At 40.5% G+C, this 72,089-nt stretch overlaps 2 protein-coding genes across 3 annotated transcripts in view; both read right to left on the reverse strand.

Moving 5' to 3' along the window:
- Window positions 1-10,978: 10,978 nt before the first annotated feature.
- si:ch211-212o1.2 (uncharacterized protein LOC492735 homolog) lies at window positions 10,979-53,975 on the reverse strand. The gene is made up of 6 exons (XM_044357336.1): window positions 53,216-53,975; window positions 28,935-29,054; window positions 28,588-28,679; window positions 20,078-20,222; window positions 14,683-14,895; window positions 10,979-11,202 (listed from the first exon to the last, which is right to left on the reverse strand). The coding sequence occupies exons 1-6, from the start codon at window positions 53,373-53,375 to the stop codon at window positions 11,081-11,083; spliced, it is 852 nt and encodes a 283-aa protein (XP_044213271.1). The 5' UTR covers window positions 53,376-53,975; the 3' UTR covers window positions 10,979-11,080.
- A 4,519-nt stretch (window positions 53,976-58,494) lies between these two features.
- Window positions 58,495-72,089, reverse strand: part of znf423 (zinc finger protein 423) — a 156,602-nt gene continuing 143,007 nt past the window's right edge. For both annotated transcript variants that reach the window (XM_044356541.1, XM_044356540.1), the window contains exons 20-21: window positions 71,525-71,640; window positions 58,495-58,946 (exon numbers count right to left, since the gene is read on the reverse strand). In XM_044356541.1, coding sequence (XP_044212476.1) covers window positions 58,917-58,946; window positions 71,525-71,640 — 146 coding nt within the window. In that variant the 3' untranslated portion in view covers window positions 58,495-58,916. The remainder of the gene's footprint in view (window positions 58,947-71,524; window positions 71,641-72,089) is intronic.

Consider the following 72,089-nt stretch of genomic DNA (forward strand, 5'->3'; position numbering starts at 1 on the left):
AGGCTTCAGGGCAAAGTATTTTCAGTTTTGATGACGACTGATTCAGATTTTTTCTTGGTCATGTTGGCAGTGACACGTGAGCAGTTCTAAATCACGAGGACATTGGACTTTCTCTGTTTCTGTTTCTCTGAGACACACACACACACACACACATACACACACACACACACACAAACACACACAAACACACACACACAATGCCCATGCCTAATTAGCATTCCCAGTGTGTGTGAGTGGGAGTGGTATGACAGTTTGACAGTGCTCTGGTCCCTGTAGTCCTGTGTCAGCTATTCATCACCAAGTCCCATGATACCAGCAACGCCCCCTTACCCTGCTCCCCACACTAACTCTCCACCACCTTCATTCCCCTCACCCCCTCACCCATCACTCCCACCATTACCCTCACCTACAGCAAAGCCCAGTACAAGTACAATGTGAGCCTAATTTAACTGTTCCCATACTAACAAAGGGGTACAAATTATGAATGGAGTATTGTTTTAAATCGGTCATGTTGTTTGTTGAAATTTACATATTTGGCTGTTTCTCCTGTCAGCAAAATAAACAATAATAAATAACTGTAATGCTGATAGCCATAGTAGTATTTGCAGTGAATTAACAGGATCCTGCATGTGTCCAAATGTGCTGTGTGGCTACCACTGTTACCAATTTACAATGCTGACGGCAGCCCCTTTCTTTTTACTGCAAATGTCTAGAAGAGGGTTGCAAATCAGCCAGGGTAAAACTCATTTATTAAAGACTTAATAACTTATAAATTTATGATAAGGTGCATGTTCTACATCAGTGTCTGACAGTGTTTCCTGTCCCCGTCATGATTCTCTCCTCTCTGCCTTTACTGTAATTGTAACTCAGTTAAAGTTCACACACTGAAACATAAAGTTTGCACTCAAATTTACACATTTAATATTTGTATTAGTGTTGTTGTTTTTCTGCCTGCTTTTCTGTTTGTGCTTTGACTTTCAGTGCTTAAATGAAGACTCATCATGCATTTTAGGAAATATGTTTATTTGCTTTCTTACTGAAGGTTAGATGAGAAGATTGTTACCACTTTATAAATACATGGTATTAATATTTTCACCTAACTCTTGGCAAGAAAGCAACTAAGTGTATTAAGTGTTGAACTATTCCTTTTGGTATCCACATAGGTTTTCTTACTCTTCTATACAGCTGTTTTGTTCAACTAAACTCATTTTAGATTTTTAGCAAACTGAATAAGCAGGCAGCTGTTTGTGTCCATAAACAGCCACATGTTGGCTGTTGCAGAGTGACTGTGTGATACTGCAGCTACAGGGTGATCTGTGTGAGCACTTGACCATCCTTCCACTCCTTATCATCACATCAGAAAATGAGAAAATGTTTCGACATCAGGAGTGCGCTCATGATTTACAGTATTTGCTAGAAAAAAAACATTTCTACAACAATGAAGTATGCTTACACAAGACTGCATATGACACATACAGTACTGTATCTCTTATGTATTATACATTTTTTACATGCACTATACCATAAATCTTTCATGACAATGTGATCATGCCTAACATATCACTGTATCTACAGTATATCAGTATAGTATAAGTAGCACAATTATTTTCAATTCTGTAATCTAATGCGGGTTTTTTCTATAACTTTCCTATAACTGACGTAGACATCAGTCTGAGAAACACCTCAGACCTCAAAGGGTTAGGCAGTGATAACAAACACAGATACACACACCTGCGGAGAAAACTTGTCAAACTCATATCCTTTGCATGTCTAAAGGCAGATGTGTAAATGATTATCACAGCCAACCCCCGTTAAGTTCTCCAAACTTCATCAACTTCAAAAGAGGCTTCATTGTTTTAACATTTCTGGAAGACAAAAGCTGCTTGAGTGAGCCAATGAGTTTCACATAAAAGAGTGAAGATGTTGCTGTTGAACTAGTTTCCTAGAACTGATGCAGATATCAGTTTGAGAGCACTGTAAGTACATGAAAACAGACATTTTTCTGACAGAGCTGTGACAAACTGCAGTTTGGATTCCAATTAATCTGTATACATATTTTGTGTTAATCAGCATGTCTGTACAGTATGGCATTAGTGTGAAAGGTTTTGAATGCAACCAGCAGGTGGCATCACAATAACTTCCCATTCTAAGGTGTTTTCCACCCCTGACAAACATTGTGACATGCCCCATGACTCTTTCACCTCCCCTGCCAGCCTTGTATGTAGTGTGCCAGCCCTATTAAAAGCCAGATGTGTGGGGAAAAAAAACAAAAAACATTTTTGTTTGTTTGTTTGTTTTTTCTTCTCTCATGCTGGAGGTTCAGCAGGTAGAGAGGAAGCATCAGGAGCCATAAAGTTTGAACAATTGAAGGAGAGTTATACTCTGACTGTCTGTTAGAGTAACACTCTGGAAGAATGTCAGCACATTCAGAGCTTTTTTATACACACATATTGAACGCATGCACATCTGACCACCTCACTCCCATCTGCAGCTACAGACAGGCTCCGACTGCAAGAAGCCGAATAGACTAAACACCTAAAACATTAATAAAAGCCAGATATAAAATATTAAAATAGCCAGCAACTGGTGGGGAAATCTTATTATTATTAAAATCACTGGTATTACATTACAAACTTTGTCATGCTGTTTTTCCATGATGTATTTCTGTAATTCTGCGATCTCGGTCTGTTCTGTACACACAAAATCTATTACACATCTGTCCGTTCTGAAAGATGGATCTCTCCTCTGTTGCTCTTCCGTTTAAGTTTTTTTTCAGGAGTCTTTCCTTATCTGACTTGGGGGCTGAAGGAGAGAGGATGTTGTATGCTGTACAGAGTGTAAAGCTCCCTGAGGCAATTTGTGCTATTGGGGCACACAAATAAAATTGACTTGACTTGAATTACTCAGGACCAAGATCAAGTAAAATACATTAAAATCTCTGGAAGGCCACTCTTCTCAAACTTTGTGTGGTTTTTTTCATTCTGACTAGTGTTGTATGTTGAAAGTTACAGAGTCTTTAATGCCTCAATCTTTTCAGTCAGGTCTCATAATATGTATTTTCTCACTTGTACAAGCACCTGCAGGTGAGGTGCACACACACACACACACAAACACAGATGCATACACTTTCGTGAATCCACACCATGTAAAAATTGCAACAGACAAACACATTCTCATATGCATTCAGGTGCGCAGACACACACAGCAAGCTGCTGGAAACGGTGTGAACACACCTCGATCTGTGATGAGCATCATCGTGGGATTCTCACATCCTGTCTGACAAAAGTCACCTGCAGCCACACTTACAGATGTCATTAGAGTCAAGGGTCTCTGTTACTTTTACTCTTTGACGTCACTCTTTTTTTTTTATCAAACCCTGCTGAACCTAATTAGGCCTAAATGGGATGAGTTCAATAATCCAGTTTTGGATTGGGAGCAGCTGAAAAATATGGATATATGTATTTTCTACTTATATTTTTATTGCATCAAGTCAACATAATCACTCACAAATATAGTGAAGAAGATCTTAAAAAAGGACATATATACAAAGGATACATTTGAAAAGGACAGTCATGCCCACCTCTCTGTGAATACTTCTGTTTTCTGACGGAGTTTTGTCTTGATCTTTTCCATGACATAAACCATCTTAGCCTTTTCTCTCCATTTCTCTCTACTTGGATATTTTATAACTACAGATTCATAAAAGGAAGTTTGGTATTTACAAGAGCCATATTTGGTGTACAGTCAGGTTGAGGTGTAATTTTAAGGCCTGAGTTAAGCTGTAGAAGAAGTCATAGCTACCATTTGTGATGTACTGTAGAGTAATATTTATTTATGCCATGTCATGCCAGTATATTATTTTGTGCGCTTTTAAAGTTTGATATTTCCACAGTTAAAAAATTTATTAGTAATTTATGTTACACAATGATAATGCACTAGTTAAATGAGTCTAAAACATCACACTACAGACATACTTTTTCAATTTCATGCAGAAAACTCTGGACACATCATGGGAAATAATTTGTTTATTTTGTGTTATTTTTCCCTGAGCTAAGGCTGCCAGGCACACTAGGTCTAATCCTTTGTTGCTAGGATTGGTCCCTCCCTAAACTCAACCATGGCCCAAACCCTAACCATAAAAATGCACTAATCAATATTTTTATATCAACAATGAAAGAAAATTGCTGAGCAAGGCATCCTTTAATACCATAGGATACTACACAGTACAAAATATTATAGGAAACCATCAAAGGAAAGCTGTGAATCTGATTATATATATTTCTAATGCAGAACTATCAGCTCTCAAACATGCAGTATCAAAACTGCTTTACTAATATCAATGCGGGTCGTTTAGGACCATTCAGAAATCTGATCTGGATAATGTCAGAATTCATGCAGGGATATGAATAAGGTTTCTTATGTCCCGTATCATATCTTAAATATCATTAAAACCATAAGTCATAGCAGGGACTAGTGTCCATGTAAATGTAAGGTGCATTTAATTGTTGACATGTGTTGTGGCTCACATGACAAAGACCATAAATTGGTCTGAAAAGCTGAATTAATCTAAAATATAATTAAATTATTTAGTGATGAAAGATCAATCCCCTCAGAGGTGCAGGTGGATGTCTAACCTACAACGCCAAAATGGCCAGAAAAAGACCAGAAAATTCACCCCAGTGTCTGTAATAAATGCATAAATCACAAAGGGTTAACAACAACAAACACAGATGCAGACACCCGCTGTGAAAACTTGTCAAACTCATATCCTTTGCATATCTAAAGGTAGATGTGTAAATGATTGTTACAGCCAACCCCAATTAAGTTCGCCAAACTTCATCAACTTCAAAAGAGGCTTTGTTGTTTTAACATTTCTGGAAGTTAAAAGTTGCTTGGGTGAGCCAATGAATTCCACATAAACAGGGTGAAAATGTGGCTGTTGAACTAGCAACACAAAATCCGTGGTACTGTAAGTAATTCTATTTTTACCAGTGTCCCTCTTATTGTCTTGACTCCAATCTGACTCCAATACTTCAACTGAGTCGATATTAAAAAGCATTAAAGCTTACAGTTCTTACCGAATTTCATTCAAAGACATACAGAACTTTGAGATTTTTTTCAGTGACTGAATTCAATCATGTAACCCTAAAGAGCAAGCTGTTTTTTTAATCTGCAAGACAACTTTTTTTTTTTTTTTTGTGATTCATGCACATCAGAGACGATTGCAACTGTGACCTGAAAAATAACCTGTGAGATGTTTATGATCACTTTGTGGACCGCTATATGAAACCACTGCTTGGTAAAAAACAAAAAAAACAACAACAACAACAAAAGAACCCTGTAACTTTTATATTATAATGAAGTACCAACTTAAAAGCCACACATTCATGTCCCTGCATCTAACTGCTGTAAGTGTTGCCATCAAGCCCTGTGTCTCAGTATGTCTGATAGAAACTTTAATAGCTAGCAGCATGAGACACCGATCAGCCATGCACATCAGCACAGCGATATCCAAAATGTCACCACCATGCAGAGAGAGAGAGGGAGCATGTGTGTGTGTGTGTGTGTATCAGAAGAAGGCTAGCTACATATGTGTCTTGTTAGCGCTGGATGTAACAGTGGAAGTGATGGCAGTAATGTGGGAATGACAAAGGAACGCTTACTGTGAGCTATATGAAGTCGTGTGAGTTCTGCAACATGTCACACCACCTGGTGTGTGTGTGAGTGTGTGTGTGTGTGTGTGTGTGCACATGTTCACACTAAGGTATGACAGACACTATCTTTGTATTTGTGTGTGTGTTCTGCTAACCTACAATTCCTTCTTAAGCTTAAACTATTAACAATCCTAAAACCTGAAGTCAGGTGTGTAGAAGTTTTACAACTGAGACACAAATCATCTTTCACTGACATCATTTTTTATCTGAAATACACTTCACAGTCCTACATCTCCGCACTACAACTTGTTCAAAGTGACAATCTGACACAACACCTTGACTGAATCTGGGAAATCTTTCCCAAAGAAAAGTAAGCAGTATAAAGCTACTGTCATGACAACAGCATCACTCAGAGTCTGACTTGCTAGGGAATAATCATTAAGTACATAAAAACGTTGGCTCTCCATGCTAAAATATTGAAAATGTCTAACAATGGCAATGCTTTGCTAAGTAATCTAGCAATCTCACCAAAGCAAAGAACTCAGCACAATCACATTTTTATGGTGGTATTTCCTCTGTGTGGAAATTCATCACCTATTATTATTTCAATCTTTTTTGAACAGTGATTGTACAACAGTGTTTTTTATCCAAACTTAGAAGAAATTCTGGCAATGGCAATGTTGGTCAGTCCACTATTTTAGACTGAGGCATGTCAAAAATTAGCCTGCTAGAAGGACTGAACATCTGACCTTCCCTTTTGGGCCACCATGAGGCTTGTTGGTTTTTAATTTAATGGCTCAACTTTTCCATGCATTGCACTGCAATTCGATACAGATGTTCATGTTTTGCTCAGATAATACTGCACACTGCTACTCAGATTCTGTTTATGGTACCATTTTTTTCTTGTCATTCAAATTTTCATTCTATATGTACACTGTCTTGCTAGAAACTTCTCTCCTACCCCATGCTTAAACACAGAGATGGCCACTTCCGGTCATGACCCAGCCTTGTACTCACATGTTCCCCTTGATGGACGGTCCCCTCTCGTGACAGTCTCCCTCTGAAAACCTCTCTAACTACAATTCCTACATTTAGTATACCTGTTTTATGGAAGGACCAGTGGCAGGCTTCATCCTCTTGTACATTTTTACCTGGATCAACAGGTGCCTGTTCAAGCAATCTTATTCAGGTTCATTTCAAGCAACATCCCTGCAATATCTGAGAGTCAACCCCCTCCCCTTAATCTCACCTGCAAACTGTAAAACATAGGAGGGGTCTCAGTGTGATGCATATTAATACCCAAAGCATTACAAAGAAGATGGACTGTATTTAGTATATGTAAGAATATTATATATATATATTATAAAGGACTACTTCAAAAATGACCACCTTATTTATCATCACTCCTGTGTCCAAGACATTCTAACACCTGTTCTCAAGACTGGCTATGTTCCTGCACTAAATACTATTCTTGGAAAGAAAGCCTTATTATATATATAATCAGTAGTTACTTGTAAGTTCAAGTTGTCCACTTTCATAATCCAGAAAATGGAAACTTCTTAAATATTATATTGATACATCTTCTGTTTTACATTCCTTTCATCACCTGTCTCTGCCCCTCCTCCTCTGTCCTTGTCTCCTCTCCTCTATAATTACCTTCCCTTCCCTCCGCTCTGGCACTGGCCCTGCCTCCAGCTCTCAGCAGGATCCACTGGGGCCGCTGCAGCAGCTGTACCCCAACGGGGGCTCTGCTTTCTGGGGAGGTTGCTCTGGATGGCAAGACTCACTGAACCGATGCGTGAGGTTAGATGGCAGAGATATAGAGCAGAACAGGGTGACACTCTGAACTCCGCTCAAGGCCCCACACTGCATTTATCTATCTACTGTGTAATGGGATGATGTGATACAACCTAACAGTCAGTCATTATGAGGCAGATACCATTTAAACAACAACAAAAAAATTGTTAATTTTTTTCTGTGGTAAGTGCTTTAAGTAATATTACCAAACCAAACTCTTAGGTTCAAGAGTAGACACACAGGACACTAGAGGGCGCTGGTGGTTCAGCAGTGGTATGTAACTACAGTATATGGTATTTCTCTCAAATGAAACTTTTGAGCCAGGCACGATATTAACCCTGGCAGCAAATCATGCTTTAAGATTAATGAAAAGTGCTCATCCTGTATCCATATGTCCCAATTTTGTGTTCTCATTTTTTATGCACACAGTCTAGGATCAACAGGCCTCCTCCCCTTCTGCAATATAGCTAAAGACACCAATGGAACAAAAAAAAAAAAACAGCATTTAAATCATGTGACACTAAAACTGCAGCTCACGTCCTGCTAAGAGAGGACTAGACTTCTTATTAGATTGACATTTAGTTTTGAACTGAAGAGTTTACTATACATATACATATACTATACTAAACATACGTACATTTTTCATATTAAAGATAATCACAGAACATCAACATCTGGAGTTAATAATCCTTTATTTAAATTAAAGAGCAGATAAAAACATTAAGGCAGACGAGCAGCGAGCATTGAGCTGCAAAATGGAACGTCAGAGTTTAACTATACAAGGCTTGATTTATTAATAAAAAAATAGAAAATTATAAAGCCAGAGAAAACAACAGAACACAATGTGAGAAAGAGCGTGTGTGTGTGTCTTTGTGTGTGATTGAGATTTTCAAGAATGTGTGTGGTGTGTGCATGCAAGTAAGAGTGCCTACGTGATTTCATCTGTATGTGTGGAATACTAGTGTGTGTGTGTGCTTGCAGGACACATTTTCAGACATTTACTCAGTAAAACAATAAAGTGCTGTTATTATTGACCCTCTGTGACTGAAGGGATTTCCAGCCTATAAAAAAACTACAAGTCAAGCAGCTAGACTCTCTAGTACAGAGTTAGTAACAGCCAACTAAAGTGCATGTGTCACAGTATGAAATGTAAACAAAAATCAGAGACACTGGAGACATTATTTGCATTCTATAAGCGACTTGGTAACCGGCTTTTCAGAAAACTAATCAATTTTGCTCTCTGGTGCAATGAAAAACAAGTTTCTTTCTCTTTCTCCTCCTTTTTCCGTCAGCTGGCACAGAGAGAACGAACTGATACGAAAACTGTTGCCATGCATTTCTTCGACGAGTATCTCTGATTTAAGTTTAGAGGTTTGTGACACATTTCATGTTGTGTTTAGTATTTACAGTTGCAGTTTACGAGGTTTCTTTGTCTTCTCTGCGGATGTTAATGCGGTTAAAACGCTTTGGATGACTGTTTATGAAAGACTGTGCGAGATTATTTGTGGTACAAAAGGGAAAAAAAAAATATTCTTAAATCAGTACAGTAAGAATTTAAATCATTAGGTAGCGCTTCAAGTAGTGGTTTGGCTGTTCTAAACTGAATGAAAGCTGAATAAAGGTTCTTAGTGATGCGGAATGTGACAAGAAGCCAGACTCAGAGGCAATTAACCAGCAAAGCTATTCCTGCCCTGAGCCGTCCAGTGTGGTGGTGAACAGCTAATGCTAAATGCTCATGTCAGACTCAATTTATGGCTTTTGGGGGTAGCCACAAGCATCCTCCAAGAAACGGAACTTCTGATGGATAGAATTCTGTCTGCAGGCATGTCAGAGATACAGGAAGAAAAAACCGTAGAGGTCGAAAAGATTCTGCTTCAAACGTTGAAACGGAGAAAAGAGAATTCAGTATATGTATATTATAAAACATCAACCTGGCTTACATCCTAACTTCTCTTTTGTTTTTTGTATTTTCTAATGATATACCCTGCATTAAGTAAAGATATTCTTTTATATTGTTCTTTTCATTTCGTTTTATTAACTGTTTGACTGTTATCTGAAATTCTTTTGGTATTTTACGTTCACCAGTGAGTGGTTTTAGAGGTGCTATAAAAATAAAAACTTTACTTTGCTGCCCATTTTACAGCATCTTTAACTTGCTAAACCATCATTTACAAATGTATCCATCCAGAAGAAGTTCAGCTAGCTTGACTTTTCTTTCTGTAAAGAAAGACATTAATTCTGATGGCCCTGTTCCTAATATTACTTAAAATGCTTCATACAAAGAGACAATTATGTTCGGCTTCCCCCTTTAATTTGCATGAAAGTGCAACAAGATTAAATGCTTCTTTACTACAACTAACTTATGATTTGTGCTAAAACTCATCAGGATTCAAAAGCTTCTACTTAAATCTCATTACAATCAAAAGATTTTAACGATCATTTTTAAGCAGTTGATGGCTTCGTTAATCTGCCAGTGTGAAGCTTTTAAATTTGTACATATAGTGTTTTCCTAAAGCTACGAAACACTGGACTGCTCCAAAATGTCTTTCAGTACAAAAACATCAATGAGTAATGTCTGCACAAAAAGGAATTAGAGTTTGTCAAAGCACACATAGGATGAACAGGAAGTGCTTTTAACGACTAACACCGACATTTTGAAATGAGAATTATGCAGGTGCATAATCTACAACTGAAAGTTGTTTCACTTGTGTTTATGCACTTTTACAAGAGGTTACAAGTGCACAAATATGCATCTGCTACTGGACCGCTGACATGTTTATATAGTAGTGCTATAAAAAGTCATAATAGAAGCTACAGTATATTTTAATCAAACCTTTTTTTTTTTTTTTGAACATGTCTGTCCTCCCGAGTCTCGCCTGGCCCCGACCGCGGAGATCATCTAAGCTTAAGCACAGGCACAAAAGACGGGATTTATAATCTCTTTTTTTTTAGCAGGTCTGATTTTTAAATATTTAATCTAAAGCACACAATCATCAGATTTTCACCTTCTTGTGTGTAAATGCAGCCATGAGTGTTTAGGACGGTGGTGATGTTTCTAGTAGGGGCTTTCAAAAGTTAAAAAAAACACTAATACCTCAAATAACAGACATGAAGAAATCAGAGGAGACAGTGACTGATCATTTGACTTTTAAACTGTGTGTGTGTGTGTGTGTGTGTGTGTGTGTGTGTGTGCGTGCGAAGCTGTGTATGTGTGTGGTGTAACTCCTGGAGAGCCCAACCTCCAGAAACCTCCTACACCTACACACAACACCACCACCACCACACCTCATTGGTTAAACAGGCCTACAAACGCACTAGCTGATTGGCTGTTAACAGCAGAGTGTTGTTGTTTAGTAATGTTTTCATCTCTTACATCCAGCACATACAGAAATCACTCGAACCATCTTTGATTTTTTTGGCAAACATCATTTCTTTCAATGTTTGCTCTTACGCGAAAAAAAAGCAATAAGCACAGAGACATGAAAAAATGTGTGTGTGTGTTTCTGTGTGTGTGTGTGTGTGTCTGTTACCCCCATCCATCTCTATATCTACTGTATGTACTTGCATCTTCAAGCCCATCTGTCCATCCATCCATCATTCTGTGTGTGTGTGTGTGTTTTGTGTGGTTATCAGTCGGTCTTCTTGGCCCATGCCAGGTCGTCTGATCGTGGTTTTTGCCCCGTCAGCCGTTCGATCAATTGCTCCATCCGTCTCCAAAAGCCAAGCTGGTCCAGTGGGTAGTTACACCAGCCTGGGATGATTGAAAAGATGTGCAGAGTGAAAGAAGAAGGAATGGAGAAATAAAGTTGGAAAGATGGAGGAGGAGTAAAGAGATGGTGTCAAGGAATGGAAGAAAGAATGAGAGGTCAGACTTTGTAGAAAGACAAATTTATATTATTTTTACTTATTCTTTTAATAATATTGCATCAAATAAGCAAATTAAAAACACTAAATCATATCCAGTAACCTGAGAGCTGAGGGATGATACTAATGAACAAGCTAAAGTGTTTTAGACAGATCAGTCCATAGTCTTGGAGCCCTGAGGGGATTCTTCCACTGTATTTGGATATTTGTTTTGTCTCAGGCCCCGCCCACTGCTCCAGCAGCACCCACAGGGCGAGCACTAGCTCATATTGACCCATTTCTAACCATCCTTCCTCCGAACCCACCTCCGCCTTTCCCCTCCTCTCTCCTCCCTCAAGACACGCTGAACGTCTTCCTAATGTCTCTTTTAGTTTTTCATGTCTCTTTGCATCATCTTAGATTTCATTCTTCTGTCCTTAACTTACTTCTCACTCTATTGTTTTATTTCTTCCCCTCCCCTATCTCCATCTGCATCCCAATCCTCAAATCTTCTGTCTGCGTCTAACCTCCTGTCTCACTCTCATCGTCGTGTACAGACTAGATTTCAGAGGAGTGGAGGGATGTGGGGACTCTCCCAGGAGATGTCCTTAGCCCCTACTAACACAAGCTCACACACACACACTCACACACACACAGAGTCGTGTTTCCAGCACTTCAGAGGACATTTCATTGACCTAACCATAACCGTAACCTAACCCTAACCTTAAACCAAGTCTTCACAATTTAATGGTTTACATTACAGGGAATTTTTTGTCCCCAAAAGGGAGGCGAGCCCCCACATGTGACTATGTAAACACATTCAAGTCCCCACAGCATGAGGAATACTACACACTAACACACACACACCTCCGGTTTCTTCATTCTCACAGTTTACAGAACTTTAGTAGCTACTGAATGAGTATATGTGTTTGAGGTAAATACATTAATGTATGTATGGCTACAGGCCAAAGTACATTTACATGTACACATGCATGCATGCATGACTCTACAGAAGGCTCTGTGGAAACATGTGACTGTTCTCTCACACACACAAACACACACACACACACATACACACACACACACACACAGGCTCGTCTTTGCTGAGCACATTACACACATGTACAAGCGTCACTGCTTTAGAGGCAGCTGAGAAGTCCCTTGGCATTTGAGATGAAATGCCATTTTACTATTATTACCAAAGACACACACATACACACATGATCTGTACATTTATGTATAAAGTCAAAGTACTTTCATGCATACTATTTCACTTCTGTAAGTCCACACAGACTATAACATAAGCACACGAATGCAGAAATAAAAGAAGTCAAATGCACAAGCGCTCTTTATACACACACACCAATAGTAGCAAGAAGCAAATAGAGACATCCACATGGGCTGTGTGTATTCAGGCTACCCTTGTCTGATGCTCACACACCACCACCCATGATGTGTTTGCATAGGGTGCATGCTTTAGCTCCAGGGATATATATGTGTGTGTGTGTGTGTGTGTGTGTGTGTGTGCATCCCTCCAGTGACCCTCTCTGTTGGAAGACAGTCAAGCAGCCAGAGGTTTTATTTGATTTCAGTCTTTCTTTCACTCCATCTCTCCTTACATTTCTCACTTGCTCCATCTCTCCCTCTTTCACCACACACTCCTCTTTTTTATTCCTCCAAATCCCTGTTTCCTCCTACCCACCCTCTCCTTGCCCTCCCGCTCTCTCCAATCCCTCCCTTCCCTGTCCCCCAACCCCCCTCTGCCTGTGAAGTCCTATTTGTTAGAACAGACAGCAGGTTAGCATTAAATATACATGGGGATTGTCAGCCGGTGGCAAACACAAAGGCAGCTAGGCGAGCCCCAGTGGAATCCAAGCCCGGCCCAGGCAGCTAGGCTGGGGGAGCGGGGGGCCGTCGCCGTCCCCTGTGGGGCCCCCGACCGCCACCAACCCACCTCCCACCACACACACACACACACACACACAGGTTGGTAACCGAAGAGGAGGTCAAAAAGACTAGTATACACACAGATGCTCGAGTATGCAGATGTACACGAGTGCGTGCGTTTCACGAACACACACTTTCACAGTGCCACCCCCCTCAACTCGCTCACACACATCTGTCGTCCACAGGGGCGCAGGGTGACGTACGAGCTGAATCCCCCTTGTGTATCCTCCCTCTTTTCTCTCCCTCCCTCTCACCCAGATGCACACAGAATACTGAATGTGGATCTATTACGGAGGCCTTGCGTCTCTAAAGACACACACGCACGCAAACAGAACATTTTCTTTTAGTTATTTATAAGAAGCCGACAGACAGACAGACACAGCCGCCATTTTGTCGGAATCTGCTGAGAATTGTAAGTGAAATAATTCTGGAGTCTTCAGCTTCAATTATGGCGATCTAAAATGGCCGAACACATCATACACACCGGTGACCCTCTGATACCAGTGAAAAGTCATGTTACACACACTTTCAACTTTAGCGTCTTGGTGCTCTGATGGATGCAAAGTTAAAACAAAGAACAATGTCACATTTACTTTGGGATTGTACCTTCCATCTCTACCAACAGCAATGATGAGGGGCATAGTAGTAGCAAAAAATATCCTTAAAGCCTTGAAAGCATCAACTCCACCTTGTTTTCCAACATGGTAATATGTATGTAAAGTATTGTAGGTGTTGTAAAGATAATCTAGGCCCCGTTTTTCAAATGTGGCTTAACTAATCCAGGCTAACATGTTGTTATCAGGCTAAAAGGATCCTGTTCATTTTTCTCCTGTTAACTTCTTTGAGCACAGAGGTTTGATTTGTTTTTCTTTGATGAAGCTATCTTAAATAACAGTGTTCAACTTATTTAACTTTAACTTATTTTAAAATAGAGGCAACATGAGTAGAGTGTTGAAGGCATGATCAGCTCTCATGTGATTGGCTGATCAAAGGTCATTTAAAGCCGATGAACCACCTGAAACATACTCCCACTGCACAATAAAACCTGACACCATCTCTCATTAAACGTTAGAGATTAAAGGGTAGATTCACATTTTTCAAGTCTATCTAAATGTACATTGCAACAGTTTTTGGTTGCTGGGATCCCTTCTTGGCCAGTATGAAGATAAGGATTGATTACAGCAACCAAAAACTGTTGCAATGTACATATGAGTATGTGAGTGTTGCTTTAAGATAGACATGAAGAAGTGTGAACCAATTAGCAATTAGGACGTTGTGGTTATGTGGTATGCACCTCAACCATTCAGCTCTCTTTGAAAATGTTATACTTTTGTCTATATTTAATTATATATAGTTGATTTGACTACACACTACAAAACCTAGTGTTAAATAATGACTTTGCTACTGTATCGTGCTGTATCAAAGCAGTACCAGTTCTTACCTGTGGTAATGCAGTAGTATGTCTCGTGTGGCGAGACATGGTGGATGCGGTGGTGTTTCCGTGGCAACACCAAATGCCAGTCCTGGAGCAGCATGACCCAGCGTGGGAGGCCGAAGTAGGAGTGGCTCCATTTGTGAATCTGATTGGTCAACGTCACAAAAACCGCCAGGGCAAAGACATAGCAGTCCCAAGGGTAGGATGCCGCCAAGGCCTCTGAAAGGTGACAGGAGACAGATAGACAGAGAGAAGAGCAAGTAAAGAAAGAAAAAGCGACTAAAGTTAATAGAATAATTGATCAAACTGTTTAGTGTAATGAAGAGGGCCAGCACGGAGGCGTAGCACTCCCACAGAGAGGATGTTGGCAGGAGCCTTGGAGAGATGAAGAGACCGAGGGGGAGGATGAGGAACAGGGGAAAGAAGAGATGGAGAAAGATCGGGAAAAGTGGAGAACGGGTGAGAGGAGGAGAGAACAAAGACAGGATGATGGAGGGAGAGAAAGAGGAGTATGAAATAGGCTGTAATGTAATATAACATAACATCAGGTAGACACTGAGCAGTGACTGTCCTTCAAAAATCTGTTTGCAAAATCAGAGAGTCCGAGGGGAGATCAGTCACACTGACATCAATTGAACAGATTATTCCGGACAGACAGTGATCGCTTCACCATAGGCATCAAGGGGAAAATTTAAGTCAGTCAACACTTCAACCCTCTACACGTGTGCTATCACACAAGAAAATCAGTCTCTACAAATTCTGTCTGTTTCTTTTGGCAAGTAAAAGTCCTACTGATGTTCAAATGTAACCATGAATCATCTCCCCTTACCTTTAAATATTTAAACAACCTTTGCAATCGCGCTCAAGCTCAAAAAGAACTGCACATCAGCCTGACGAAGGCAATCTGGGACTGGACACAATGTGAGGCTTGTTTACATGTGGTATTGAGATGAAGGTGGAGCTGGAGTTCAGGTGAAGGCTGGGGATTAGGCTCAGTGTGGAAGTCACAATGAAGAAGCATTTGGAGTACATTTTACTTTAATGTGATGTTTTTCCTTTTGAATCAGGATACAGGGCCGAGACTTTACACAATGAGAGGTAATTCAAAGCTGTAAACCAAGGGGATGTGAGTTGCGGAGAGCAAGACTTTTCAGTGTAATGTTAATTTGCAGTTTTCTTAGTTTGAGGTAACCATTAAAGGTTTACAGGGAATAAAAGAAATTGGAGTGATTGTGACAAAGCATCATTATTTTTCTCAATTTATGAGTAAACTTCCATAACTTCTCAAATCATGGCAGTGGTTAGCTAACAATGGACCTTTATTTGACAAAGGCTGTTATTATAATCTATATTTTACATGTTTAAAATATATTTGATAATGTTCTATTAAAGGGACAGTTGGCATTTTTTGAAATGGGGTTGTATGACTGTATGTATTTATCCAAAGTCAGTGTATGACCTGCAGTGGAAAATCTGTTTCTCTGACACTGTTTGATGGAAAGAGGGCACCTGGAAGGGGCTACTAGCTGAGCTGCTGCTAACATTTGCTCAGCTTGTTTCTCTGATAACTTAAGGTCCAGACGTCCGATGACTAAAATCCTTCATCCGGTTAAAAGATGTAGTTAAAAACAACCAAGATCTAAAAAAGTTTATCGCAAAAATGTGGCTTAAAACTGAATAAAAGTCAATTTATGACAGTTTGTGGCAGGAAACCACAATGGCAATATATTATCTTGTATGTGTATACACTTTGGTAGACGCCATTGTAGCAGACAACCACAACGCCAACACATGCAACTTGTGTGCATTTACTCTTTAGAAGTAGAGGGGTATGATGCCAAATGACCAAATGAAACGGACCATTACCTTGATTAAAATTTGAGTTTGAAAATTGTTGGAAACATTTGGGATAATGTAAGTACACAATTCAACAAAACATATGACATAGGTCTAGTTGTTTTTAGACATTTTTATGCAGAATAGTTACATATCATAGCTTTCAGGGGCCCTGATCTCTTCCCTCTGTGAAAACCTTTTACTCTGAAAAATCTGCAGGAAGTGTTGAGTATGCGTTTACAGCAGAAGAAACATCTGTCCATTAATTGAATACTGACTTTTAGTTGAGGATTTAAAGTTAGCTAACAAGGTGAAAAAGTTTTCAGTCATCTTTCATTTATATTTGATCTTATTGGTCACAGAAGTGGCTTCAAACTGAGCAAAAGGGCTGCAAACTGCTTATATTGTTTTCATGATAGCAGCAGGAATCACAGTTGACACTTCTGTCAGCTATATGGTGAATGATCCCCGGTATTTACACACTCAGAAAAAACTAAACTCAACTAAACTAAATGTGAAAAAATATCGACTGTTTTAACAGTTGAACAGTAAATTGTCTGCAAACTTTGGGAGCATGGGGTTGACATGATCTACAAGGAACTAACCCAGACTGCTGTACTGAGAGGGTGACAAATACTGACAACTGTCAAGAAAATTTCAAGCAATTTTTTAAAATATTTTTTTCAAATATGAAAAAACAAGACTACAAGTCTGAAGCCATGCTAGCAGCTCTGTCATTCTGTACGTAGCCACAGTTGTGCTTTGAGCTAAACGCTAACGTTAGCGTGCTAACATGCTCTTGCGGTGACAATACCAGCATGCTGACGGGAATGTAATTCGTTTTGATGATGGTGCCACAGGAAAAGTCAGGGCAAGACCAAGTTATTCAAGTTATTACAATTCATCCTGAGGGGAACATGAATATCTGTACCAAATCTAAAGGCAATTCATCCAATAGTTGTCAAGACATTTCACTCAAAACCACAAATGTCACCTTCATGGTGGTGCTAAAGGAAAAGTAAAGGATCAACAAAGTGAGCAATACATCCTGAGAGGAACAGGAATGCCTGTGAAAAATGTTGCGTCTGGTAGATATTGAGATACATATTTCACAGGATAAGTGCTAAAATATTTATCTGCAGGTGGTGCTAGAGGAAAAGTCAGGGGGTGACTGAAACCACAAGGATTCATCCTCAGGCCATGAATGAGACCATGAATGTAGCAAATTGCATTGTAATCCATCCAATGGTTTTGAGATTTTTGGATATTATGGACCAAAGTAGTGGACAGACATACTGCCAGCATGGCTAAAAATGTGAAAACACTGTGTGTCTTACCTCTGAGCTGAAGTGTTTAATTAGGTTTCCTAAATGCAGACTACAGCCAGGCCTGAAACCATGAAAAGAGTTCTTAAAGAAGTGATTGGTATCCGGGAAATGTTTATTGTGTCAGTGTTGATACGAGCTGACAGGTGACAAACATGTCAAGTCTCATACATTGGGAGCAGCTGTGTGCAACATTTCTGGATATAGTATAATTTGCATGGAAACAGTCTGAAAGACGTCTTCTTTTGTTTGAATTTGAACAGCATTTAGATGTAGATGTGACTGAGTCGTCCACAGCTCTATAATGACAAAGTCTTCAGTAGGAATGTGCTTTCTGTCCATCTCTCCTGTCCTCTGCTTTAAGTCTGAAGTCTGTCTGTCACTCCGCTAACTCTTGTAATACACTCGAGCCTTTCTGTCGGTATGACTTACAGCTGTCCTCTCTCTGTCTACCTCCATCTCTCGTTCCCTCTCTTTGGTTAAAACAGCGATTTCTTGACCCCAGTTCAAGTGCAGACATGACAGCTGGAGATGTCACCTCGTGGCTTTCAGCTTTCCCCCATCTACCTCTGTCTCTGTCTTTGTCTGGTGACCGCTTGACACTGTGAGGAGCTTGACATGACAGGTTTAGATGTCATCTTACCGCTACATGACCCTCTGCCGCCCCCAACCCCCCACACTCTCCTGCTCCCTCTCTTCTCCATGCACTCTCACCCTCCGTCTCAAACTCTTAGCGGTGACCTCTTAAGGTGCAGACATGACAGGTGTAGATGTCACCGCGTCTCTCCCTGTGTCTGTCTCGTGACCTCTTGACTCCCTGTGGTGTGTGACATGACAGGTGTGGATGTCACCTACAAGTGGACCTCACTACTGCTCTCTCCTCTCTAATCTTCCCGCCCTCGCACCCAACCCCCTCCACTGGCTGGTGATCAGAGAAAAAGAAAAGATGTTCTTCAGGCACTCCTTGGCAGAGCAGGGAGATATGTCATATTTAAAGCTGGCATATTATTCTGAAACACCTCTTTTTACTATTTACACCCTGATGAAGACTTAAAAATAGTTGACATTTAAAACTATGTCCTAATATGAACAATATTTGAGTAAAAAAAAAAAAAAAAGTTATATATCGGCTGATTTTTTCACATAAATGCATAACATAAGCAAACATTTTTGTGATGTCAACAAAAAGCATGTTACTGGTCAGTGCTCAGTATTATTATTTGGTGTCTTCATATAGTATTGGGATCAGGTTTTCTAGTTTAAAGAGGTATGACTGTGGCTGCTAATTACATCTTTTAATAGCTAGATAACTGCTTTATACTGTAAATGACAGCAGAAATGCTTGATCACAGCTTGTAAAAGAAGAGTCTGAGAAGCTTAACCCCACAATACTCTAGCTAACCTCACCTTCAACCTAACTAGCCTACCTAGCTGATGTCAACTCCCCTCCTCCTCCTCCTCTCGACCCATCAGTGACCTTTCAGCTCAAGTTGAAGTGCAGACATGACGAGTGGAGGCGTCGCCTCCTCAATAACAGGTTGCTCTCTTTCTCTTGCTGATCTTCCTCCTCCGGTCTATGCCCTCCTGCCCTGCGCTCATAAGGTCAGTGCACGTACCAGCAGAACTACCCCATGGCCTCCCATGATCAGTGGACACACTTCACCCACCTCAGAAGCCGTGCTACCTTTGGCATCCTGCAACACTCAAAACGTTCACAAAGTCACTGCTACAGATTGTTAGACCCCTGTATGGCTAACCTTGAAATGTTTACATTCATACTACAGATTTGTGAGACTGTAAGTGCCACCGATACTGCTCAGGAACAATCATCAGTGTTCACGTGTGGGAAGCAGGTGAGGGATCATGTCCATAGGGGAGGGAGGTGGGGTAGCAGGAAGCTCTGCAGGCGTTCTGCTCTCCTAGTAACAGTTATGGAAACCTTGATTCCTGGGACACAACAGCAGGTTTCACCCTTCTTTTTCTGTTCTCACCTTTCCTTCCATCCTGAAATATCAGGATGTCCTACTTTGTCTCTCACTGATCAACTCATCCTGAAGAGGAAACAGGACACACATTGGTGTCACCTCTAAACTACAACTTTTCTCCATGCAGTCCATATTCTCAGCATTTTCTGTTTGTCTGTTTGTTCTGCAGCTGTGCATTCCTCCAAATACAATCAGTCGGTTTGAATGTGTGTGTGTGTATGTATGTGTATGCCTTATAGTCAGTGTGTGTGCTACCTGGTGTGTATGTGAGGAACTTGTAGGCCATGTGAGCCAGTGGTAGGATGGGGATCATACAGTTGTCACCATTGGTTTCAATGAAGTCGTGGCGGGTGATGGCGGTTGGATCAATGTGGTGCTCTCTGAACGGACGAATAAATGCCTGCAGAGAGAGAGAGAGAGACAGAAAAAGAGAGAGAGTAAGAGAGTAATAATTTATGTGATTCCCTTCACCCTCCAAAGCCTTGTGAGGTAGGGATAGGGTTACTCAAACATTATATGCTTGTTAAAAAACAATTAGCTTTAAATTGAGAGGAGGGACTCATTAACCAATCGTGAGCTTCTCTTAGAGCCACAGCAGTTTGACTGACGTTTTGAATGGGACACTGAAATAGACTGCGGTGAAACCTTAGTCCTGCTTTTAATAAATAATAATTTGACAATTAAAGAAAAGACTGTATTCCAGTTCTCTTTTGGGGTCATCAACATACAGATTGTGATCCAAACTGAAATGTTTTTTCTTTCACCTACTCTGTTACATACCAGCTATGATAAACAGTTTAATTTTGAAATCATTTAACCCCAGAAAAGCCCTAGTGTTTTACCTTATATACAGTGTGTAGGGTGTATTTGGTTGAAAATTAGAAATTCTATTGAAATAAAAACAAAGAATTAAACTTGAAGCCCAAATACAATTATGTCAAATGAACAGAAAACAGCTCATTCTCCTCCTCCTCTTTCTGTTCTCTCAGTTAAACATAAACACATCCAGTTTCTGCTAAATGGAACTGATGTGATAAAAAAAAAACTGTAGATTTCTCTGCTTAAAAAAACAGACACTGGAAAGCATTGTTTACAGTGTTTACACAAATACAGATGAAATGCACACACACACACACAGCGATTCAGCAGTGCTCAGCATCCTGCGCAACCCCAAAGCTCATATCCAGCATCCTAATAAACCACAGAACAGCAGTCGACTTGAGCAAACACACTCATACACATAAATGACCCATGGACGCCTCACACAAACTCAAAAACATGGGCTTAAAAACACACACACACGTGTGTAAACCCCACCTGCACTGAGCAGAGGCAGACACTGTCAGACCTGTCTGTGAGAACATGGGGGTCTCAAATAAAAGACCGAATCTGAATCTCAGAAGCACAAAAGAGGACAAAAGGAAACACACACACACACACACACACACACACACACACACACACACACACACACACACACACACACAGAGGATAAAGGTAATTTATTTCCCTCTGTGGAAAAAGCAAAGACAGGAAGGTTTGCATCTATATTGCCACTGTGTGCACATGTCTGTGTGTGTGTGTGTGTGTGTGTGTGTGTGTATGTGTGTGTGTGTGTATGCAGCCATGGAAATATCAGCATGAAAACTCATTATTGTCGTGTTAGCCGTTCACACCAATCACATGCGCCTATCTGTGAACATCGTTGGTAGGTGCCGCTGGAAACAGAAAACTATCTGTTGATATCTTCACAATTATGTATCCATCTCGGCTCTCGTCTGCCTCTTCCCTCCCCCCTCCTCTCCCATAACCCCCCTCCACTCGCCGCAGCCCTCAGCCAGATGAAAGCCCGGCTAAGCTGCGGAGGTCGTGCCGAGCGGGGCGGCATCAGCGCTACCAGTTAACGGCGGGCCAACGGTCGCTGCGTGTCCTCTAATCCCACACCGTTTAACGGCCCGCCTCGCACGACGTCTGTTAATCACCAGCTCACATCGCCCATCGCCCCAGCAACCGGCGCTGTCCCACTGGTTGGATGGACACGCCCTTCCGCCCCCTTCTTTTTTTTGTCCTTACGACCTTTTTACTGTATTTTCATCTCACTTTTTGTTGGTGTCTCTTTTTCTCTCTGACTCTTTTTGTCCAAATCTTTCTATCTGTGCTTCCTTCTTACCATCAGTCTCCTTTTTCCCTTCCGGACTTTAAGCAACAACTGATTTCAGTCATTCAATTAACTCTCCTTCAACACTCTAATCAGCCTCATTAGAGAGTTGCCTTAAAAGAAACATGTTTGTTAATGATGTAACAAAAAAGAAAGAAGGAAATTGACACAAGGAGAGAAGTATTGATGCTTTTAAAAGAAGAAAAACAGACAGGGAAGAAGTATCTTCAAACATATATCCCTAAACTGTAAGCACATCTGGCAAATTTCAATGTGAATTGGGCATCATTGGGAACTAATGAGCGTGACTTTGTCCTCAAAGTGGTGTCATTAGAGGACTGCTAAATCCTTGTTGAGTCAATTAAAGCTCCATGACATGACGACAAAAAAAAAACAAAAAAACAACAGAAAGCCTCACTGAGGAATAGTTCTGAACACTACAGGGAAAATGAAGTGCACTGTTCAAGTCAGTGTTGCATCTTTAGTATTGTGCAGTGAAAAGGCTTTAATGGATTCAAATCAAAGCAAATCGTTGTAATACAATTTCTAATGAAGAGCACTAGCAGTATGCAGTATGGGAGAGTTTTACATATGACCCTGAGGTAGCAACACATCAACTTGCAATTAAGGGATGTGTGATGGTGCTTTTCACAATGGGCTCACTAATAATGTATTGGATTTTCATTTAGCCCTGGGATTTTACACACCAGAGTATAATGTACAAGAAAATGAATTCAAATTGTAAGTTGAAGCTAATTTCTGAAATTTTGTAAAAATAAAATGTGAATCGGTGCGTGTTCACATTAACTACCTTTATGGAAATATATTCAAGAGGACATGAGAAGAAATGACACATTACATAAATTACTTACAGAATTAAGCACTGGTATCTGATACATCATGGCATTTGGCCTTGCTGCTTTTTGTCGGCTTGTTAAAATTGGTACTTTTATCAGCTGCTATTGAGAGCTGGGTGACATGAAAATTTGTAATCAAAGCAGCAATGATGAGGTACGTACACCTCTGACACCAGCTTGCATTTTATTGTTCATTTTTTGTGTCTTCTGGTCAAATAGAGGCATGTAACAGTGAGTGGAAGCAAGAGACAACAGAACTACAACAATCTGTCTCTATTAGCCTTTGTTGCATATTCTCTTTCCATCTGATATGCCAACTTTTCTTTTTTTCTTAAATTATTCTTAGATGATGCCAAAATGGATATTGGGGTTACATAGTATGCATCTGATATGCTAATTTTACTACCTTAGACAAGCTTAAAAAGTTTTTTTGTTTGTTTTTTTTTTACAATAATTTGTCTTTTTTAAAAATCTTTTACAATTCCACTCAGATGTACAAATTGAAAATCCACATCAAAATGGAAACATACCTAATGTACCCTCTGTGACCTTGGCAGCAAAAATCTCCCCCCAGATCCTTGAGACCATACTGGCCATACTGGGCCAATGACTTTGACAGATTGAAAATGCAGTTTCCAGTAGCAGCTGTTACTGCTCCGTGGCCTTCACTGCTGGAAATATTATTTATGATACAATGACAGCAGACTCTTACGACTGTTACGTATCCCATTATGGTGAAGTTATAGAGGGCACGACTCCATATGTGCAGACAACACATGTTGTGTCTGCATTAAAGCTTCTACAGTAGTACAATCTGAGAAACGTCTTTACAGAGGTCTTAACAAAGATAACAAGGAACAAAATAAGGACATACACATGAACACACGCAGTACATGCATACACAAAAAAAAACAACAACAATCAAATGACAAAACAAACAAATAACAAAGAGCGACACTGTCTTCAAATGTTTCATCTAGTTTTAAAACCGCTACCGTTATTAGCCTTAGGTGTTCTTCATTGTGCTCGTCTTTGATATTCAAACTAACCTTAACTGGGAGCACAGGCCTGCTTTATTCCCAGTCTCACAACACACACCGACACAGAAACACAACCATGGTGTATGCCCTATTTTTTTGATTTTTTGTCTCCACACACACACACACACACACACACACACACATACGTATACACACTTTATTTTCTACCCTATTGTCATCCCTCTTTTCTCCGCAAAGGTCCATTCTTCTCTTCCAGTTAAAGTCTTTATTAGAAGTCTCCTACAGTGTACGACACACCATGCAAATCTGTGACTGCCGCTGTGCCTTTGGTCCCAGTAACTACCCCAAACCCCAATAAATGCCACATGATAAATAAACATCAAACCACATAGTACCTTAGGCAAACACAAATAGTAACACAGGACTCGAAAAATCATTGTTTAGACTCAACTGATGGTACAATGCATGTACGCCGCATGTGCAAAAATGTGTTATATATCTAAATGACACAAGCCAATAAAAACTACTTGAAAATAGTCCTCATTAACAAAAATACATTAGGTTCACAGTAGACTGAGAGAAAATATTACATTATAGCCCAAGTAACACAACATTTATTTTTAAATCATCCATTAAAATTAATCACACTAAACAGACTGTAAATAATGCCTTTTTGGAGCCGCTTAGCATCAAACTATATTCTAGCAAGAGGATTTATCTTAAAGCTATGATGACAAAGCCTCAGAAACTATTAAAGATCCCCTTCAGACATATATTACAACATGTAGAAATACTCTGCTTGGAACAATAATGTGTGTCTGATATGGTTTTTCCACAAAAAAGTATAATTACCACTTTAAAATCCTTAAAATGGTATCTCCTCTTCCCTCATTAAAAATTGAGAGACTATAAATATGCAAATATATTTCATCTCAAAAGTTGAACTACTGGACACAAGATGTCTCCTACTTCACTGTAAAGTCCATTCTCAGTGTTTGTGCACTGGAAGCTTCAAGTTTCCACACCACATTTTTGTAGGTTGAATATTGGACCAAGATTGGCTTCCAAATTAGTTGTGATGTCACACATTATGCTTGTAGGCCCGCCCCTTATAATCTGTTTTTCAATGAGCACAACGAAACTTTCCACTTTCAGCAGATGAACATGAAAACAAACTCTGCACATACATCATTCTGTACAGTTGAAGCTCAAACATCCAAGTGTAGGAAAAAGAAGAAAAACACATTTTTGAGTGGAGAACTTTAACTCATGAAGTATTAACTATTTCAGAGGCTAACAAGTAAACCTATGTAAATGAAATCAAATGCAGCAACTCATTATTAGACTGTAAACAGTGATGAACTGCTTTGTGCTTTGCTGCTAATTATAAACTGCTTTTAATTTGATTCAGTGGACACACATTTTAAATCCCAGTAAACCTAAAAGTGATTCATTTCATTAAATCTGAGGCTGTCATCATCTAACCCAATACCTACTTTTGGCTTAATGAAATTGACTCCTTTAAATACTTTGAGTTCCCTCTGGATGACAGTTTGTATTTTAAGGGTCATGTTGACAGTGAAAGAGAAACCAAAACTGGATTTTAGCAGAGAGGAATTTGGTGTTAGATTATCAAGATGTAATATACTGTAGAGTATACAAAGAGTTTTTATCATTTTTAATTTATTGATTCTGTTGCACCATTTCAACTTTAGAAATTATAGGAAACAATTGTAGTACTGTTACATCAAAAGAAATCAAATATTTAAACAGGAAGTCACTGTAGCATCATGCACTGTAGTGTAACTTCCAAAATTAATTTTAGGAGGCAAAACTATAAATTTAACTTAAAGGTATACTATGTAAGATTTGTCAGTTACAAAGCCGTGAAATAAAAGGGAAATAAAACGTTATTTTCTGATTGTTTCACATCAGCTATGTTCTGAAGCACAAATAAACACGGCCATACCTCCGCACAACCCTGCAGGGAGGTGCCGCATTGCTGGATTTGTGTGACTTAGATATGAATGCAACTTAAGAGCACGCTTCATCCCGTCTGCTCTGTTTGTGTGTGTGTGTAACAGACACAGACAGAGAGCAGCGGAGAAAGACAGAGAAGCAAACATCCCATTTCATTTAGGGGAAACACTGAAGCACATAAAAAAAACAAAAAAAAAAACATTTAACCTGTTCGCTACACAACAAGTCTCGACCTCACACTCTGCGGGCTGTTATTAGCTGGGGGCTACACACTCACTGCCCAAAGGTTGAAATCCAGAAACGTCCCAAACACGGCAAAATAAGTCTATGCATAGTTTTTTTTTTTTTTTTTTTTTAGGAAAATCCAACATAGTATGCCTTTAAGTACCAAAAGAGGTGGTAGTATTCATGCAGTTTAGAATGAGAGAAATATTAGGATAACCTCACTGACATTTACTGGGTTTAAATATTTGGTAGCAACTAATTAGTTTGTTGGTGTGAGTTTTAATTTAGTGCTGCATAAAACACTTGTGTACAGATGGTGCGACTGGCTCCTGGACTCCATATAACTGTCTCTACCAAGGTCTCAGAGTTTCATGACAGAGCTTTTACTGTATGTGGGCAGCTCCATCTGCTTGGAATGAACTACAGAAAAACCCCTAAAATTACAGAATTTAGTCACTTAAAACAATTCCAAACATGAGGTTTTTGGGAACTGCAATGGTCACTTTTATAATCATATAGTTATATTATATACATATTTAACTTTCATAATAAGCTGTGAGGTTATAGTAGAATGAGGTTCATGTGACAAATCCCATTTATTTTGACAGTGATAAATACAAATATTACAATATCATTAATCATACATTGGTAAAATATGGGTTCAGCAACGATGATAACTGTTGTTATAATTAGGATGCTTCAGGATGCTCAAAACACACATCAGCTTCCACATTTCAACTAATTAATTATAAATGAATATTTCATAAACAGAAGACATAGAAGATGAAATACACACACTGAACCCTCATCTCATTAATCAAAACAATCTGCATGCTGCACCTGATCACAGTGATTTTAATTGGCTGAAATGAGAATAACCTTTACTCTAATTGGCTGAGGGAAATGTGGCAAAATCTGGGTGTGCGTTAATGTAGGTGATGTGTTTTAATGTGAGAATGAAATGTAGGGGCATCCATCTTTACGCATGCTTATATACATATGTGAATACATGTCTTCTGGTATGGTGACAGTTCAAGGTGAGGCCATTCATAGTGTGGGTCTATGTGTGCATATGTGTGTGTGTCTTTGCTTGGGTGTGTGTCATGTGTGTATTGGAGACCATGGACATTACTGTCTACAGGGAGAGCCCTCTGTGAGACAGTGACATTTAGTTTCCAGGTCACAATAGCAGTCCTGAGGCTCTGAGGAGTAAAGTGCAACCGCCACACTGCCATGGCGATGCAGCTTCAGGAGAGAGGGGACACAGAGCTAGAGGGGACGCCGCGTAGAGCAGCAGCTTCTCTGTAGTTTATAATTCCCAGAGTCAGAAGAAAGTTTACTATATTCTTATATGTTCTTACAAAACCTCCAACACCAACAATTCCTATTTAACTACCGGACACTATCGCTGTTTCTATGAAAAGTAAAGCTGATACCAAACTTATGTGCTCCATGTGACTTAAACACACATGAAAGGAAGCCAGTGGTGAAAATCATAAGTGAAGGCAGCAAGTCCAAAAGCCGAGTAAAAATACATATGCACTGTATATGAGACTTGTTAATGTTTAAAAAGGTTCATTTTTGTCAATTACAGACAGATTGACCTTAAACAGAAAGTAACCTTTCCTATTATACTTGTAATAAACTATTTTTTTTACCAGCTATTAACTTTTTTTTTATTCATCAGCCTTTTGTCAATAATTGTAATATTTTTTTTGTTTTGTTATGTTGACAGTTCACTGCATTTTTTTTTCTCCTTGCAGTTTGGTTTTGATTTCTGTTGACTGTAAAGCACTTTGTAACATTCTCTGACATCAGGTAGATAAATAGACTATTACTGCAACTATTTAGTAGCAGTAGTAGAAGTATTACTACTACTATTATTTTTATTATTAAAAGATGAAGGTTTTGCGAAATACGATTATTTGCTTTCTTGCCAAGAGCGACATGAGAAGATTGATACCACCCTTGTGTCCATCTGTTAAGTAGCTATTAGCTTAGCATAGCATAAAGACTGAAAACAAGGAAGAAACATCTAGCCAGGCTTTGTCCAAAAATAAAAAAATCAATCCACCAGCCAAATTATCCCAAAATGTTATTGAACTATTCCTTTAAAAATGTGGAGAGAAGGCTCATTTGAATTGTACATCAAATGTTTTGAAAGATCAAAAGTTTAACAACAAGCCATAATTAAAACATCTAAAAATTACACGTATGATGAAAGATGGATCAACTTTTAAGAAGCAAAAATGTGTTTTGGACAACACAGATAACAGCAGCAGAATGAACTGGCTGAAATAGTCCAAGGTTGTTTTTTCTGGAGTTTTTCAACCCAAAAATGTGAACAGCTACAGCCTAAAATGATATTTTAAATTCAGGCTGATGGTAACACCAACACAACAGAGATTGTTACTTTTCTTAATGTGCCAATTCAGTTGTGGCTGAAAAGTAAGCTCAAGGGAAAGTGAAGCTTTTTTTTGTAGCGAATTGATGGTAAAGGACTAGAAGCTGTTTAATGCACCCAGACTGTGTGTGTATGCCCACCTTGCCAATAACAGGGATGTCCACAGATCCCCAGGTATCCGCCCCCCAATGTACCATTCCCGATGCAAAGTCTGCTGTCACTATTCCTAGGACTGGCACACAAACACAGAGAGAGACAGAGGAGAAAAGGAATAACATATGTTGTCATTAGATGTTTAAGCAAACATCAAAATACAATATTATAAACATGTTACAAAAACCTCATGTGGACTATAAAAATTATGCAGGACTACACTGGCTTATTTGTAAAAAAAAAAAAAAAATGTATGTAACTCCAGAGAGTCAGAAGCTTTATCTTAGCTGGGTAATTTCTGTCCCATCTCAATCGTTTCTGACAGCCAACTCACCAATGCCAAGGATGATCTTGTATATGTGAACGGTGTAGAAGTGCAGGAGGAGGAAGGAGAAGTTGATGATGAAAAGGAAGAGGCACAGAATCACGCACACCCACTCCTGGAGCCGTTTACCTGAGGAAGACACAAACAACAATACAAAGCACATTTTACTCATGTGAAGTAAGTAGAGTAGAGTAGAGTAGAGTAGAGTAGAGGAGAGGAGAGGAGAGGAGAGGAGAGGGGAGGAGAGGGGAGGAGAGGAGAGGAGAGGAGGGGAGAGGGTGTATTAATGAACTGGGTGAGGTCCCTGCAACCACTGAGAGAATAAGTCACGGGTCAAAGAACCATTCAACCACAATGACTGTGTGTGTGTGTGTGTGTCCATGGTGTTAATATGTAATCAGTTAGATGAAGACAAGTGTACTCCAGGCTGCGGGGTCACGACCTCTCACATGTGAAATGCTGACGCAGCACCAAGCCCACACGGACACACACACACACACACACACACACACACACACACACACACACACACACACACACAGGGTGTTTCAGGTGGGAAGTATGCCTCTACAGGGACAAGGCCAAACTCATAGGTCAGCAGTATTAACTTATGGCCAGAGGGAGAGGGACTGACTAAAACTACTCGTACTCTAAACTCGCACATCAGCAATATTATGAGAAAGATGGGAGGGTCAAAACCCTTCAGCCACACAGCCCTGAAGATTAGAGATACTGAATTATTGAAAACACACACACATCCCTGATCTATAGCTAATCTAATATGGCCGAGCCGTATATCTTCCTGCAGGGTTTTACATCACAGTGGAAACTGCTTATAGTGATCATGGTTACAGTGATCAACTGCTTCTATGGATCAAAAAGCTCAGGACAGAATCATTCCTATACAAATGCTGTTTAAATAATTTGCTTATAGTAATCATGTAGTCTGCTTACAGTGTTCATTTTGGGTCTTTTCATACGTGAAAACATATGGAAAAAAAAAAACTATGGAAATTTGTTTTAACTTTACTCCCATGATACACGTATGATATGTACTTAGCAGCTGCGGCACCATTATTGCCTCGTGGTAGCCCGTCTGTTGCCAGCTGGTTACCTGAGGCTGGTGCTGCGTGCACACTGAAATCATGATGGGAAAAAGAAAGTCAAAAAGATGCAGCAGCGAAACAACTAACATTTGAAACAGCTGTACTGTATTTTGAAACAGTCTATAAAATTCAGTGAATAGCAATTAACATTACTGTAATCTGCATGAGAAATAAAGAAAAAAAAATGTGGTTATAATAATCATCCATCCGCTTATAGTAATCAATTGGACCCAGACAGACGTGATCACTATACTATATACCTTCCTGATGACTTCCATTTCTTTGAATTGTCTCTTTGTCTCCTTCTTTTCTTTGTTCTGACTCATTCAACCTGTCTGCTCAATCAGGAAATTTGATATCTCACAGCATACCTGGCCGACTTACAGAAATAAACTACAAAGTGTACAAATATAAACTATACTCTTCAGTTTTTAAGTCACTTTCTTTTGTTCTTTGTCTCTCACCCCCTCCTCTCTCCACCCTCCTTCTAATCCTTCTTTCTTTGCCAGTCTAATGTGCTTCTACAACTTTAATGTGTTCCGATCCTAAAGTATCATAGCATTAGCAGCCTATAAGATATTCATGACAGTTTTTTTAATAAAGCACACAGGTCTGTGAGTGTGCACGCCTATAGACCTGTGCGACTATGAATATGCTATCAGCCTCTCATAAGGTATGGAGTGAAGTGGTCACGGGAGATTTAAAATATGTGATTATGGATATTTTACGAATCGTCAAATGTGACCCTTCACCTTCTAAAAATAGATGGTATCAAAGTTGTAAAGAGACAGATGGCTAATTCAAGTGCAGACTGAAGTTCAGCTTCTCAATGAGTTTGACTTTGTAACTCAGAGATTTGTTTTCTCAAATCTTTCAGCTATTTTTGGTTGCACATCATGCAGAGGCAAATTATCACGTATTTTTCCAAATATTAAGTTTAAAGGAATACTCAGACAATTTGGGGAATAGGCTTATTCATTTTTTTGTCAAGAGTGAGATGACATGGTCGACACCACTCTTATGTCTGTACTGTAAATATGGAGCTACAGCCAGAAGACGGTTAGCTTAGCTTAGCATAAAGACTCTACACAGGGGGAACAGCTAGCCTGGCTCTGTTCAAACATAACAAAATCCATCCAAAGTACCTCTAAAGCTCACTAATTAATAAATTATATCTCATTTATTATCTGTACAAAAACTGAAGTGGAAAAGTTAAAATTTGTGGTGTTACAGGGGGTTATGCACGCGGGCGCTTAAATCCCCCTCCCCCGATAAATTGGGAGGGATTTCAGTGCCGGATCATTTTTACATGTGATTTAATGAGCTTTAGAGGTACTTTGGATGGATTCTGTTACCTTTGGACAGAGCCAGGCTAGTGGTTTCCCCCTGCATCCACTTCTGGGCACACCATCAACAGTGTTGGTCAGAATTTCTGGACTCTCCTTGTTAGGTCCTTTGGCCTTCTACTTGGGGAATGTGGACCCTTCTCACAGGACCACATTAAGTCCAGGTCTGAACTCTATAATCAGTGAGTTCTACATCATTTTAGGGCCAGAGAGCCAGTGTGCACCAGTATGAAGCCTGACTGATGCTTCCGAAGGCAATTACAGGTTTGCAGCATTGAAAGGAAGCTGATGTTGTTTTTAAAAATGAATGATTTTTCCTCGGTGGCACACTGATGTAGCTGGCTGCTGAATACAACGCCAACAGGAACATTTGTGGGCTGCATTCCTGGAAAAATGACCCGCTCACCCTCAGCTGAACTCAGCTGAGTTCATTTCCACAGAAACCTGGTCTTAAACAGGTTAGACAATGGCTGCTAGTTTAAGCCCTCATTCATCCTGAGAAATATAAGCTGCGCTGAAGACGTGAATAACGTGACAAGAGGAGGGTAGAGGCAGAGAGAAGTCGTGACTGACCATAATGAAAACGTAGAAAGAATAGAGACAGTTTTCCTAGATTCCTGCCTTACTTATTTTCTGCCCTTTGTGGTTTGACAGGTGATCTATGGTGTGTCTCCTCAAATGCTATTTCCTACTTTTTAACCTCACCTTGTGCGTCTAAGAGCTCCTCAACCCTCCCGTGACATTCTGAGTTGCATTCTTTGACTGAAACATGAGTTGAGTTTAAACATGAGTTTAAAAGTTCTCCTAAGTGAAACGCCTCATTGTATCATCTATGCGCCTGAGGGAAGATGTGAAAAGTGAAATCTTTTTCCTGCTGCATTCAGCTCAGTCATGTTGAATTGTGATTACTGCAAAGAGTGGATTAAAAATACTGTGTTCTTTACATGTAAGCCATACTTAGTGCAATAATTTCACCTGTTTCCATCATATCGCCCAGGTCATATGTTTTCAGTACACACAGCCTCAGTCCACACTGAGGTTAAGTAGAGCGCAGTTAGTTCTATTGTCTCCAAGCTTCATGTGACACCATTTTCTCCACTCTGCCCAAAGGTACACACACACACACACACACACCTCAAGGGACGAGTACACCAAAATTCACTCTCTCTATGCATCTGTACCCACACACACACACAAACACACATGTCAAACATGTACTGTGAGCACTCACACACAATGATGCTCCAACTGATGGATTTCCTAACACATTCTAACATCTCTCTTGCGCACACACACACATCTTCTGACACATACACAAATTCAGACACTCCATCTCCGTCACGTACACACACACACACACACACACACACACAGACAGTGCAGGGCCATGGAGCAGTGGGGCGGCTGTCAGGTGATGTGCGTCAGTCCTTGGATCCTCCGGCTCCCTGGTGAGGGGAAGGAAACTAGGACAGGCCTCCGCAGAGTGCGCACACACACACACACACACACACATACACACACACACACATAAGCCCTTGTCCCTCAGGCCATGGCATTGCTGGATATCACACACAGCTACAGACAGACACACAAAAACAGGCTTTACAAGCATGTATGCACATATGCTAGCGTGTTCGGACACACACACACACACACACACACTCTCCAAACACAAACCTCTCAATCTACATCACACACACACCCCAAATCTGCCTACACTTGGCATACAAACACCAAAATTAAAGACGTACACTTAGATACACGTAAACACACACACTGGCGCACACATCTACACACACACACACACTTAGGGCCAAAGCAGCGCACTCATTAATATCGTTTTGACAACAACTGGCTCCCTGGCAACCTCTCTGCCATCGCTCACCCAGCAGCACCCCCCGCCTGCGAGCGTGCACGCGAGTGTGCACGGGGATTTAACCTGGGCGGAGCCGGGGGAGGGGAACGAGGGGTGCTAATAGGCTGAAATTAATCAACGCCGGCTGATTCGCTGTCTGGGGAATGAGTGGCGGGCAGCAGGCAGGCAGGCAACACATCCTGAATACTAATGGACTAATGGAGAGGGGAGACAGAAAGTAGACCTCTTTACCTCTCTCTGCTGTGTGTCAGGTAACAAGGAAATAGGGCAACAGACTTAAACATGCTAAAATAAAATAACCAACAAGAAAATAAAAAGGGGAAAGGGGAAAAAAAGCAAACAAATACACGAAAATGAACAAAACGACATGGGCATTTATCATGTCAGTCCTGAGAAATTCAAAGCAACATTATTTCTTACGACACAAAAATCTACCTCAACCTCTGAGATGATGACAGATACATCTCTCTCTCTGCAAACGCCACTTATAAAGAGATTTGGCTGCATTCTAGCTAAATCTGTTAAGGAAAAAGCTTTCAACTGGTCACACAGCACAGAGAACCAGGCTCCTGTCTGTCCAGCTCCGGCTACTCTGGCCAGGACCTTCTATATTAACATTACTCATCATCAAACCGTAACATAACAAGTTGTAACATTCAGTGAGAGAGAGAGCTGCATTTTACCTGACTGCGTCCCTGCGTCAGGATGGAACGCATCACATGTGGAGAAGGTATGTAGAGCAGCACTAGTCATCTGAGATTCTCTGCCTTTTAAAAATGCATTTAACTGTTAACACCCAGCAAATAATACTTACTACAAAGTTCTTGCACTCCAGGAATCGATCGATCAATTTCCTCAAAATAAATGAATGAATCTAAGAGACACTGAGCTGCATATATAGTGATTTCCAGTCAACTGTCTTAAACTTTGAACAAGCTACTTCTGTTTGCAGTTTAAACTGTTTTTGATTGATGTTACTTCTTATGAGTCCAACAAAGCTGCGATATACAGACCACTATTCAGAGAATAAAATCCAAGGCCATCATGGTGTAATTTAACTATATTTTAGCACTAGCAGTAGGATTTGTTGCTTCTTTTCCGTTTTGGCTGTCCAGCCTAAACCATCAGGTGAGGGATGAGGAGAGAGGAGAGATTTACTGTTCTGGCATTTCAATGTGGATGGAGAAGTTTTTCTGATCATGCAATGAAAACACTAGTGTGGGTGAGAGTCTGGAGAGACCGAGGGGGAGGTCAATGCAGATAACTGTGGAAACTGTGGAAAAGTCATTTAAATTAGTATTACTGCCAATTTTCCCTGTTTACAGTAAATCTTTAACTTACAACATGAAGTACATGTGTGTAAAGGAGGGGAAACTCTCTTCTGCAAATAGATAGATTGGTGAACTGACTTGAGGTGGATTTGTTCTCTACTACTGTAGGTCTACGGCTGCAGTTACTGCCCTTCTTGTATTTTTAATAAACTGTCTTTCTTTAACTTTTGTGTGACATTTAAAAAAAGAAAAAACATGTGAAAATGATCCTAACTATGAGGCTGCAGCCATGAGTCCAACTTGTTTAGCTTCATTTGACTTACAGTTCATCTAAAATCCCTTATGTTGACTGAAATACTGTGCAGATACTAAACAAACGGAAGTGAACTGCAGACTGACTCATGTACACAGAGCGTCACTAAAGAGGAAGTGTCAGGCAGAAGACACTGTGTGTCGGTCTGGCAGATTGATTGTAACACTGCTTAAGCCTCAAGTGAAGCTAATTCTGAAAACTAGCCTGACCTGCACCAGGCTAGTGTAGAAGGATAGGTTTCCATGGTAACTTAAGTCAGGCTCATTTAAACCTACTTTATGAACCAATTTTTTTGTTGTGAATAAGCCTGATTTACTGAAGTGTAACTGTATACAACTATAAACTGTTAATAAGAGGACATAGTCCCATGTTAAAGTGGGAGAAGAAAACTCTTTTTTGTTTCTGTTATGACCAATCAAGTGAACACACACACACACAAACAACGAGGGATGAAACCAAAAGGCGAGAACACAAAATCTACATACAGAAAAACACCTACAGAGCCTCTGACAAAAAGAAACTCAAACACTCTGAGCAGCAGCCTGACAGCCGCTCAAAGACCCCAGTCAGAGCTGCCAGCACAGCACGACCACGCCTTTTCTTGCTTTTTCTCTCTAGTTTTTCCCCATCACCTACCTTACACTCCGTCTCTAAGATAAACTCCATTTACACTTATTCAGACTGATGTATAGAGAGCTAAAACATTCTGCACTAAATCGCAGAGGGCAATACTAAATGTGGGAGCAGAATACAGACGGCTCTGCTACTGTTTTTACTCTCCGTCTCTCTTTCTGTGTCCCCGTGGTTTGCTCTCAGTAGACTGTCTTCAGATGGGACTTGGGGGGGAGAGAGAGAGAGAGAGAGAGAGAGAGGGAGAGAGAAAGAGAGAGTGATGTGGGTGGTAAAAGTGGGTCACATGCTCAGAGAGAATGAGAATGAAAGAGAGATGAGGGAGAGAGACAGTGAGAGAGAATGACAGTAACGGGGAAGGATGGGGTGAGAGAGGGAGAGGTAGAGACACAAAGAGAGAGAGAGAGAGAGAGAGAGAGAGAGAGAGGGGAAAGAGGGGAGGTCGAATTCCCTTGTTCAGAAGGAGTGGATCAGTCACAGGCCTCTTTCCTTTCATCTGATCTCAGTGGACTACAGAACCTGGGACACACACACACACACACACACACACACACACACACACACACACACACACACATACAACACAGGGATGCAAGCAAACACACACACACACACACACTCTTATTGGCGCACACATAAACACAAAACCAACAACAACGCAAATTACACATACCACAGATGAAGAAGAAACAAAACACACACACACACACACACACACACACAAGCACAAACACAATATGTATATCTTTATGTGACATACACACACACACACACACACACACAAACACACAATTCTGCCAGACAAACTTAATAAATCCATTACCCTGTAGATTCAACAGCAACAAAGAGAGGAATGTGGCAAATGAGATTCAATAACGGCATACCGACACAATGGCACGCACACGCACACACACACACACACACACACACACACACACACATATGCATGCAGACAAACAGATGCATATATCCAGGCACACACACACACACTTTTTAACCCACATGAGAGCCAGTGTAAGTAGGCCCTGCTCCAGCCTCCCTCCCCTGTGGAGACACACAAAAAAAGGATGGACAGATCCCATCATGTGTGTGTTCCTTTGTGTGTGAGGGTGTGTGTGTGTGTGTGCTGTACACCATCCCCTCATCTCTTGGGCTTTCCGCTACCGCCATATTCATCTGTGGCCCTCATAAGGATAATTACAAACACACACACACATACACACACACACACACACACACACACACACACACACACACACACACAAACACACTCAAAAAAAAAAAAACACACACACACACACAGCTCATCTCTGAAAATATGCAGCATTCCTAGCTCCTCTCTTGCATTGGTCAAGGTCAATAGTAAAATCCTGCCTAGAAGGCTCGCCTAAAGCCACAGATGCACAGTGTGTGTGTGTGTACAGTGTGTGTTCAGCATGTATGTGCCTGTGTATAAAATTGCGAGCACATGATTTATATGTATGTGTACTGTGCGTTATCTTTGTTTGTGTGTTTGTGGACACTATCCTGCAGGTCCAACATATATTGACAGATTCTTAAAAGCAACTTGACCCTCCCAACTTGTTCCAACCGAATGTTCCTACCGAGTTGTTAAACCAAACTAGCTTGCAAAATAAATACAGTGTTGGCAAGTCCTCTCCACTTACTATTTGTGGAAGTTGATTTCTCATTATTTGCAGTGGAAAAGTGCATTCAAAGTAATAATCTGCAACAATTTCATTTCAATAAATGTTTGATTAGCAGCTCCTTATCAGGAACTTGAAAAATAAAAGTGACTCACTTTAAGGGCCTGGTGATAGTGATGTTTATAACAGGGCTACGGAGAATTTTCGATTCTGACTGGCTGAAAGGTGTGGATTTACTTTCAGTAATCAGACACCTGTGCTGTTATTAAATTCTAGGTAAAGACGGCTACAATACAAGACTAATGGACTCATTCAATTTAAAATGCCTTGAATATTTTGGTGAATTGGCAAATCAACTTCAATTAAGAGGAGCTGTAAGCGAAAGAAGACAGAAGATGTGACCAAAACTGCACAGAAAATGAGGAGGTGGTGTGTGTGTGTGTGTGTGTGTGTGTGTGACAGACTGCAGCAGCCTGTGTGTGAGAGTGCTAAGTAGTGTTCTCTACTATATTATCAGATTAATCTCTATTTTTATGGGTTGAGTATGTTCAAAATTTGGTAGGAATCTGGAAAATTTCTTTCTCTCCCAGTTTTTAAACTACATATTGTCTTGCAACACAAAGGACAGGCATTCTGAGACCAGGAAACTATATTTTATGATTTAAAACAGGCAAGGAAGATTGAAATTAGTTGTATAATACATATGGCATTTTGTTGGCAAGTGGCCATCCTATAATCAGAAAAATATCCTCCAATACTCATGTATGAATATATGAGTGTGTCATATATTTTGTGTCTGTGTCTGCAGATGGTTGAATGAGGATTTTGAAAGGTTTTGGAAGATATGTTCACCTTCTTTACTTTCTTTCTTGGACAGTGGAGAAAACTGATGAAATCAATTTGCACACTGTAGTGATGGAAAGTGACTAAGTGCATTTACTCTACTTGAGTATTTCAATTTTATGCTACTTTATACTTCTTTAGGTAAATATTGCACTATTTACTCCACTACATGTATTTGACAGCTGTGGTTACAAGTTATTTAGATTAAGATTTCATGTATTTATAAAGCTACAGCAGAAAAAGAAAAAGTAGATTATCTGTCATTCTTGTCACTGTAGTCGTCAATAATAATAAAAAAATTAATACCTTTTGTACCACACTTTTCATTCATAGTGAAACTCAAAGTGATACAGTATTAATAACTAAAATACACTTATGCATGGTATACAGTAAGTCAATGGAGCAGTTAAATCTACTGGTTCTGCTGACTCTACTATAATACTCCTCTGGCCCACACTGGCCGTAGGCACACTGAGGTCACAAAAACACACACAGAGGTCAAAGCCATGTTCAGCTCATGTGACTCTCAGGGCCCAACACACATGCTCACATGGTTTCTAACCCCTGACCTTCATGACCCTGGGGTCAGCAGTTCAGGGAGTCTATGTGTGTGTGTGTGTGTGTGTGTGCACGTGTGTAAATGTGTCAACTGTCACATATGAGAGGTGAGTGTTATTGCAGTTGCACATCTACAACAGACAAATTCAGGCCAGTCAAATATCAGGGTTGAGAACTGTCACACTACTCTGGAGCTTCACTTCACTGTGAAGGAAAAAAATCCATCTCTGCAAATCTAATCTGCTCTTTATTTCTTCACTACTGGAGAGACAAGAGTGCACGATTCCTGGGGCACAACATTTGCATTGCAGGGGTATTTCTACACGCACACTTTCCCATGAGCATGTGTGCATAGATATTTCTTGATTAAGAGCTAAATGTCAGCTAAATGTTTTGTTTTTTAGATGATTCAATTTGTGCTTTCATCCTTCAGTTGCTGGACTCTAGGAAAGAGTGTCAAGTAGTAAATCTTGGTGGAAATGAAGCTATTTTTAAGATTATCCACCAAACAAAGTCATACATCATGATAAACGTTCTGTAAAGTACAATTTAGTAAACTCAGTACTGCCATGAACTATGTCAGTATCTGTATTGTATTGGCTGAAATCATCAATGAAATTATTGATTAGAAGATGTTGGTAAAAAATCCATACATTCCTATTAATATATTTAACATTAATATGCATATAGACTTAAGACATAATATGAATATCATATCAGAGTACTGTTTTAGGCTTGACATGACATCAGGAGGGTTTTGACTTTTAGAAATTATAAGCATCATATTTCTGACACGGCTCTACTCCCTTTGTCCACATCTACCTTAAAGACCTTGCCCTGTTTCTGTTGTTAAGGTAACAAGGCCATGATCTATGGGGAAAAAAGCTTTTGGCTATCTCAACTCTGGTAGGAAAAAAAAAAAGAAAGTCAATGACCCACTGATGCAAAATTCAGCTGAGACCGACTGGCTGACTGGCTAGATGAATGGATGGCTGTATGGATCGTTTCTATATGCAGAACCTTAGGTCTTAGGATAAAGATACAGCTTTAAAGCAGGTAATACACTTCACAAGACACATAATTCAACCCAGTACTGTGCCCTTAGAGTAATTCAGACTCTTTTCTAAAATATTATCTGAATCATTTTGCAATGCTCAGATAAAAATAAGCTAACGAGGGTGTGTTCAATAGACCATCCTGTTCTGTCCTGTTGAATTTCAACTGATATCATGAAATTGAGTTGAGTCCAGGTTTCTTTAACAGGGGTTCAACAAGAACATTTTTGAAATAGTAGGGCACAGTATCAGTAGAAAGGGAGCTATTTAAAATGTTCAGTATAAAAAGGGCAAATTGTGTTAAAAACTTATTTAAAAAATCGAAGGGGGAGAATGTCAGGAGGACAGGAGGAGGGCTTCATTTTGTTGACAATTTCTAACACTGTAGGTTAAGAGACAAGGTTGAAGAGATCAAAACGATTACTAGGCCTTGCAGGTAAACAAACTGATGGGGGATCTACAGGTGAGGTAATACTCTGACGAATGAGGGGGATCTTTTGAGTAAAAAAGTTTAAAAACTCATTACATTACGTCTATAGAAGGGACAGGGGGAGCATCAGTGGAACGGCTTACAGTGTTAAAAAGCACCTTGGGATTAGAAATATTAGATTCAATGAGAAGGGAAAAGTAGCCGCGTCTAGAGCTTTTAACCTCAGCATTAAAGAGCTTCATCAGAGCCTTTAAGGTCCTCATGGTGACCAGGGAGCTTTGACGCCTTCTACTGATGCTCTGCTTTATGACGTTTACATTTTAAAGCACAAATGTTTTCATTTATCCGGGGCTGGGACATGTTTAGTTTTCCTGGTTTTAAATGGTGCAATTTCATCAAGGATGGAATTGCAGATGATATTGAAATTAGTTAGATGCTCATACATTTATAATAAGGGCTCTATCTCACAGGGGATAGTGTTAAAGGCTTTACTAAAAATATTGGCAGAGGTAGAATTAAAAAACTCTAGACCGTAACTGTGTACGTGAGCAGCTAAAACAAGGAGGTAAAACCAAATTAAAACATATGCAATAGTGATCAGTAATACAAGGATCAGAACATGTCAAGTCAGATAATGTAAGACCACAAGATAAAACAAGATCAAGAGTATGGCCCTGACAATGAGTGGGCCCAGTCAGTGAGAGAGATAAATTAAAAGAATCAATCAGGGATAAAAATTCAACACTTAGACTGTTAAAGGGTGTAGCAGACATGAATATTAAAATCACTTAGAATTAAAAACCTGTCATATCTTGGTATTGAGTATTGATAGGAGCTCTGAGAATTCGTTTATAAAGCCAAAAGAAAATTTGGGAGATCTGTAGACTAGAAGGCACAGACACTGGGTATTCCCCTTAAATACAAATGGAAGTGCCTAAAAGGAGGAATAGTCCTAAGTCAATTCAAGAAAGATTGACATTAATTCTAAAGAAAACAGCTACCAACCCCTCCCCCCTTCCCAAAAGTCTAGGTTGGTGAAAAGAGAAGCCAGGAGGAGAGGCTTCAATTAGAGAAGTTAAATCCTCACAATTTTCATAAGAATGTCCAGTGATAAAATGAAATTGTTACACACAAATGACTTATTTAACGGAGATCTTACATTGAGTAGCCCTGTCTTGAATATATTTAGAAACTAGTTGCTAGGTTCCTTTCTTATTTGGGTGAAGGCCGTCCATTCTCTAGTAATCCTGCTTAGTCCAGAAATAATCAACATAGCTGATAAAATGATATCCTGCTGCTGAACAGAAATTTTGCAGCCACAGTCACTGGTGGAGGCTAAAAAGATGACTAAAAGGTTCAATGCTCTTTGAAAGAGTAGGGATGGCGCCAAACATTACACAGCTTTTTCCCAGACTCTCGATTGTGCAGCATAGTGATTCATTGTCCTGGTGCAACTTGGCTGATTGTCTATACATGATGTCATTAGTTCCGGTGTGTACTATTACAGCGTGGACTGAGGGGTGAAGGTCGAGTGTTGGTGTAAGTTTAATAAAATCCTCAAACCATCCACTGCCAAGACAATATGTAATGGTGGACGGGAGTTTAATAAATCTTATGATGGAGGTTGGAAGGAAGTTGGCAGGTAATGGAAGTAGCAGATCTCGGCAAGGCATGGGGTGGTGGCACTTGACCGGGGGCAGTGGTCCTTGCAGCTGGAGGTGAACTGAGAGCAGCTGAAGTGGTAACCGGCTCAGCTACATTGGGTAACAGGCGATACCGCTTGCTCCAAGGACAAACGGTTTTGGGGGTTGAGGTGAAGGAGTTGGTATAGGAGCCAAATGAAGAGCTGGGGCCAGAGCGCTTCCTGGGACGGGACCGTGGACTCTTACACCATCCCTCCGGGTAGTGAGCTTAAGGTAGAGGTAAGGAGGGTATGCTATCTGCTAACTCCAGTAGCGGTGCATAGAAGTTGGAGCATGGTAGATCATCAGTGATGTCACGTTCACCAGCTCCATATGGGTCAAAGAGGGGAAGTGAAATTTTTCTGTGTTTACCTTTTACAACTGAGACCCAGGAGGCAGCTTCTCTTTTTAAAAGTCGGTGTGTTCAGCTCTCAGTACTTTTGTAGCTGTATTGGAGCAGCGTTAAGTTACTACTGATGAAATCATTTCCTGCTGCTGCTGTTTCATATTAAAAGCTTTTAAATAACAAAGTAACAGGGGGACTTTTATTTTGTAGAATTTACAGGAAAGGACCACTGTCCAATGTTTCACATCTGCAACTTTGACCACAGCCATGATGTATACAACCTGCTGCTTTTCTAAATTGCTAAATCTCCCTCTTGAGAGAAGTGTTGCCTGTTTCCCCATGTACTCTCAACATGAAAGTACTACCAACTACAGCTGATAATGATACTGGATTTCTGAGGCCAATAATGATATTTTCGGCATGAAAAAAATTGAATAAATTTTCAGAAGTTAATGTTTTATATAAACTCACAACATAAACAAATTTAATATAACTTAACAAGCTTAACTTGAAGCAAGACTATGTACCATATCTTCTGAGAGCAGAAGTAAAACATTCTTCACTAACAGCTGTAAAGTTGAAGGCATAAGCATTAAAACACCCCCTTTCTCGGATCAGTGCAGGGGTTTTGCTGCTACAGCCTTACATGGTACACTTCTCGTATGACCAGTGGCTCATGTTAGCTAAAGTTATCATACTTCAGACAGATATTGCTGATATTGTGTTTCTGACATTAATGAGTCAGTTTGATGGCCTTATGATTCTTGTTGTTGCTGTTCACCAAAAGCTACATCAGCTGACTTCAACACGTACAAATTTAAGGATCTTTTAAATTTGATTTTTAGAGAATTGTGACCAACATTTGTACTGAGTGGAACATTTAAAAGTTGAGTCAGTACCGTCTAGTGGACAAATTATATAAAGGTTTCTAAATTGCATTCAATTTAGAAACCATTCAATATTATTATACATTCAATATTTCTGCACTAAAATTCATTGGTAATAATATGTCTGCAATAAGCTAATATTAGCTGATATATGTCATTGGTTGGGCATGGGTTGCTGCACAAGTCGGTCTATTTATCAAAAAGTTGATTGATTGCAATCAAACTAATCATACCTTTATTGCAGTAAGGGTTTTTGAAGAAGCTCCTGTGCTGCAGCGTGACTTTATGTTTGTTTAATGGGAGCGGTTGACATGTGAGTAGTCAGAGCTAGATGAGCTGAGGGAGGTTGAAGATCAGTATCACTCCTTAGATCAGTTACAGGCACTGACACAGATCCTTGAGGGCAACTCAAGATCACACACACATAGGGTTCTTGTGCTTATTCTATTAACAGTTATAAAATCAATTGCCTCGAATATCTATTTTCTGTATTATATGTAATTTCAGTAATAAAAGAATATATCTTGTCTGTTACCTCTGTTATAAAACTGCATAAAAATCTCCAAAGATATTCATATAAAAAGCAAGGCTCAACATTAAGGCTTCTCTGCTTGTCTGGGACTAGTGGATTTTTTGTAGGGCAAGTGGAAGAGAAATTTACATGCCCCACTGGACAAGTTAAAAGTCATAACCAAAAATAAAAGTGTGCCTTCACATTATGTACCACTCATTACTTGGTTATTTAAGTAAATTAATACATTCACAATACCTATTTGAACAAAATGCATTTTTTCCCCACGATAATACGTCCAACTCAGAAGGGACAGCTCAGCGCGAAGGTTGTGTGTGTGGCAAGTGTAGTTGACAGAGAGAGAGAGAGAGAGAGAGAGAGAGAGAGCACGTGTGTGTGAGAGGCTGGCGACTGGAGCAGAGAGTATGAAGTTAACAGTATAGCTGTGAATGTAGCAGTGCAGTGTGTATGTGCAGTTTAGGCTATTTGTAAGTGAATAAATGCTACAACTCCTCAACACCCAAGCCAAGTTCCTGTGTCCTGCTTGCCACCTGCTGGTTAAAGTGAAGGGGTTAGGCCCAAAGTCAGTGACAATGGGTTAGCTTAACCTGACCAGGCTCACTTAAGGTGGACTGACCTTTAAGGTGGACCAGCTATTCTCATTCTAGTGACAATCTCAGCTCATCTAAACGAAGAACGGAGAAATGCTGTTGAGTGTCCCCCAAGTTTTGCTCAGCAGCCCTACACTGCATTTATTCCTCCAGTCTTTGTAACTGTAAGTGAGTCTAGCACATGTTTATCAAGAGACATTCCAAATGTCAAGCCATTGTACCACTTTCTACTGAAAGTTATACTGCTTTGATTCACAACACAACCGTACCAGCATTTAACCGGAAATGTTACTAGGTCTTGAGGTGGGAAATTGGTGGCACAGATTACACTGAATATTGATCCCTGCTCCCATATTTTAAATCTTACAGGTTAAAGATCCGAAAATACTGAAAATGTTCAATTTAAATTGTGTTCTATAAGAATAAAAAAAAGTTTAATGGACACACAAGTCAAGTGATGGATAAATACACTAAAAGATGCATGTAGACATACATGCTGCTCATGTGAATATGTCTCACAAAATACAGAAAGGAGAAGTGAAACAATGTGAAATTGCAGGAGAGGAGAGGAAAGGAGAGGAGAGGAGAGGAGAAGAGAAGAAAGGACAGGAGAGGACAGGAGAGGAGAGGAGAGGAGAGGAGAGGAGAGGAGAAGAGAAGAGAAGAGAAGAGAAGAGAAGAGAAGAGAAGAGAAGAGAAGAGAAGAGAAGAGAGGAGAGGAGAGGAGAGGAGAGGAGAGGAGAGGAGAGGAGAGGAGAGGACAGGAGAGGAGAGGAGAGGACAGGAGAGGAGAGGAGAGGAGAGGAGAGGAGAGGAGAGGAAGTCAGCGGACCGTGACACTTCAGACATATGGGAGGACCGAGGAGAGACGAGGGGATGAATAGAGAGTTGGTGAGAGAAATGGAGAGACGCAGAAACAGAGGGAGAGGGAGATATATCCAGCTGTTTGTCCATCCTTGCTTTGCTGTAATGAGCCCATGTTTGGCTCTATGGAGCATCGCCAACGCCTCATCTAACTTCTCCAAAGTCTAACAAGCCAAACTGCTATTTAGATTTACCTCCTACCAGCATTGAACCGGACCCAAACAACTAAGCACATAACAGCGTGGTGCTCCCTTAAATGGACACTTTGACATTTTGAATTTTAGCTGTTTATTTTTCTGTAACAGACACTTGTCAGCATGTGGGGAACATTTTTGCTTTTAAGTTTTCATAAAATGGCTTGGTGGCATTGTTAGCGTTGCTGAGCATATCTTCCACTTGCAGCCTGCTGTGCCCTTTCTGCTGAAATGAGGGAAAGCTTATAAGTCATTTCAAATATACCTGGTGAAGACTCTAAACTTCATACACAACCATGTTCTTTTCTATGATTACAGCTAAAAAAAAAACCACTGACCTTTTTTTTTTTTACAAAAAAGCAGCATCTTTTTGAAAAAGTGCATCCAGTATGATATTTGACTGTATTGTGGCCGACTAAATCTTGATTTAGAAAAAAAAACTGCTCTAAACTAAAGTCTTTATTTCGTTTTGTAGATAAAATGTGCCATGCTAATAAAACGCTATTTTTGTCCCCATCTGATCAGCATTTATCCATCACTGAAGCCCATAACTGATTCCTGTGAAGCATAATAAGCTTAAATATGTTAACGTGACAGTTTCATTTGTAAAAACACAAAAAAACAAGTTTTATGTTACTGAACTGCATTGTTCACTGGTTTGTTCAAGCTGCTGATCTTCAGAGGACACACGTCCTGGTTCTCCACTGAGGAGAACCATACGGCCCGACTTCTGTAAACTCAGTTATACTCACAAATCCATTCTTTCAGGATCATTACCATAATGATACAGAAATAAACAATACAGATACATAAAAATATAGTTAGTTAACATAGTTAAGTTAACGTTGCCGTAACTTAAAAGGTACCTTGTGGAGTTTTGATCACTATCAGTGCTATAGAGCAATGTTTTTATGAGTGGTTCCCTGTTTCATTTGTATCATGCACAATGATGCACATGCACAAACTGGAGCAAAGTAATATACAGTCCTGCTGCTGGTTTCACGCTGTACTGTTGATCAATGGTTGATGGTGGTGATGTGCAAAGAAACATGACAGTTTGCCAACGAAGGCAGTGAAGACGAAGACTGCAAGCTAGCAAACAGAAGTAAACAATGCACAATTTAAACTGATCAAAAATGCCACATAATGTGTATTGGTGAGTAACTCTGAATGTAAATATAATTTATTTGTTGACTAGAAAACTCCACTGGGCACCTTTAAGACAATTAACTATGTGTAAGTGTATTTTCATGAGAATTTGATGTCAGTAGAACAGCAGAAACACCAAACTTTGACACAAATGTTTAGGGATCATAAGTCACTAAACACTCTTTACACCTTTAGCACTTCCCTACCAGTAGTAAATTCAACATCAATACTTCCAATGAAAACTGTTGAGGTGACAGCAGAAGGGAGATATCCCTAAGAAAACCAAAACTATCTACGTGGCCTGATACCACAAGGGATAAGTGAGGAAACATACTTTCAATGATTTGGGTGAACTGACCCTTCAAGAAGTCTTGAGCCACATTCTTGTAGATTATGTTTTTATGATGGTGTTTTTATTACTTTTAATCTCAAGTTTTACTCATAATTCATTGTTTAACAAACTCAACTAAACTGACATTCACAGCATTTAAATAGTAGGAGATATGTGTGATTTGAATGACTGTATATTGGGATTATGTTGCGATACAAACTTTAATGCAAGGAAAGAAAGTATCTACTAGCCTTAACGGTATTTTGCAGTTTGACGTGATTGTTCTACATTTCCCTTTTGATATAAAAAAACAAAACAAATGAAGCTTCATCATACTTCAGGGATAATGACCTGAACTGTTGAGTATTATTGTGACACACCAGTTTTGAGTTTAGCAACAGACCCGCACAACGTGATTGAACAAAATCCTCAGTAAAACTGAACAAAATCCTTAACTGCATGTCTTTAAGTCATTAATATTTAATCATTATAGTCTAGTAGCGACCTAGAGCTGTAGCTATATGAGCTACTGCAGGGTTAGTGAGTTAGCTTGCTAACTAGGTAGGCTATGCTATTAAGCTTGCCAAGATGATACAAGAGCCCTAATTTTGCTTTGGTCAAATCTAATTTTGGAGGTGGCTATTTGAACCATACTTATTCATAAGAGAAACTCATTTTTGCTCTTTTCATATAGTTCATACTGACAATAACAAAAATAATTTAAATAATAAAAAATACACCAGACTTATCCTACAGACCTGTGATGAACATATTTTACCTCCTTTTTTATAGCCATTCAAAACAATTTTTTGCAGGATTGCAGTGTTAGTGTTGATCCAGACACAGAAGCATGGAAGTAAATGAAATAAATTTCAATTTGAGGCATTATTATATGAAATGTAAGACAAAGCTTTCCAAAAATGGAGAGAATGTGTTAAGGGTTTTGTTCAGTTTTACTGAGGATTTTGTTCAATTGTACTAACTTCATTTTGGAAAACTTAGCATACCTCAGAAGAAGTAGAAAAGAATTTTAAAAGAAGCACAGGAGCAGCACACTGGTGATGTCAGACGGCTGTGATTGGTTGATCGCAATGTTGGTCCAGGAACACAGTGTTGGATGTTGATCCAGGAACATGTCCTACTTGGCTAAATCACGTCATGCATTTTTACCCAGAGTTAGTCTGCTAACTAAGCTCAGCAGCCACTAAGTGAGAGGGGATAAAGTGTCGGGACCCCAAATGCATGTGTGATCCTCTTAACCATCAATCAGCGCCACACTCAACAACAACAGGCTGGCAAAGCGAACACGATCTGGGTTCTCATCAGCATCCTTCTTATTCAGTATGTTTACTATGTTTCTATCAGCTCTTCATCCTCCCCTTATATGCACACATTTAAAGTTTGAAAAACTGATGCTTTGTGAAAGAAATTAGTTTTTAGGTGAGATACTGGTATGTTTTATTTATTTTTTTGAATGTATAATTATATATTACATATAAATATAAATAATACAGTATGTTCATTTTGAATAAGATAACTGTACTATAAAGTTGTAATACTGGTACGACCAGCTAAATTATTGCAGATGACATCTTTGTCAGATATTCCTCATCAACCAGGCTGTTGGCTCCTAAACTGATTTATTCTGACAAAATTTTCTATCTCACTAACAACAAAGTTGAAGTTGAACAGGTCATCCAAGTTCATCTTTGATCATCAATAATCTCATCTACTATATGTAGGCTAGAGCAATATAAAACCAGTTAATCACCATCTTTGGCTGGTGTTCTGTCCTGTGTAATGTGAAAGGGCATACTTGTAGTAACAAACCTACAGAGAATAATCACCAACTCTGAGTTTCCAAGTTCAAGTTTCCCTCTACGGAGAGTTTTAGTGTCTTTCAGCTCATTGTTTTGGTTTTCTGGCACATAACTTTACCGTTTTGGTTCACTTTCACCAATCTCATCAGCCTAGTTTTGATACACAGCAGGCAACTGTTTTCAATGTAAAAGCTTGGATAAAGCTACTACACTACCTGCTCATTACTAAACGGCAGACCAACTAAGTTAGCAACTAGCATTTAGCTGCTACTGAGCCACATATTTCTCTTATGATTAGGTGGAGAGCAAAGCAGAGATAAATGGAGGGTGAAAATTGGATTTTCATTTGTCAGGTGGCCAGGAACATGACTCCGTCAATGTGCTGGATGTGTAAATAGGCTATTGTTTGCTAACACGTTGCCGTAATTACTTTATATGGTGACAATATGTCAATGTTGTGTTTACAGTTTGCTGTACTGCCTCCTAGTGGACAAAGAAATTCAATTATTACTGCTTTAATGCTTAGCACATTGGTTCCCAACACACGGGTTGCAGACAGGTACTACAAGACAGAGAAAAAAAACATTGTGCAAAATAAGTTGGGAACCTTATCAAAGCAGTCTAAAAGTACTGTTAAACATTTTTGATGTTGCCAACAGGAAAGTTATATTTAGAAATGTTTGGCCTTGGGTTTTATTAGTACTGGCACCCGATTCATCCGCTATACCAGTTTCAATTTCCCATACAATACAAAGTCTTCATATACTGCCATATACTGCATAGTTGAAATAATTGCTGTAACTCTTCAATAGGCGGCAAAATATAGAATCCCTGTGAAGCACGCTATGGTCAAGGCAAGCTGCGTAGAATAACCCACAACTAACTCTCTTTAACAGGGCAGTACACCATGGCATACAATAATTTGTGACACAAATACTTTGTAACACTAATAATTGTACATTTACAAAACATTTACAAAATTACACCGCCGAACTGCATGCTGGGTACAGCTTGCTAGCTAGCCAGGTAGCTCCATTATTGAGATTCTGGAGATTAAGATTGACATTTGGGCAAACGAGGCCTCGTGTATAATGACGGTTATCAGGGCAACCTCCGTCAGCCTCCTGCTGCTTTAGAAATAAACATGATTTTTACATGAATTGCTTAAGAAGCTTGTGCATCTGAACATAAGTAACACAGGAACAATCATTTATTTAATCTACAAAGAACTAGAAATTCTCTAGCATGAACAGACGCTGACCTATCCACAGCCTCAGACGTAAAGAAACCAACATGCAAATTGCATAGATCTCTACGCCATAATGCTGCTACAGAGGGCTAGTTCCTGTTTACTTTCATACCACCCAGCACTAGGTTTTACATTTGCCCTTTACATCATGTCAGTGTTATGGATATCCCTGTTATCCCTGATAATAAAGCACTGATGTACTGTATGTGTGGCTGCAGTGTCCAAAATTAACTTTTTGACCCACCTGCCAAGGGGACTGGGAGATGAAAAATATCCACCAGCCGAGTATATTTCTTACTGGCCAAAATAACAAATTGCCTTTTTGTGTCACATATACAAACAGTTTTGCAGCTCTATTTGGACACACGTAAAAAACACATATGGTGCACATGTCTACACTGTATAGGGACAATTACATATTTTCAAAATTTTACAGTTGCTGATATATCTATAAATATCTATCTAATGTAAACAGCAGGCGTACATCAACCGCCATCCTTGACAACATCAGGAAAGTTATGGATTTCAACTTAAACATTTATTTTATTTATTTAGTTTATTGTACATTGCTACCAATGATCTCTAATGCTGTTAATACAATCGGTTTCTGCTATGATCTATGAATAAATTAAAATATGCTTCCAAAAAAACACAAACTTGCTTTTCCTTGTCCCCCACCTCTGTTGCTTCCTGTCATTAGCACGTAATCAACTATAATTGAATACATTCATTAACCATGTGTGTGCATGTGTGTGTGTGTGTGTGTGTGTGTGTGTGTTTGCACCTGCACATAAGCAAGCTTGTCTGTTCACATGCATAGGTAATGTTTGCGTTGCCTGGCAGCAGAATAGACCAAAGATCAGAGCAGAGATTATTATCTCTCTAATGTGATGGCACTGAATAATAGTGTGGATCCAATTTCATTAATGGGGAAGGTGACTCCTTTACTCAACAGTGACTAAAAATAGGACTACGGGTCTCACCAGCTTCCCGTGAGGTGTGGGATTTGTTCTTTGATAACCTGCACGCTGACAGAAGTTAAATGAAAATAAAGTTATAAAAAGTCTTAAGTCACCAGTCAGGTCAGAGGATCATTTTCAGTTCAGTGAGCCGAGCGAGGCGCTGCCAGGGTCAGTGGTTTGTGAACATGAACACTCTCATAGTGCTTTGAGGGCTTTGGATTCGAGTGCCAACCTTGTGACACATCTTTTACCCTCATATGAACTTCACAATGGTTATAATGGTGCAAAACCCACTTTTCTCTGAACATCATTCCTATTTTTGGAAGTGCTAACAAGTGGCCAACATGGCCCGACTAGAGGCAATTAAAATGCTCAGTGAAGTGCGAAGCAGGGCAGATGGTCGGGCAAAACGTGGCACAGTCCAGCTTGATGCACAACTGGTAAGACAGGTTTTCTTTGCTAAGGTCTGAGGCACAGTGTGCCTTCCATCAACACACTGAAATCAATGTATCTTCAGTGATATAATGATTCATTTTAGCATGTTGATTAAATTATGTTCTCTCCTAACCCATTTTGAGCCCACATTTGATTGAAAGTAAATGACAGCCAACAAATACCAGAGAGGAGCTGTCATTTCAAACAGCAACACAGAGTCATACGCCAGACAGGGAATAAAGTACGACATGAACCTTGAGCAGGTTTATGTAACAAGGAATGGCTAAAAATAAAAACAAAAGTCATCTTTTTCTACTGTTGTAGATTATTGAGTAAGTAAAGGAGTCTGGTCACAGAGAGATTCCTGGATAAAAGCTGCTATGATCAGAACAGAAAGGAGAGCGGTTGAAACAAACATAAAAGAGAGCAGGGAGTGGTGCAACTGATGGGAAAATTAAAGTTACATTTGTTTAACAAGACCACAATGCACACTGCTACATGAAGCCTCAGGGTCATGACACTGAGCCAACACTTTGTTGCGATGAAGGCAAAGCAATTCTGCCAATAATAACAACCGCTGTCGTTCCATTAAAGGACTTTTAGCCTGTTGCACCAGTGGTCCTAAAATTCAGTCTCCAAGGTCCAGACTGCTTCTTATTTTTGATTCTGCTGGGAAGTTTTTCATTCTAGATGCCTAATCACAGACCTAATTGGACTGAGATGCCAGGTGAATCTAAACTAGCAGGCGATAAAGAAAACCTGCTGTAGACTGTGTCACAGACATGGATTTTGTCCTAGGACCTGACACCTGTCCCAGCTGAAGCCAACAACTTCACTAAGATCTCAAAAACCTGACAATAAGAGCCTTTACTTCACTTGATGTATTTGACTGCAAGGTTTACTACTACTACATTTTAATCATATGTACTTTTAAAAGTAATATGGGGGGCATTATTATGGGTTGGACAACAGTAGAGAGACATGCAACATAGGTCCCTGGGCAAGTGTTATTCCATCCTGGTCCTGGGGCACCACTACCCTGCATGTTTTAGATGTTTCCCTGCTCCAACACACCTGATTCAAATGTCATTAACATGCTTCTGCAGAGCTTGATGACAAGCTGATCAATTGAATCAGGTGTGTTGGAGCAGGGAAACATCTAAAACATGCAGAGCAGGAGTGCCCCAGGACCAGGATGGAAAAATACTGCCCAAGGCCACCAGGACATCCCCTCTTATGTAGACTCGACTGGGATTGGACTTATTAAGTATTAATAAGTAGGCTATTAAAATCTGCCAGATTGATTTAAATGTATTTTAATGAAAAGACTACAATCACACAAAAGCAAAAGCAAAATCCAAGTTGTTAGCTAGCGTTTTCTGTTGCTGTGAAATGTTTCTTTAAATATCAATAAAATTTGTAAAAATGTCAGTAAAGCAAGAATCTGAGTGATCTGGAAAACCTCCCCAAATTTGAACAATGGACAGCAAACGAGATTAAGTGCATTTCTTTAATTATACATTCATACATACTTGTAATCAATATTCTTGGAGCGTTTCATGCCTTTATCAGTTAGACAGTACAGAGATGGCGGGAAATGAGGGGAGAGAGATGGGGAACGACATGCAACAAATGTCCCCAGCGAGGAGAGAGAAGTTGTGTGGAACATTGACTTGAACTAATGTGCAGTAATATTTCTAGGACTTTCAGGGGCCCTGGGTGCAATTTAGTGTGGATGTCCAATTCTTCCCAGTCTATCAATAATAACTGAGTCAGACTGGTGTTTAAAACATTGCATTTTACTGTTATTATACAATGTAAACAAACAAATGATATTAAGACACAGACTGGAGGCTGTAGACAGAAGACCTTCACACTGTTAAATGCAATAACTCAGCAGGTTACACGGCAGGTGTATGGCAGCCATAATGAAAAGCTCTGTAGTGATTAGTCTGACATATCATTGCTAATTCAGCCTATAGCCTCTGTTTGTAAACAGGAGTGTCTACATCATCATCATCATCATCATCATCCTCCCTGCGCCCATCAGCACTCATGTCGCACTGTGGTTAGGCCTCTAACTTATGATGCCATGTCTCATTCTTAACGCCGTTACCGACAACAGAAAGTGACAACTGAGATAACACCAGACAACGACAATGCATCCGTCCTCACCGGGAGAGTAGAGCCTCGCCAGCTGCCGGGCCCCGGCGTGCTGCGGTCCCCAGCGAGGTGCCGCGCTGCGAGCAGCCGCCCCGTGCTCATTCCCGTTCGGATCCTCCTCCGCCATGGACCGGTGCCTGATGTCGGTCTCGGAGAGAAGCGACGCCGCCATAACTCCTGCCCGCTGCCCGCCCTGCTGCCCCCCGCGTTGGCTTTCAGCTATAAGACATCAATTATAGATCTGTCTCAGTCAATAACGGCTTGGTTTTGTTTGTGTCTCGGCCTCCGTTGGCTGTGTTGTGGCTGGATGGAGGCGGGAGGCTGAGCCAACTGATGCTGGCGGGGATGTAACGTTACCGGAGAAGACTCGTGCCACCCGGAAACACACGGACGGAGCTGCGCTGACACACAGACCTATTTCACGGTTTTAACTGCTGCAGCTCCTGTCATGAACCGCTGTCAGCTTCTAACGTGAAAGAATGAGTCCAGCTATTGTTTTCCACCTGCACACGGCGCTCTGTAGGATGCTTACTGTTAACAAACTTTATTTCTGCGTCCAGCTCAGCTGTCACTCGGCGGCAGGGACCGTCCACATTTTGCACTTCTGATAAAAAAGTGGAAGTGGTACCTAAAATAGGTGCCGTGTGCAAATTCCATACTGAATAAAATACAGTGTGCCAGTATACTATGTCCTAGTCTTCATAGTATATTGTTTTTGCAGTTTGTAGCGCAGAAATCAACACATTCGCCTAAACAGTTTCAGATAATAAATTTTCCATCAAAAACCAGCGAAAGTCAGAAGTTTTATTTTCCAGATGTGGGCTGATCTCCCATTTCCTTTGTGCATTGCATTGTGGGAGAGTAGTGTGCATCAATATTTATTTTAAAAGTATGCTTTTTTGAGTAACCTGTACAGTATTTTGTCCTTGTCCCAGTGTGCACACACTACAGGCCTACTTCAAACTGCCTACAATTAGCATGTAGTATTGATTTGGGACATGGCTAGTTTTTGGTGCATGGAAATTAGAGCATCACTTGTTTTAGTACTGACTACATTTACATGCACAAATTTTCCCATAAATTTTTGCCTCATTCCAAAAAGGACAATATTCCTACTAAGCTGTTTACATGGCTGATGAAAATGAATATTCTACTCAGATTCATCACGTCAAAATATGGAAAAGTGGAACAGCTGGAGCCGCAGGGGCCATTTTGCTTCTTTGCAAAAAGGATTCAAAACAGGATTGTTTTCCACCGGTAGTGGACTCATTCGATTGTGCAAACACAGCCCCTCTCTTTGATTTGTTCAACCACCTTCTTTAAAAGGTCGGCGTTGCAATATTTGCGCATATCCAAAAACCTGTTGATATCCAAGTCTTTGAAAATGTTTAAAAGTAAGTGTGTTTCTCCTTCCGACCAGAAATGTGGACTTTTCCTTTGGGCATGTATCTCTACCCCAGCTTAACAAACTGTTGGCTAGTTGGTTTGTTACAACACACATAGCTGACCGTAAACAGGCAAAAGGCTGTATGTCAGAAACTGGGGTAAAACACCAAATGAGATGCATATTCTGAACATGCTGAATACTGTACATGTCCAAAGAAATGCTCCTAAAATAAGATCTGATTCAGAATATCCAAATAGAATATGCTGTTTACATGACCCATATCAAATTCGGAATATTGACATATTTGGAATAATAGTGGGATATTAATGTGCATGTAAACGTAGGCCTTGTTAACTTGTTATTGAGTCAGACTGAATCAGTTTTTCTTTCCAAAATGAAAGGATCCCTACATTTCACACCCTGTTAGATCCTTTTAAGTATGTGCTGCTTAAAAATAACAAAAAGAAATAGATCCTTTAGCTTCTTTCTGTAACGTCAAAGTGGGAAATAAAATGTTTTCTGTAACTTACAATCACTCACATAAAAAAACAATTCAGTTTCATTTCTATCTCTGTAATAGTGCTAGAAAGTTTTGTTTTTTCAGTATTTTCAGAGGTTAATAAAAACCAAAAAAGTTATTATGTTATACAGTACAATGAATTCATGACAACACTGCACATGAACCTACACAGGAAAGTATCATTGTTCCGCTAATACACAAGCAAGTGTTGCAGACAAACAGATTTTGTGTTTTGCTAATGGGCACATTCATCAGTTCCCTCTAGTAAGGTTGGGGTTGTTCGGATGACTGGTTTCAGGGAATGGGTACACCACCTATCAGCCTTCTGGCAGGGAGAGCATCAGCAGCTGCAGGAACTCAGCTGACACGTGGATACTGCTGCAACAGAAGGTTTCACCCTGCAAAAGATATACATTTTAAGAAGTCATTCAGTCTGGTTGTGAGTCACAGCAGTGGTGGTTACAGCAGTTTTGCTACTGCAGGAGTCACCCTAACATATTTTAAAATCTTTAACTGTGATGACAATATGACATTGTCTTTCCTATGTTCACATTTGCAGTTGTAACACGTGGATACTGTAGGAATGATCCACAGATGTTTAGTGGGCATTCAAGCATTCAAAAATGTAATTGAACATAAACAGGGAGTGAGGTTTTGCAGATGGCTCAATATCAATGTTCTGTTTGGAGGTTTACTGTACCATGGTGGTATAACACAAAATACCATAGACCCGAAATAAAAAAGTGGCCCTAAATTAAGTTGTTCTTTATACTACAAGTGTTGCTGGAGTCTTGACACTTTCATATAGCAGCTTGTCACAGGACTTGGTGGATCAAACATCTGATTTAATCCAGATCTTACATTCATCAGGTGGCCAGAGAAGAGAGAATTCCCTCACTGTCCTTTTACTTGCAATAAACTTTGTTAAAGATACAACATCGTATCTTTCTCTTGCCTTTGGATATTTTCTCCTACGCACCTGCCAACAAGAAACTAAAGGTGCTCATGAGACTTTACAGTTAAGATTTGAATTCATCAGGTGGCCAGAAACACATCTTCAATGCCATGCTCAGGATGTTCTGGATAGATATGTACATAAGTAGGCAGTTGTCAGATAAGTCATATCAATTTGCTAAGCCAATCATTCATTAACACTGTTGTTTCAGGAAAAATGTACAGTACTACCATCATATTTGTGCAATTTTAGTATCCAAAATAACTGTGCGCTAAGAAGTACTGTTAACACTCCTGGAACTTATATCTGCGATGTGTAATTTTCATACCAACGTAGGGAAAAGAGGCTTCATGTTTGCTGCTCTCTTATTGTAACATGCTTTAGTCACACACCAACATCTCATCACTCTCTTTTAAAACCACTCTTCATTATTTTAAGGTGAGAAAATCTTTGTAGTGTTTATGTTTCATGGTCGGATATGATTGTTTTTTATTCTTCCAACTTATTATCAGAGTTATCTATTTTATTTATCTATTTATCTAATTTAATTTGTAATATATTTATTTTGTATCAGTTTGTTAAATATTGTTTAGTAATGGTACACTGCTGGTTTTTTGTTTGTTTGTTTGGCAATTTTAAATAATTCCTGCAATCTCATCAATGTTCCTTGATTGATTATCCTCTCTATATTTGAACTATTTTATTATAAGTCTGAATTATACTTTTATAATTTCTATGTTGCTGCTACCTTGGTCATGCTTATGAAAGATTTCAAATGTCAATGAGACACTTTTCTGGTTAAATGAAGTTTGTATTACACATATAGTTTTCCCTCCAGCAGTCATTTGCAGCATTGATACACATTATAAGCTATAGAAAACACATTAGACGTTACTTCTTTTCAAACAAGCAGCTTGTGTATATACTCAGAGTTTATTGTGGCAAAGTGTGATCAATCACACAGTGATTCACTTTGTGAATGAAGTCCCAGAGTAAACTGACACCACACAGACTGACAGCACATTCCCATGACTCATATTTTCTGTTTTGTGGCAGCGGAGATGGAAGTATTTTGCCAACAATTGTTAGTAGCAGTATGTTTTTAAGCTGCTGGTATTTTCCATACATCAGCGCGTGTTGGTCAACATTAACTTTGTTGTATCTGTTGGCCTTATTGTAGGCTGTATTTCCATTCCTGTCTCCTCTAAATGTGGCTCTAAATATTAGTTGTTCAGTTGTTTTCAGTCTCAACTTTGTAAACAGAGAAATCTGAAATTTAATAGTTATTTTGTGTGACTGATCATGTCAGACAAATAAAATCTCCCTGACTTTGCTTGACTCCAGTTCTCATGTGCAGGTTGGCCGTCTTATAAAGAGTCAGTGAAGGATCAGTCAGAGTCAGTGAAAGATGGCAACTTGATAATATTACCTGATAATACAACCACACTCACACTTTAACCATGGCCCCTTTCGATTAAGATTAAGATTAGAGAAAAGACAGAAAAAACATGTTGCAGACATATTTTACTTCTTTCATATTAAGTCATCGTGTGACCCCTTGTAAGGGTCTTAACTCCAGGTTGGGAGCATCATTCTTAGTGTTTTCAGTACATTATATTAAGCAATTTGAATGGCTTTTGTGCATGATGAAATGTGCCGTATGAATAATTTGCTATATGATTTGTCTTGCTTTTTAAAATCTGAACTGGGTTTATGGATGTTGATCCTTCAATTTACCATCACCAGTAGCTCTGAATCTCTCTCATTACAGTTCCTACAGTTTCCATCTGACTTGGATGGTATTATACTTGAACATTAGCGATATTAGGGATTGATGATACATCAGTAAATATGAATGCAAGTTCACAGATGCATTTCTTTCAAATAAATGCACATCACACAGAAATTCTTTATTTGTCATTTATTTATTTGTTTTATCTTTTTTTGTCTGTACTAGATTATTGCAATCTGGTTAATTCACATTTAAAAAGCAGTCATTGACCAGACGCACTGAAATCGATGATATTCATTTTTACAATAACCATTATAGGCCCCATAGAGACTGGAAAACCCAATCCAAAAAAGAAACATCTGTATGGTTTTCTGCACTTTATTTTGTTTGATGTCTTTTTTCATAGTAATTACAAAAAGGAAAAAATATATATAACAATAATCATAAAAAGGAGAGTTGGGGGGAAAAAACTCAGGAATATTACGACTGGCAAACAAACAATCACAACACAGCACAAGTACCTACTGACGGCGAGAAATGAAAGGTACAAAAATGAAAAAAAGGAAAATAAGCGCATATGGCAGAAAGAAAAATCAAAGAAATTGGTACCTATGAAGTTGAATACAATAAGCAACTGAGGGGACGAGAAAGTGAAGCTTTTTCCTACAATCTATTAAAAAAAATCCAAAACAAAGGGTGTTTTCTTGCTTTTTTTCTTTTTATTTGTTAAAAAAAAAAATAAAATGCATGACCTGGGGAACGATGGGTGGGAGGACAGGAAAGGAGAAGGGGAGGAGGAAGAAGCTGGTGGGGGGGGGGTTTGGCAGGGACAATAAAAAATACTGCACGTACAATACCGTTTTTCACTCCTCTCTTTCCTTCATCTAGCTCTTACCGTTTCTCTCACCCACTTTTTCCTTTCTTTATTTAATAGCATATCCCATTAATATTCCTTTCCCCCGCTGCTCCTAATAGCCGCGCCCAGTGGCGCGATCGTTAGAGTTTTACATGTGAGTAGCAAATGACACTTTGATTGGCTGTGATGTGGAGATGGGGGTCCCCTGCCGGCTCCGGGTCGGGGGCCCCGGCTGAGCCGAGAGATCCTGCCGGGCCTCGGTCTCACTGTGCGTGCTGACTCAGTGTGTGGTTCTGGAGGGAGAGAGGGAGAGGGAGAGATAGAGAGAAAAAGTGAGAACACATGATGAGAGAAATAATGGGCTACGTGAACATACTGCTTTCCACTTGCCCCCCACCCAATAATAGAACAGAGGAGAACAGAAACACAACTGCCTCCCACAGTACAGACAGCAAGGCCTCCTCGCTTTATACATAGTCTGATGAAAGAAGAGAAAGAGAATAGAAAGGAAGAGGAGCAGACAAGACCATTCATAGCCTCAAATGTGGTATTGTTGCTTACACAAAAGATTTTGAGAGAGAAGAAAAAAATATTTTGAAACTGTGTAATTGTACTGATGATATCAGTCATATACAAATATCTGGGAGCAGATTTTAACAGATGCATGGATAACTTACTAGACAATGTTAGACGCTGTCAGCGGGGGTTGGTGTGAGAACTACAGATCATGTGAGACACATGTACTGAAATTCTTGCACATTTTGCCAAAATCACAGCTCCATAACTGAAAACCTCATCGACCAATAAAGCAGACCAGGGTTCTGGTCAGAACCAAATCATTACAAATCATATTTGTTCTGTGTTTCTTGTCTGTGGGATCCCAGTGCCTCGATTTGTTTATTCAGATATGTGAAGCCCTGGTGTCTTTTGATATTGTGATTAATATTTTACAGAGACCGTCTCCATACCTCGGAGACGCCTACACTCACTTCTCTCTGAGGGCATCAGTGCGCTACACATCAATACATAATCACAATGCAAAAACACCTTTATTCAAAATTAAAATTCACAACAGCAGTTAGAGCACAAAGGGAGACTGGTGCAGTGATCTCTGGGTAAAAACTCAAGTGCAGGAACCAAGATTCACAGAAGGATTTGTATGCACAAATGAGTACAGGGTACTGCACATGCACATTATAACACCTTTAACTTTACTTACTGAAATATAAATACTGTACATGTTAACAGTCCTACAGTATACAGGGACTCTTGTGCACAGAAATGTGCAAAAACATGCACTTGTTCACTCATGATCTCTCTCTCACTCTCTCTCTCTCTCACACACACACACACACACACACACACACACACACACACACACACACACACACACACACACAGAGTCCTCCGTGGCTCCTCCATATCAGCTGCTATGGGGAACTGAACTCATGATAATCTGGATTTGCTGGTTTGGAACTTGCATCACATCTAAAGCTGGGGAGATACCGTCTGTGTAGTGTGTGTGTATGTGTGTGTGTATGTGTGTGTGTGTATGTGTGTGTGGAAGATGGGGAGATGATTGGAAAGATTTCTTTGGGAATTTGTGTGTGTATGTATCAGAGAAATTTCCTCTAGGATGCTTTCCTCCTCTCCTCATTTTCCCCAGACTGTAAAGCTTTCTCCCTGTGAAACAATGTTCCCTACATCTCTCTCACTCTCTCACTCTCTCTCACACACACACACACACACACACACACACAAATTCCCTATGAAATCTTTCCTATCATCACCGCTTCTTCGCACATACACACACTCACAGACACACACACAACACACAAAATTCCCAGTGAGATCTTCCCAATCACCCCCACCTCCCCCCCACCACCACCCCCACCCTTTACCACCACTAAAAGCAGCTTTCTCAGATTAATCACTCTCTCTCACAGATAGGCCCCACTACGGAGAGAATAAAAAGGACAAAAAAGAACAGCGGATGGGAGAATGAAAAAAAAAGGAGGAGGGGATAGGGGGATGAACGGAACAGAGAGGCGAGGAGGGGTGGATGGGGACAGAAATGTGAAGGATTATACGTGGTTTGGGGTTGATAAATACTTATTTGTCATTCTATGGCCCTTATCTTGCTGTGCATGTTTCGTTGAGCCCTTTGGTGTGCGAGTGTGTGTGTGTGTGTGTGTGACAGAGTGTGTGTGTGTGTGTTTGAGAGTGGCTGTCACTCGGCTTTAGAGGCCAAGCTAGCCCGTCCAGGGGAAAGCAAAGGGTATTAATGCCCTACACACACACACTGGAGAGGCCTCTGCACACACATAAATGCAGGACTGTAGAAGGCTGTCAGAGAAACGGGTGAGCAAATAAGTAAAATAACGAACGGGACAGTGAAAAATAAGTGTCTGTTCCCGTATGTGTGTGTGTGTGTGTGTGTGTGTTTCTGTGGAAGCCTCTCCAGTGAGGAAGCAGATCTCATTGGGAGCCACTGACCCCATTATGATAGAAAACCCTCCTCTCTCTTTCCCTGCCTGTCTGCTGCCTCTCGCTTTATCGCTTTCTCTGGTCCCACACCAAGCTTCCTCTCACCACCAGAAGAGGTCAGGCTCATTCCTCTTTATGTGACAGAGAGGAGAAGAGAGGAGCGGAGAGGACTGTCCACTGTATCTGTCTTGCTCCCTATAACACTGCACTCATGTCTGGTTTATGTCATTACACACTTGCTTCACATATATGACCTCTAACATCAAGGTCACATATGAGGGATTAGAAATGGAGAATGGGGAGAAAAGGACAAAAAAAAAGTAAAAATGACCCAGTAGTAGAAGGATTGCAAAAAGGAAAAAGGGAGGTAGGGAGGAGGAAAAAGGAGGAGAGAGAGAAAGCGGGTGTGTGTTTTCCCTCAGGTTCTTCGGGTCTTACTGCTGGCGTATTGATTTGTAGACGGAGCGAGGAATGGAAGGAAAGGACAGTGAAAGAAAAGGGAGGGATGGAGGGAGGCTGCGGTCACTCCCATGAGGCGGCGCTGCAGTGGACTGCTGGAAATAGCCCAGAGGAGAGGAGAGGAGAGAGGGAGAGGAAGAGAAGGGAGAGAGGGGTAGAGATGAGAGAGCGAGAGAGGAATGTTATGGACAGGTGGATGACAGCCTGCGATGCTACACACATCACATGACAAACACACACACACACACACACACACAGACACTGACACCTCCTGGTTACTTCTCTTCATTTACATTGTTGTTGGGAGCTTGGTATTGATTATGCAGCATTGCGATCGATCAGAAGTGTGAGTGTGTGTGTGTCACAGTGTGACATCTGCTCTACAGCAGAGTAATTGATATATTCTACAAAAAAAAAAAAGGGTGACAGAAGGAGGAGAAGAGAGTGAAGGGGAGGAGAATTCAAAAGAAAAAAGAGCAAGAAGAAAGCAGACTGTTTTTATATTAAGTGTTTACGCTGGCTCTAGGTCTGTGATTAGTGCCATAAATTCTCAAACAAAGCTGCTGTTAATGAAACTCCACACCTGCAGATGTTTCACAATAAAAGCCTTCCAGCGAAAATGATGTCCCATGAACTGCTGGAAGTGTTTTAATGTGAAACAGATGCAGCATGTGCACAAGATTTTTCAATAACAGCAAACTAACATGGAGATGGAAGCAGGAAGGATGTTATTAAAATATGATAAAATGCAGTTTACAGAAAAGAGGGGATATTGGGGGGGGGGGGGGGGGGGGTGGGGTGGAGGGGAGATTTCTACTGTTCTTTTCATGGCAGGGGGATGTGTGCGCTCTAGTGAGAACAGCCCATCTTCCAGGCCAGGCCAGTCAATACAGAGGCCTGTCATTGTTTTTCCTAAACTGCTTAGAGAGAGCGAGGCTAAAGCCTGCAGAGCCCTGAGCCCAGGGGAAATATGGCCCTGTCGCATTACCCACGCACAACACTGCCAGACACACACACACACACACACACACACACTCACACACACACACGGGAATGCATTCACAGACTTGCACTTGCAGCTAAGAGCACATGTATGCACAGACATATGATGCCAAGAAAAAAACTGAAAAGAGTAGAATACACAATAGTTCAGACACACACATATATGTGCGCACACACACACAGTCTCATGGGGAAAGAAAGAAGGGGACAACGGAGGAAAGAGGAGAAATAGAGATAAAGAGACAATCTAATCTGCCTTGTCCTGCTCCGCTCTGCTGTCTACTGCATTACATGCAAAATGCATTTGTGTGCATTTGTGTTGTAGTGATGATGCTGGTTCTTGTGTTTTAGAGCACTGCCTTCACTCTTCATATGCATGTATGTGTGTGTATATGCATTCACATGATCAGTGTTATGCCCGGTCAGCTTCACCTGTATAGCAGAAACATATAAGTGTCTGTTTCCATGAAGCATCTGGCCTGAACTGAGGTGGAGGGAAAAAGACCATGAATCCATCTTGAAACATCAGATTAGAGTAATACGATATGACTTTGCCCCTGACACACACGTAGTTCTTAGCATTAGGCAATGACTTTGTAAGCCAAGTCAGTTGAATGACAAAATAACTTTCTCAGTTACCTAGACACACAAACACGTTGCGGTTCTGTAATGATGTCACAACTACACCTTGAAATGTAGATGCCAAGTCTCTAATAGAAACAGGAAGAGGAAGCACTGCTGTTGGAACAATGCTCTCTGTGTGTGTGTGCACGTGTGTTACCTACATGTATCAGCAAGTGTTTGTCAGTATGTGAATTTGTGTCAAGTGTATGTGTATGTGGGGGTAATTGGAGGCAGTCCAAACGTGTGTGTTTGTGTGTGTGTGTGAGCATGTGCCCCATCTCTACTGCTGCTTTTAACACCAAATGAAAAATCACCTTAGTCGCCTTGTGGTCTTCTTTGGGTTCAGTGTATTTATAGCTCAGAGTTGACACTCTTCCAACAGAGTGAGCGTGTCAATGTCTGTGTGTGTGTTTCTATGTCTGTGTGTGTGTGTGTGTGTGTGTGTCTGGGACTAGCAGATGGGCTGTCTTAGCCCTCTTCCTCTGCTCCCTGGCTTGTCTTTAGCCCCACCCGTCCAGGACAGGATGCTGCCTCGGGAGCAGATCGAAAATAAACGCAACCCCTGCCCTTAACATCCCGCCGACACGTATTCCCTGCTCCCCTCCCTCTCCTCCGTTTCTTGCATGTGGCTTTGTCCCCATCTCTCTCTTGTCTCTCTCCCTTGATACGTTATTTTCAAGTTATCAATCTGAAACTTCCTTTAGCCCCATATCTTTTCAGCCAAGTCACGACGACCCCTACTTTACTTTTCTCCTCCGTCACCCCACCCAGGGCGACCCTCTCTGGCTATGTCCTGTTTGGAGTGCTCCCTCCCTTTCTTTCTCCTACAGGGACTTCCCCTCTCCTGTTGCTCCTGGCCCAAACAGTCAGGTTTGGACCAGTAAACACAACCCGAAATATACTCACAGCATGAAGGGCGCACACACAAACACGCCGTCAAAGGCAAACACACATGGATCTACACCAGATTCGCAGCAAAGGTGAGGGCTCCCTGCTGGAAGCTGTTACACAAAATAGGAAGTGACCTCACCTCCAGCACAAATAACCGATTATTCCTGAGCACCACATGACACATTTGAGTCACAATATAGAGAAAAATGTGGGGTATGTGCAAAAAAATGAATAAACTCTCCCACTCTCTCTTTCTCTCTCGCGCGCGCGCGCACACACACACACACACACACACACACACACACACACACACACACACACACACACACACATATTCTCAGCTCAGAGGAATGTGGCCCTTGTAGACTGTAGTGCTGAGTGCCAGATGAGGACTGGAGCCTGCAGACATGGGTGACAAGACACACACGCATCCACAAGCACACAGAAATATACAGGCAGGACACTGAATATATGACATGCGTGTAAAGAAGCAGGAACACACACACACACACACACACACACACACACACACACACACACACACACACACACACACACACACACACACACACACACATACACAAACACACACACATTGTCCTTGGTCACTTTTGGGGACATCACATAAACTTACATTCATTTCCTGGAGACTTACCCTAATCCGAACTATAACCACTACTTGCCTAACCTTAACTACTGACCCGAAAATCAGCATTTTACCAATTTGGGAACACGGTTTTTGTCCCCAATTGGACAAGTCGTGGACACACACACACACACATACAATGCAAAATGGCAGGCATAAATGAAAAATGCATTTAGAGGTTGCAGACGTATAAATAAATGCACAGACATGATCCATCCAACACACACATGCTGAGCTCACAATTCAGCAGAGCGTGCAGGCTTTCTGTGTCACTGTCGTATTACTGCACACGTCCAATCCCCATCAGTCCCCAGGGGGGACCCGATTTTTTTGATTACCATGCACCCTTAAACTGGCAGAACGGCAGAAAGAGAGAGCGTGGAGGGGAGAGATGGATGGTTGGAGCGGGAGAGAAGAATGGATCGGGATAGGGAGGAATAGATGGGCGCAGGGTTATGGTTGGAAAAGGGCTGAGACGAACCACAATGTTGGACTAAGTGTAAACATGAGGGGAAATGAATGGATGGGTGGATGCATGGCAGGATAGAAGGGATGCAGGTAAAGACAAGAGAGTAGAGAGGAGTAGAGAGAGGAAGAGTGAGAGATTCAGTGTGCATGCCTGAAGAATGTGCAGGCTTATAGTAATCAGTTTCTAGGTAATGCAAGTCCATACTGTAGCAAATAATACCTATTGCCCATCATAATTATTTAAATATAACAAAAAAGCCCCAAAAACGATGTTACAATATGATAATTAGTGCATTGAAAAACAATTTAACTACGTTTTTTGACACATTCTCATCACCTTATCCAAATGACATGCATCAACAGGAAACAGTCAAAAGGAAGCAGAGCCCCGGAGCAAGAATTCATTTCACCAGTTGACTGATGAAGTGAAAAAGTGTGAAAAACTGGAAGGGATATACTGTATAAATATGTGTGTTGTTGTTAGTCAACACACATATGTCAACACAATGCAGCGTGTTTGTGAGTGCCGTGCTCATGTCTGTATGAGTATTTTGGCAGGGCTGATAGAACACTACGCCATGCAGAGTCTGTCCTGTTCAGTGACACATTGCCTCTGTTCACCTGTCACACACACACACACACACGCACAAAATGACAGGAACATGGTCCAAGCTGTTAGAAACCCTCCAGGTGCTGGCTCACATAGTGTAATGCCTTTGTATCTGTCCCCACCTCTGTTTATCTCTTTCTCCCCGTTTATCTCCCTCTGTCTGTCTTTGTCTCTCTGCATCCGTCTATTTGTTTCTCCTCTTTGCGTCAAAGCAACAAGCAACTTCTTTGGACTCTTTTTTTTTTTAACCTTCGTCTCCCCCTCGCTGAGACCCACTGTGTAATTCTTTTTAGTGTTTTCTTGTGGTAAGTTCCTCAAAGGATAAATGCAAACACACAAAAGTGTACACATACACACACACACATAAATACAATATTTCCAAATGATTAACTGGTCCCATGTCGAGATTTTATTTCTTGTATTTCTATCCAATAGAACACAGTATGCTTTTCATTCACAATGTGGAACAATGAATAGTGCAAAAATCCCAACAGTGTTAACAGCCATGGATACAATTTGTATGCAATTTTTCCTTAGGTGGTCAAAGGAATAATAAAGTGTCTGCCAACAATAAGGGCAGTTAGATGAAATTACAGTATTACCTTTTACATTTTCTTTACAGACATTTTACTAACTTGTTTGTACTGCTTTGCCTCTAGTTTTTTTTTATTTTAACTTTGCTTCAGGTTTGTTGTATTACTTCTGGTAATACTTGTAATAGTAGTAATTGTGGGACCTGTAGTAAAATCAGCCGCAGTACTGGTCGTGGTAGACGCATCAGGTCTGGCTTGCGGTCTCTCTCTCGCTCTCTTTTGTTTTGAATCTCTTTTTGTTCCCGTCTCTCTCTCTCTTTCCCCTGCTGCAAATACCTTCAAGTCCACAAGAGTGTGTGTCTGTGTGTGTGTGTGTGTGTGTGTGTGTGTGTGTGTGTATCCCAGGTCCCCATTCTAATAACACAGTGTCTCCCAGTGAGCAGTGGGGCAGCTGAGTACGCTCCCCTGGAACGCAAAAGGGATCTTCGGATCAAATTCACACATACTCACACACACACACACACACACACACACACACACACAGAGCCAAGGGATACATGGATCAGAGAGTACACACTATGACTTGACACACCGACGGCAACAGCCAGACACTGGCGAACGCACAAAAAAACACACACACACACACACAAACACAGATAAAACCTATTGCCAGTTCAGCCACATCCACACCTTTCCATAATTCAGTGAGAGGGAGACAGTGAGGCTCTTCAATTCAGACAGACAACATTATTCACAGACAGACTACTAAACGCGGTTCGTTTCACACACACAACTCCGCCATGAACCCGAGCGCAGTCTGTCAAGCAATTCTCTACTTTGCATTGACTAAACGTAAATAAAGCTTTTACTCATTACGTTTCCTTTTAGGGCATAGCTGTTTATTTCATGTTCCGGGTAACTACTGAGGAGGGTTGGTCTATGGTACCCCAGGCTCTATACAATCTGATAATGTGTTACTGATATCACAGCTCTGACAATGGGAAGTATGGTCAAACTGTGTTGAAATGTTAAGTCAAATTGCTCGTTAGACCTTGCGGTAAGGAGCTTTACACTACACTAATTACGTGTAGTGTAACTCTTAAAATAACGTTTTTGTACATTATGTGTGTCTATCTTTTCTCCCTCCTCTTCAGTCTGACTGTTTCTCAATTTCCATCTTCCCTCCAGCTAATCTTCTATCAGTCTATCCCCTCATCTTGTCATCTACCCATCCGACATTGCGCATGTATGCTACATGTTCTTTTAATTGTGTCTACAAGGGAACAGATCCCTCGCTCAGCTTTGCGGCTATGTGTGCGTGCACAACTCTCAAATATTGAACACCGCTGGGACACAGAAAAGAAAAAGGAGGAAGATCCAGTGAAGGGAATCAACACACAAACAAATGAAAGGATCCCTCGCATCCATCCATTTATTCATCTGACCAGCAATCCACCCATCTAGCGGTGTTTAAATATTTACTAGTGCTAAAGGAAATGGTGTAGCGCAACAGACGCAGAGGTAAGAGAAAAAAAAAAGGGATGATTGGGGAGGAGTGCAAGAGTGATGATGGAGAGAGGGATAGAAGGAAGCGTTCAGGGCAGAAGCTGCAGTACAGCACCCCCTGGAGGCTTAAAAAGAATGTGAAGATCAAGAAGTCTGTCAGGGAAAGGTAACATGGGAGAGACAGAGCTGATACAGGATTGGATGACTATTTCAAACTAAAAGAAGAGGGGAATGCAGTCTAAAAAAAACATTCAACTACTACTGTAACTTATTAAAAATGATAGATGTTTGGACCCTGGTTAGATGGTTTATGTTTACCTATTGTATTACAATGTATGGAAGTATGGAATAAAACAAAGGAAGGAAGAAAGAAACTAAAACACTAAAACAGAGAGAATGAGACAGTCGTGTGTGAAGTCTGGGAGCAAAAACAGAGAGATATCCAGAAGGACCTCACTGATCAGGGCCACAGCATTTCTTATTTAAACACACCCCATACACACACACACACAGACACACACCAAAACATCTCTTATTTACCAGCTTACGTCTGCACTATTTATGGGACACTGGGGAGAGGCACAGAAGAGAGGAAGAGAGGAGAGGGGCTAAAATATGCATAGGGGCTGGTTCTTCTGGGACAGACTGGGGGAGTCAGAGAGAGAGAGGGAGGGAGACGGAGCAAGAGGGAGGAGAGGGACAGGAAGAGAGAAAGTGAAAATTGTGGTATGTATGTGTCAGAGACGGGGAGAGAGGTGAAAGCAAATGAGAGAGAGTGGTAGAGAGAAAGGGAGGGACTTTGTATGCAGAGAGACAGACAGAGTTGGAAAAAGGGAATGAAGGAGTGCAGAAGGAAACAGTCTGGAGGGAGAGAGGATGATGCAGCGACGTGTCCATGCTGCAATGACCCTTGGGTGTGTGTGTATGTGTGTGTGTGTGTGTGTGTGTGTGTGTGTGTGTGTGTGTGAGGGAGAGAGAGAGAGAGCACTGGACATCATACAACCCCTCTGAGGGGTTGAAAGAGGCCAAAGCCTTTTCTAGCTAGCCAACCAGCCTTCTTCATCCATCCGCACCTCATTAAAACACACACACAAATTACCCCATTCCGTTTTCTCTGGCAGATGTATGCACACTCACACGCACACAAACACACACACACACACACTCACACGATAACAGCTAGTAGTGACATTAACCTCCATGGTTGTAGCTCTCCATCTCCCCCAGTCAGCCTTTCTGTCTAGCCCACTTAGAGAGCCCTCCCATGGGGCGATGGAGCTGTGGCAGGTCGGGCTCAGGCTGCAAGTTCACACACACACACACACACACACACACTCACACATACATTTGGGCCAGGACCAAAGAGTAACACGATGGATACAGACACGGCACAGTAGCCAAAGAGGAAAAACTATAAGGAACTGAGGGAGAAAAAAATTCAACTGAACTGAACTTACCGGGACACGTTCAGTCATAAAATCTTGTTTGAATATTTACTCTCATTACCTTGTAACACATATAATAATGACACATACAGTACAGTATGTGTAGACAAACAGGTTGTCTTCCCTTCACTCCGCTGTAAAAGGCTGTTCTTTTTCAACCAAACGTCACAGTAATGATTTATCCAACTGATTACTTTAACTCAATAATTCATCAGTCTATTAAGATTGTGTGACCTGGCCAGAGGACAGGAGAGGAGTCATCTGGGATGGAGTGTATATGGAAGAGGAGTTGAGGTGTTTGTGTGTGGTATACAGTGTGTGTGTGTGTGTGTGTGTGTGTGTGTGTGTGTAGGTGAGTACGAGTATGTGAGGTGTGAGTTGTGCTCGTGTGTGGACATTAACCGACAGGGTCCAGCAGTCAACCTGCTGTTACATGGACTGGCCAGCCATATGCCCACCACCTCCGGCCCTACATCACTGCCACTTTGTGTGTGTGTGTGTGTGTTTGTGTGTGTGTGTGTTTGTGTATGGTGGCTGGAGTATGTCCTCTTAGAACCAAATAATAATTGCTACTATTTGTTTTATAGTATTCTCTCTTTTTTTGGACTTTCTTTGTGTAAATCTCTGTGACCAACAGCCTGAAAATCAACCACTCATCAAATGATGTACCAGTGAAATATAGCATTTATTATAGAGTAAACACCTAGTGCCGTTATTTACATGCAGAACTGCTCAACAACTGATCAGGCATCAATACCACTGGCTGCAATATATACAATATTTGTCTGAGAGGGACCTTGTATAGTTTAAACCTGCACAGTCATAACCAGAGAAGAAAACTAAATAGATAGATGCAGAAGAGAAATAGAAAGTCAAGGAGAACAAGAAGTAAGTGTAAGATTTGTTCCCTATTTATTTTCAGTTGAATTTATACCCTGTTGTTTTCAATAGTGCTTGAACAAAAAGTTGCCCAGCAGAAGGTGCCTTTAAGAGATAGTAATGTAATGTAGTAATGAAGATAGGATTTTCCGTGTCCTATTCTTGTGATTAAGAGTGGACACACTGTATTCACTCCTTGTGTCCAACATGGTACACACAGGTTCATCACTAAAACATCACACCAAGCAGAGCAGAGTGTGTTCTGCTTACCAACTATGATGACGACTGTGGTGTTTTTGCAGACTCCACTTAAAGATCATCTGCAATGTTCCTTTTTTCATGTTGTTCTGTTTTTTAGTCATCAATTATTAATATTTCTGTCTTGTGTTGTGGAATTGTAATACACACAACCCCCTTACGTTTATCATGGTTGGAGATGCTCTCAGTCCTCTGCTAATGAGACATGTTGATGAGTTCATCATGGTTCATTGTGTTGCACCTGTCCTGGTTGACAGTGTCAATAAATTCTCTACAGAATAGAGCAACATGTACTGGAAACATAACATTACACACCCTGTTTTTATATTTATCAAAATTAATCATAAGGCCAGAAATATCGTTCCTCACTTGCTGGCGGAGGATTCAAATAAACTGCACAACTTTCCACGACTACATCATCTTTATTATATTGTACTGACTACACCTTTAACAGGGCTGATGTTTGACCTGCAGATTTTGCAAGTCAGTACTTTGGTGCAAAATTGGTGCATGAGATAAGGAGGAGAAAAGATGGAAAAGGACAGGAAGGTTTACATTATCACAGGCCAGGCCACAGCTGGCCCAGGACCTACTCTTGGGTGACTTATATCCTCTCTTCTCTCTCATACACTCACACACACAAACACACACACACATGAATGTGCCTGGACCCTAATGACATGAAGCTTGCCAGAACCCTGCTCAGACCTCATGAGGAGAGATGGAAAGAGAAGGACAGAGGAATGGAAAGAGGATGGAGAGAGAATGCAGAGATGAACAGGAAATAGAGGGATTCAATTAAAAAAATGTGTGTGGGAGGAAAAAGGTAAGGTCATGTTTAGGGATGAAGAGAAGCCTAGAAAGAAGAGAGGAAGGGATGTAAAGAGTTTGAGATTAGAGGAGAAGAGGAATGGTACGGAAAGAAGGTGAATGGCTAGTCAGGGGGTTGCCAGGTAACTATGTTAGTCCAGTTTGGGTTTAGACTATTAATTGACCAGAACAACACAGACAGATAAAAGAGTCAGGGCAAGGTTAAAAGAGAGGTAAAAGTAAGGTGACCTACCTGTAGTTCAGTCTGAAAGAAGAACTTCTGCGGACACTGGGAACAGTCGTAGATCTTGTCTTCTTGGCCGTGGACGGCAAAAATGTGCTGCTGGAGCTTGTTGGCCTGCACAAACACTGAAAGAGGGACAAACACAGTACAAGTTACACAGTGTTTAACTGATAAAGTAAATCATCCAGTGATTACTAGGGCTGAAGGCTTCAAAGATAATGCCACAGCCAGAAACTCATCTCAGGTTGAATTTACTGAGGTACTGGGCAGTTACAGTAAACACTATATAACTAAGACTATACTATCTACTATATAGACAATAATAGATGGCAACTAAGCTGTACAAATAAACATGCAATGAAAATGAAGGGCTTGCAGGAAAGGGGGGAGTATATGTGATAGAAAGAGAAGAGAGAGAGGAGCAAGAGAAAGAGAGAGAAAACAGGAAGACCTATCCTCAGCAGACCTTGTGATATTTATCAATAAATTATCTCTCCTTTTTTTAACTGCCGCTCCAGTGTTGTCTCATACACTTTTTTTCTTTCTTTCTCTCCCCTTTGTTTCAGTAAACTTT

This window comes from Thunnus albacares, chromosome 7 (genome assembly GCF_914725855.1).
Source record: "Thunnus albacares chromosome 7, fThuAlb1.1, whole genome shotgun sequence".
NCBI classification, from domain to species: Eukaryota; Metazoa; Chordata; class Actinopteri; order Scombriformes; family Scombridae; genus Thunnus; species Thunnus albacares.

Excerpts from the sequence above, each read along its gene's own strand:
- si:ch211-212o1.2 (XM_044357336.1), bottom strand. The coding sequence starts at position 53,375 with ATGGCGGCGTCGCTTCTCTCCGAGACCGACATCAGGCACCGGTCCATG. Across the intron at positions 28,680-28,934 it reads CAAGATCATCCTTGGCATTG|TCCTAGGAATAGTGACAGCA; the intron begins GTGAGTTGGCTG and ends TTTGTGTGCCAG. Across the intron at positions 20,223-28,587 it reads ACATCCCTGTTATTGGCAAG|GCATTTATTCGTCCGTTCAG; the intron begins GTGGGCATACAC and ends CTCTCTCTGCAG.